This window comes from Amblyomma americanum, chromosome 4, assembly GCF_052857255.1.
Source record: "Amblyomma americanum isolate KBUSLIRL-KWMA chromosome 4, ASM5285725v1, whole genome shotgun sequence".
In the NCBI taxonomy this organism is placed as follows: Eukaryota; Metazoa; Arthropoda; class Arachnida; order Ixodida; family Ixodidae; genus Amblyomma; species Amblyomma americanum.
In genome coordinates, this window is record NC_135500.1 from 175,503,939 (window position 1) to 175,576,027 (window position 72,089).

At 45.5% G+C, this 72,089-nt stretch overlaps 1 protein-coding gene across 1 annotated transcript; it reads right to left on the bottom strand.

Annotated features, from left to right (window-relative positions):
• Positions 1–25,751: 25,751 nt before the first annotated feature.
• LOC144130455 (uncharacterized) lies at positions 25,752–30,022 on the bottom strand. The gene is made up of 3 exons (XM_077664376.1): positions 29,810–30,022; positions 28,354–28,615; positions 25,752–26,102 (listed from the first exon to the last, which is right to left on the bottom strand). Exons 1-3 carry the CDS (start codon positions 29,883–29,885, stop codon positions 25,781–25,783), a joined length of 660 nt encoding a protein of 219 aa, XP_077520502.1. The 5' UTR covers positions 29,886–30,022; the 3' UTR covers positions 25,752–25,780.
• Between the last annotated feature and the right edge of the window lie 42,067 nt (positions 30,023–72,089).

Below are 72,089 nucleotides of genomic sequence, written 5' to 3' on the forward strand. Positions count from 1 at the left end.
CCGCACACGTTGAGCTAATCGGCTGACTTAGTAAGCAAGGTATCCAATATGTTTGCAGTGGCGCTTGAATTCTTATGATTGACCTTTGTTCATGTTGTGCAAGCTTCTAGAGACATGAAACGTGCTTTGTGTAAATATAGAAATAGACTTCGGAAATACGGGATTTTGCTAGTTTACAGAGACGTTTTTTCTTGTGTGCGAGCGTTTGAAGGACGCTACAGCCGCACTAAACAAAACGACGAGCATTAAGTGCGAGGGAGAAAAAAACAGCAGCGGGCGAATTCCAGAGCGAATGCTAAACAATGAGTGCAACAAAAGATTGTGAAAAGACTGTCGTGAACACATTGCGAAACGTTAACGAGCCAGTGCAATCTGATAACTCCAAAATAGAAATTTTAGTCGATGGAAAGTCAATGATTTAACTGATAAGACTCGTAATCATCGCTTTTTGCACGTGAAAAGTAACCACACCGTTCCGGATCCTGTCAAAGCAAATTTTCCTGCTTCTTAAAACAGCGCAAAAGCAAACCATCCTGTTGTGACTTCCTTGCTTGTACTGCCCCTTTCGTGTTTCATTTGTCTGTGCCACTGAACCTGACGCTGAGAACAAGACATCCGCCGCAACGCGCTTCTAGGCAGACCGCAGCTCTCTGTTTGTTTGGTGGTGACCAAATCAACAGACGTTTGCGCGCGCTGCGCGGTCAGTGGAGACGACAAACGCAAACCGCCAAGGCGAAACTGGTCACTTGATCCCAAGCCTTTTTTTTATATTTTGCTCCCCTTTCGGAGCGGTTGGATCTCGTGTTCTAGGAAAGCTCCAGCGGATGAGAGATGGAGGAAAGAAGCTTGTAGTCGAAAGTACAAAAGCTGAGGCCAGGCGTGCCCATCCCCGATAAACATTTCACCCTTTAGACGTGCGGCCGACTACAGCGAGAGGCGACTCTGCGCACGGTGCTGACGTCGTTCTTCGTTGACGCTAGGGATTGCGAGTGTCGTGCGGCGAACCACGCGTGCACGAGGCGCTCGCTTTGTACTTGCGGCTTGGGTCTCTTGGGTGCGGATGTTCCTCGCTTTTCCATCTTTCGAATCGACCAGTTAGCATTTCCGTTCGAGACCGACCGGCCGCTGACATTTCCCTTGAGATGCACGGAGAAACCGGTGCGCCAGTGCTTCTTGGGCGTCTTTGCTTTCTTGCTCTTGGCTTTGTGGCTGTGTAGATACAAGTCTTTCTTCATTTTTGTGCAAAGCAGTAGCGCATGACCCGTCGTCCATCTTTCGTGTGTCGTCGTGTAGCAGCCCATTCTCACACGAGGAGGAGAAAGAGTGGGGTTGATCTTTTTTTTTTCTTTTGATAGGAAGAAACGTCCTAAAATATTTCAGCGAGGATATTGTCCTTAGCTTAAGAAACGATGGGTACATAAAAAATAATGACGGCAGAGTTAGACACCCTCGGGCACCTTGCCTCCAGACTCTGAAGCCACCAAAGATCATTTTAACACCATTGAGATTGAATTCTAATGAGAGGGGGCTAAAATTTAAGAAAGAGGAGCGGTCATCAACACGTCGCTGAGTTGTGGAGCTGAACTGGCATGTTTTGGCGAAGTACATTTTCCAAAAGAAAAAAAATTTAAGTTACAGGGTGTAACGTCCCAAAGTGATTCAGGCTATGAGGGACGCAGTAGTGAAGGGCTCCGAAAATTTCGACCACCTGGGGTTCTTTAACGTGCACTGACATTGCTTGGTACACGGGCCTCTAGCATCGAAATGCGAGCGCTGCGGCCGGGATCGAACCCGCGTCCTTCGGGTCAACAGATGAGTGCCATAACCACTGAGCTACCGCGGCGGTGAAACAGAACTGTTAGTAGCGCTTTGAATTTGATTGAATTGCATTTTATTTGCAACATATCACGTGACGCTGGAAGCACGGTTTAACGTAGTGAAAGCGAGTAGACGTGCGGAAGCACATTTATAGCCTGAATGGCTCAGTGTTTTGCTTTGCGGGGTCGTCTACACGTCTGGTTTCGATACTAGCATTAGCTGAAGAAAACCCGATGCGGAATGCACAGTGCGAGAGTGTATTGCAGTTTAACACAAGGCTTGATCGGCTGCGGTGATAGCACATTGCTCTCGTGCAGTTGGGCGGCGAAGCTGATCTGTTCGTGTTGCCATAGGTTCGAATCCTACTCGCAGCGATGTTTAATTATCTATATATTTATGGTTCGGCCAAGGTCACCCTCACGGTCAAGCTTCACACAAACTCGGCAATCGGGTTAGACCTCGTGCAGTAGCGACTTCGCAGTAAAAAAAAATGGCAACCGTGACTGGAAGAAGAGAGGTAAAAAACATGACTGCGAACTTTGTGAAATCCGCGTGCAGGAGCTGTGCGAGCAGTTCAACATAACTTACTCTGTGTGACTCAAGAATCGTAAATTTTCTAAAAGGCTGACATTCTCAGGCATTGACCGGGTGGTGACATGTGCCAAAAAGGTTGCCTTTATTTTGTCATGCAAGCACCGGAAGCTCGAATAGTGGTCGGATCTCTAACCCATATGCACGTTACTTGAACCGATCAGCAGTTCTTGTTCCCTGGTACTCTGGAACAGGAAAATGGTGAGATCAATTACCACTCCTGGACGAACGTCTCGCAAGTCCGCCAGACTAAGTTCAAAGCGACATCGATGAACAAACCGATGCGGCTTACCTGCCTGCGGCGTATTGAACTTTGGCACGAAGCTCGCACCAATGTATATTAAGGCGAAAGCCTGTAATGGCTCATATTCGCGCTTCTGCGCTTCCGGTGTAACGCTGATTTCAGCGTATAACGCGGCAACTAATCAGGATAGCAGAAAACGAATGGTTGCAGCAGATAAAGGGGACAAAATGTAACCCCCATGCCAAGTTTAATGACTGCAGAGGGATTAGTTAATCATATAGCCAATTATAGAAAAAACAACACAGAAAACAAACAAATGCATCGATATAGCGTGGACGTGGATATAGTTACGAGATAGGGTGACATCACACCCGAGGTCGGCATGGTAACGGCGCGCGCACTGGTGGCGCCGCTTGAATGCCACCACGAGAGAAGGCAGAGAAGAAGGAGGCCAGAGAAGCAGACCGTAAGCTCCAACAACGTCGCCTGGACCGAAAGTGTGGCAATGTAGAAGCCTTTGGGAATGCCGCGGGTAAGGGAACCTGCGAAGTTAGAATCGCAGTCGGCAAGGCCAAAGGATTTTGCCTTGCCGCACTTTAGTTGGAAAAATGCTGCCATACTTTTTTCCCGTGCTGTTTCCAGTACAGTCCTTGAGGCAAGCTTTGTGGGCGGTTGCTCCAAGTAAAGAATAGCAGTGAGCAACAAACGAACCAGGCTATCGGACTTTGCAGGCATAGGGTGGGCGCAGCTGGCAAAGGACAGGGTTAATTGGAGAGACATGGGAAATGCTTTTGCTGCAGTGGGTGTAGTCAGGCTGATAATTGATGATGATGATGACGATGAATGATTGGACTTTGATTACTACTCCAAGAACATGGGATCTTCTTTCACAACCCCAATCTGGCACCCTGGATTCTATCTTGCTGTTCATTGGGTCCGAAAATGGGAGTGGTGAAAAGTCGAGACATGAAAATTATCGTGCCTGCGGCTAGATTTGTGTATATGTCCAAGCGTAATTCTGCCATGCTTCTTTTATTTAATGACATTTTGAGTTAAACAGTGCCTGCTCAGTGGAAGAGTGTCACATCACTGTGTTGCACGCAGCTGTCGAAACTGCAATAGTTTTTTCACATACCCACGTTCTACTTCGCACACGCTGATCTGTTATTTCGGCTCTTACGGAAACAGCCTCTTTTTTGTCCACTGTTTCCCAATCTTCTGTTTCAACATGTCTCCACCAGATGGCAGTGTCGCAGTTGCGTGTCCGTGTAATTTCTCAGAACGAGTATCGTATCTCGTATTTCCCACGTGCGAACTGAGCGAAAGCGGCCTATCGAGAGTGCAGCGTTAAGCGCCGAGGTTTCGGAGAAAAGCGACACACGTTGTAGATTGCACAAGCGCTAATTGACTTTTGCGTCATAGGGACTTTTTCCCTAGCGGCAAGTTGCAGCATCGATCGTATTTTCTTCTAATTTATTACACATAAGAATCCGCGTGAATGAAATCTCCGAGAATTTGCTGGTAGTATATGCGAACGATGGAATTAAAAAAAAATTCAGCCAGAAACGTTTAAGTCAGGGGTAAATGCGCGCATCAAGAATAGTATAACAGAATACTGGAGGAAGGGACGCACAAAAAATTTAAGGAGACAGTGTATGTGTCTGGAAATATTACTTGGTCGGATGTCAGGTTCCAGTATATTAGGCCCAGCAGATGCACGGGCTGGATGGTTTTATCGTTAACGTTGATCCGGAAAAGCTTATTTTTAGTTACGTCATTAATATTTCATGAGCATAGTATACGCAGCCAGCCAGGTGCAGTGTGTCGCTGTTATAGGTAGGTAGGTACGTATGTAGGTAGGTGGGTGGGTAGGTGGGTGTGTAGGTGGGTAGGTAGGTGGGTGGGTAGGTGGGTAGGTAGGTGGGTGGGTTGGTGGGTGGGTGGGTGGGTAGGTGGGTGGGTAGAAATGTATGGGGAAGGTGTGTGGGGGGTGGGTGGGAAGGTGGGTGGGTGGGTAGGTGGATGAGAAGGTCGTACTTATTCATGGCTCACAAAATTAACGCAATTACTTCCTGCGCGCGCTTTCGGAAAATCAAGACCGGCACAATGATCACTGGGTTAATAACCAGGCAATAAAGGTAGAAACATACATTAACTGCGTTTTAAAGTGGGGTGGTTGATTTATTGCATGGTCTTGCATATTAGTGGTATTCAAGAAATATGGACAGGAATGTAGTGTCCGGTGTTGTTTTACCCCCAAGTCGTTTTCATGTTTCTTGAAGAGCACAAGGATGCAAGACCAAATAAAAGCAGAAAAAAATGAAGGTCAAAAATAATCTCCTAGTATACTTTTCATTATAGTGGTTTGTTTCGTAAAATATTTGCATGTCTTGCACGCTCATCGACTCTCGTTCAACGTCCGCAGACAATTGCCCCGGTTGTTTGTTTGGTTTTTGCAGTGTTCTTGTTCCTCAAATACGGAATGGAATGGCCTTGCTAAAATGTTTAAACGTAAAAACAATCTTTTTCCCGTTGCCCGTTTATCCTCTGCGAATTAGTGGCACAAAAGTTACTTTCTTATCACCGTATGCACCGTATGCAAACAAAATCTGTATCGTACGAAAAACTATTTTTTTCCGATGTTTATAAAACGCCTTCCTCCTTACGTGTCCGCTGAAAGATTGGTGTGAAGTATGACGGATCAACGAAGTACAGGCGGTTTAACAAGATGGAGGAGTTCTAGTAAGGCTTGAGACGCTGGATGTGAACTGTCTCGTGGCCGCGCCGGCGGAGATCGGGAGACGACATGAGGAGTTCGACGACGTAATTAACAAGAGATGTGTGCTCCAGAACGCGGTGGGGGCCGTGATACTTGGCGAGAAATTTCGAGGACAGTCCAGGAGTACTTGATGGTATCCAGAGCCACACAAGCGCACCAGGAGAGAAGTGCGATGTGGCATGAGCGTTGTCGTGGCGGAATTTCTGGCGATACTGGGTGTCAGTTGTGAGTGACCGGGCGATTTGGCGACAATCTTCTGCGTGTTGCGCGGCTTCGGAAACAGGGGCATATTCGGAGGCGTCAGATTGGCAAGGCAGAATGGTGTCTGTTGTAGCAGATGGATGACGGCCGTAAAGAATAAAGAATGGAGAGAAAGTAATAGTGGGCTGCTGGGTGGTGTTGTAGGCGAAAGTCACATAAGGGAGGATGCGATCCCAATTCGAGTTGTTGGATGCGACATACATTCAGAGAATGCCCCCGAGGGTGCGGTTAAATCGCTCGGTGAGGCCGTTGGTCTGCGGATGATTGGCAGAGGTGGTTCGTACTCCGGCACCTCCACCAAATGTAAGGCGTCGGCTTATTGAGAAGAGCTGGGAGGACGGGAGCAGCAGCGAGAACAGCCCGATGGCAGCCAGGTCGGGCACAGGACCATCTTCATCATTGGAAGGAAGGAAGGCCTCAGACGTTGCTGGCACATACCCACTACGGGGGAGTGGCCAAGATACAGGCGGTTAATTGCTGGATACAGGAAAATTTTGACGGGAAAAGGAGTGGTAATAGTATGTAGTCTGATAGATTGGAAGAGGGAAGGAAAGGGGTCCTGTTAACTTAGAGATCGCGGACGGGACAATGGCTTAATGTGCATAATAGTATACAATGCCTGTAGTGCTTCAACGTCGTACTGACTGAGAGCGGGAAAAAGGAATTAGAATGGGAGTCGCTGCGTTTCTTGAAGAAAATTTTGCACAGCAGAGCGCACACTCCTGTCGCTTCGTCCAAGCAAAGAAGCGCCAATGAAAAGAACAACCGCGGAGGACACAGGCAAGCCCAATTGATGAAATGGAATTTACAAAAGACGCTTCCTAAAATGAGAAAAGCGGCGGCATAACAGCAGGAAGTGATCTATTGTCTCAGGTTCGGCACAAAAAGGGCACAATGGGGAAGCCGCCAGGCCAGATCTGTGAAGGTAGAAATTTAGAAGGGGAACCCGGCAACGCAAACGCGTGAAAGAGACCTCTAGTCTGCTTGAGCGCCAGTCTTTGCTACTCCAAGGATGCAGAAGATGGTGATATTCGGGAAATGATGTAAGAGCCGAGGCAGCAAACTCCTGAAATATTGTGTAGCTGCGAAACCTCACCATTGCCACGAGTCATCTGCTTTGTCTTTGTCATCGTCTTCTTTACAGTATCTATATATATGTAATCTGCATATTCTCACAGGGAGGAAAGCGCAATTATTTTGGACTGCTTGCTTGTGCAACAAAATCCACCGATGCCACACCAACGGTTACACTTCTAGATAGTTCTCAAACGCGAGTGCTATGTGCTAACAGCGGGCAAGCTTATGTAGAGCACTCGAGCGTGTCGAGCATCAGCACTCGATTATCGAACTGGATATGACACCTGTGCACGTCCAGAGTTTTCAATCATTGTACGCTTAGAAACACAGCCGGTCAACGATTATCTAAGTGAAGCCGTGCGCCTTGGAAGCACTCTTTTTTAAATCAGCCGAGGAATAATAAAATAAATCGCATGAGCTGTTTCTCAATCGGCTCAATGTCCGAATTCTGACACTTTGAGCGGCCTGTTTTGAAAATACGCACAATGTTTCATTCCGTAACGAGATTCTAATCACTTGGCTGCTATCTGTGAAGCCTCTTCGCGAGCAGCATTTTCTTCTCTTTGTCAGCAGTCTGGATATCGTTTTTTTTTGGTGATTGTTAGAGCTTGCACATCGCCATGAAGAACTATGCTAATCTAAGACGGCATTATCTCAAGAAGGAGGCATGGCTTGCATAACTTTGTTGCCTTGTTCTGCCGCATTTGTTTTTTTACCTCGCTTTTATCCTCGTTGCTTCTCCACCGTCTTTTCCTACTGCCGTTCACTAGCGAAACTGCGCCTCATTCGTCACGAAAACGGTTCTGTCTGCCTTGCAAACGAGCGTGAAAAAGAGCTGCCGTGTGGAGCTCCATTATTCATGACTGTTGGTCAGCACAAAAGGATAGCGGACGGCTCACGAAGCGAGGGTCATCTGCTTGGGTGGTCGCTTTGCTTATGGGAGCGTTCGCATATATAGTTTAGCTCTAAAACTCGCCCCTGTTCGATTTCATAGTTTTTTTTATCTTCATGCTCTTCCTTTAAAGACTAGAAAAAAGAGCTTGGTTCGCGTGCAGTGGAGACCATGGCGTAAAAAACACACCTATCATGCGCGGCGCAGAACCCCACATTTATTCCTTATTCTGTATTTGTACATAGTGTATATTACCTCTTACCTCTATCCGTTCTTGCTATCGCTCTCCCCTTTCTTTCCCTCTCCCTGTCCTCTACCTGTTCTTTTATTCCCGCTAGTCGCAGCTCAGGCGCTGCAGGTTTCGATCGCAGATGCCGCGACTAGCAACACATTTTTCTTGCATGGTTATTTTATTAATAAACAGCTACTAACAATAAGTAACAAAACAGGGTATGTAAATCGCACTACAAGATAATAAAGGGTTCGACAGAATCCGCTCTCGTGAGGAGCGAACATTGCTTAAATAGTATACATACGCTCGCCATCATTTCAACGAAAGAAAACACGATGTTTCGGGACCTGAAGAGTGTCAGCGCTCTGTGTTGTCAAGTGACCCGTACAGATTCCAAAAGGTCAGGTTTTCTTTCCTAAAAGGTTTGCAAGTCCACGTTTGGTATTTCCGTAGTCGTACTACCATGTAAATTGATCCGTGTCGCGTGTGCAATTGTTTTGTTTTTGACATATTTTTAACAATGCACAGAATGGTTTTGCTTATGTATTCCTACCACGTGGTTAGCTGTGAATTATGATATACGTGGCAAAAAAATGAAAAACGGAAAAGACTTTCACATTGCAGGCAACGAATTCCGTAAATACCCTCGTCGGAGGCTAACGAAAAGGCTTGAAATTAAGCTGAGCGCAACGCAGGTAGCTATAAAAAGGAAAATTATAGGGGTGACACTAAGGCACAGGAAGCTAGTATAGTGGTGGTAATAATAATAACATATGAAGGAAAGGAAACGCACATGGTTACTAACGCAGAGCGGAGAAAGGCTATAGCCGATCGTCCCTTAGGGTAACGGAGTGGGCTCCAAGAAAAGGTAAACGTAGCAGGGGGAGGCAGAGACCAGGTGGGCGTGTCTGGCCCGCTACTCCACACTGGAAGAGAGAAGGTGAAAACAGAGAGAAAGTGAAGACGATAAGTGATACCGTGAGCTGAACTCGTAGCGTGACCTTATGTAGTGAAATTGGCCGCGAAGTTGTGCCATTTTCTGCTAATTATTAGTATCAGGACAGAATTAATTGGTCACAAAAGTCGTGCAGTGTACATGAGATGAGTGAACTGTTGATGATGGCGATGACTACAGCGACGACGACTCTTTGTAAAAGCTTTTCCCCTGTAACCTATCCTGTACGAGAGTAAGCCCAGAGCTCGGAGCTTTACAGGTACTCATTTCGTTATTCTTCAACAGCATGAGACAGGTTTGGCACCAGAGTCGTGCAACCGTGTTCGATATAGCATCGCTTCGCTGCTTAAGCTTCAGCATATGTACGCATTAGTATACCTAAAGCTTTATCATTCGTGTCACTTCTGTACTTGCACGTGTACTTCCTTGGCAAGCTTTGACTACTGTGGTAGTTAGAAAAGCTGAAGCACGACTTTTAGGGACTCACTACTATATGTCGCTGCGAAGCGTTGTACTGTTTGTTCCCGCTAGAAGCCGCCGGTGCTCGGCTTCATCAATATCTTTGTGATGCGAGATGCGACCAGATTAATTTTGAATGATCGCAACCACACGCAGCGACCTCCAGATTGTTCCAAATTGTTGTAGCTGCTTTCGATGCCTTATCTCCAAGATAGCTTGCTAGCTTAAAAATTGAACGTGGCTGAGAGCGACAGTGATTCTGTGCGGTGGCCGCCGAGCACGCCTGTTGCTAGCGCCGCTGCCAAGCTCTTCAGTTCTGTGTTGGCGCAAGCCCACGCAATAAAGAGTTTGAATTCTACGCCACACTGCTAGCCCGTTGTCCACGGTCTTGTGACCACCACGCGACAATATCGAGGCGTCCTCAGCGAGGCTATCCTTACATAGCGTGCCGTTACGGCGCTCGAGGGACGCCCCGAGCAGCGCCGATGAGAGCTTGATTAGTTTTATGCATACCATGGTTCTCAGGGTGCTGCAGCCCTGGGTCTCGGAAAAAGGGGGTGAGGGGGGGGGGGGGGGGGTTCATTCGTCAAACTGGTGGCCCATGCAGGCAAAGACTTAAACTCGGCTTCTACACACGACAGAGGCTTCACGTGAGGCGAGCCGCCACACGTGAAGCTGATAGCGGAGAGAAAGTGAAAGAGACGTTGTCCGTTCTCCTCGCATCTATTCGCTCTTTCCGTAATAGCGTGTAGTGCTACAGAATCCACAGTATGTGCCAGTTATTTGCATGCCTAGGTCACAGCGAAGTTCACTCGCAAGAGTGGTTCGTGATTGATCTGGAGGTGGGCCATCATATTAACGGTTATCCTGATTTGACAACGACAGGCGCCTACAATCCCAAACATTTCTTTGTGACGAGAAACTTCGATCAGCTGCCGCCGACTGCAGGCTTTTCTGTGCTTCACGGTTTTGGTGATGAGCGACCCGCTTATCGGTGTCCGGCCACTTCGGGAGCATAATCCAAGGCGCAGTTTCCAAAGCCACGGGGCTCATTGAGTTCAGGCTCTTGCTCCCTCGCTTCCAGACGTCACTGTTCGGCTCACCGACATAGACGTCGCAGTGTTTGTGCTGGTCCACGAATATTTTCATAAAACTGCGAAGCCTCGGAGAAATTCGTGATTACTTAATCTAATATATCCAGGGGTGCGATTCGGAAAGCAGGTTAAAAATTGATGAGTGGTTCATGTACTTTCCTTATATATTTGGCTATTGGACCTGTTTGGTTGGCGGCTCAAGAAAGACGTCAGTTGCTGGTTGTTGTTACCTATGCGGAGGCTTATGAGCTCGACCCCAGCAAAATTACGCCAAATCTAACTTCGAAAAGTCCGGTTTTTGTGACGCGCGGCATAACAGTCGTGGGAGTTTCTCACAACTCGCACGGGCGCAAGCCGTAAGAAAGGATATTAGTAGACAGTGCACTGGAAAGACGTGGATCCTCTTCGCACCAGCGAAGCGCACGAACCACCGCGCTTGCGCTCGGAACGTTCATAAATTTGGCTCTTGACAATTAACACACCTAAAGAGAGATAAGAGATACGTTACCACCGAACCCGCACAGAAACATGCGTATACAGCTCTAACCAACCAGCGAACAGACTGTATTTGACTGTTATGGCGTTTCTATACGATATTTAGCTGCTTGTTTATTTAATATGTTCGTTAATAGGCGAGAAATGAGGAATTCGGGTTGAGTACAGTCCACACTGTGGCATCGACGAAGAGAGGGAGAAAATTACAGGATTGCATTTAAGTTTGCTTAAGAGCTTGAGAACATCTTTCATTTTGTATTTTATTACTTTATTTGTGTCTAAATTTTTACTTATTGCGTTACTTATTATATATTTTTATTTTTAATTGTTTTCAATTTCTAATTTTAATTTCATTTTTCATTTTTGCTTTTTATGTCATTACATATATGTTGCTTATGAACAGTTGCTTATTCAATTTTTACATTTTATTTTATTTACCATACAACTTATGATGGACAGTTAGTGCGGACAACTTCCGTGTCACAAGCTTTTGTCCACAAACTTCCGTCCACAACTTCCGTCCACGCCATTCATGAGCCAAGAAAGGCTTGCGTCTTAATAACTTTATTTCGCGCCTTGTCATGAGCTTACCTAATGAGGGCAAAGAAAAAATAATGTCGTTTGCTTCGGCAAACTATAACAGAAAAACATGAAACTCCACTCTTTTTTTTTTTTTCGCTAGTGGGCGCAGAAAAAACATATACGTATAGACTCGCAATTAGGACAGCGTACATGTGTGAAGAGAAACAGAAGGGGCCCGAACGAACGACAGGGTTGGCAGGGGCAGCCCTGGTGCAAATGATTCTCCCCTACCTCGGTAGGGGGCGAGTACTGAGGGCCATTGTAGTATCGCGTTTCCTCTGTGACCGGCGGTCTGTTTTCGTGACAGGTGTCGATTGGGGTGCTGGAGAAATCGATAGACGGAAACAACGTAGGCCCTGAGCTGCATAGGGACGTGCTCCAACTGTGCTGACTCTCCCCATCAGTACCCCCATCTCGACTCCCCATCAGAATAGTACAAGACCAAGAATAAAAGAAAGAGCTTATTAAAGGGAATGTCTTTGAAAACTTCGGTAACTCGCCATCCGGTGAAGCAATGAACAAATAGTCAAGGAAAGGCGAAGTCGTGGGGAAAGACGAGACGGATCGCCGTCATCACCACCAGCCCAGCTGTGTCCAATCCGAAACAAAGGCCTAACTCGTTGATTCCTAATTAACACTGTCATGAATCAGCTGCGACCCCACCCTCTGCTTGTAAGCATCTCAGTCTCATCAACCAATGACTCCTGGACACCTCCTGCTGCGTTTATCTTTCAAAATATGTTCCTTTATTCCAAAACAGAATCGTTTATATGTTCTGATTAAATGCTCTGCCTGTGCTCATTTCGCCCGCTTGATTTCTGGTAAGAAATTAGAGGGGGCACTGAAGCTCCACCTTAAGAGTATGACCCTATAGCGTTAATGCCCATATATGAAAAATTGGTCAATCTCAACTTTTGTAGATTCCTGGGAGTCCTCATGTTATTCCTGGCGCAGGTGTGCACAGGCCAAGTGATGCGGCATTGCCCTGAGATGGCAGGTGCTGCCCACGGTGGGGCTTGTGCGACCTAGGTTTTTCTTCCCGAGCAACCTCTCGCGACCAACAAATAATTCAACTGCCACCTGGCAAGGTGGTCGGTTTGTTCACAATCTGATGTGCAAAATGTGACGACGTCACAAGGTCATGTGACTAGGCAGCCAACCTAGCTTGCTTCTAGAGGGATTTTTTGGTCGAACGCCGACGCCGACGTCGCCAGATTTGCTGCAGAACAGGAGCCTTGAAGCTATCTTGTTCATATTCTACGCTCCCATTTATTCACCTTGTGATTATCAAGAACCACCGGACCAGCCTCTCCCTACCATAAGCCCCCGTTTGAATCTTAGCCCACGAAGATTTTTCCCTATCGCTTAGCGAACCCCTATCTTGAGAGAATATACAAAAAACGAATAAATCATTAATTAGATGCTTTGAGTAAAGACTCCTATTCCGAAAAGTGTCCACGTGGCAAGTCTTATCACGGCGGAGCTCGCAGGCGGCGGAACAGTTTTCATGTCTCGATGGGCTTTCGGATAGAGTGCGGAATTTTTTATGGTAAGCGAAGAGACCCTCTTCGCGGAGACCTGCCCAGTTGGGCGACAATCACAAGTCATTGCACTGTGCCTAGTTAGACTACCGACGCGTGCTGTATGCCAACGAACGATTCGTTTGTTGTTTGTAGTCCGCACCCAGTTATCTTTTATTTCGTTTTATTTTTCTCTTAAATTTTTCTTTGGCTGCTGACGGATTCTGGCGTATGCAAGCCAGTAGCTTTGCCTTGCTAATTCATTGAATGCATAGATAGTCGTGAAACTAATGCATAAGGCTTAAACAAAATATTAGGGTGTGTAAAAGAAGTAGACAAATACCAGGAACATTGATATTTCGTTATTAACTGGCTCAATTACCTCTCTTTCTTCACTACCATGCCGTGTGTTGGTGTGTTAACTCGGTAGCTGGCTGTAATGAAAACGGAGGGAACGGGGTACCAAGTAACGTGACTTAAGGCTGGTATTTTTTGCCACCCTGTCGACACCTGTAAGCGTTAGTCGTGCTTTAGGCATGAGCCCGACCACTAGCGTTTCTTTCTGGCATCCACCTTCTTCACAATTTCATGTGCAGTTACGGGCACATTTAAGTGCCGACATCACAGCTGCCTTCAAAGGTTGATGGTGTACGAGCGGTGGTGGAATTTATGCAAAGGAGGGATTAGCCTCAGAGTGGCCGGTTCTAGCAGCTCTACCAGAGTCATTTATTTGAATGGTTGTGTGCCTACCACTGTTTTCACGGGTGTCTTTGTAACTTCTCGCCGCCCAGTTCGTGAGCGTTCAGGGTTGTCAATACCAGAAACTTTGCTATACGGAAAACCTTTATCCTCTACAGGTTGCGTAGGCATGTTTCACTATCCTAATGAAAACATGGGTACACTAAAAGAAAATGATTTACACAGTTGACGACAGCACAACTGGCGCGCAGAGGTGAGATGGAACGGGGAATGTTGTGCAGCCATTCCGGTGTATAGGCGGAGTTGGTGCACAGATGATCTCTCTCTCGCACGGCAAGTCTCGTGCAATGCAAGTGAGGGGCAGTGCGGCCGAAGTGACGAAAATAATGTATGATTAGTTGCTTTGCAAAGCTCTCGTCTCTTGTGCCAGCCTCTGAAATTTGATATGACCAAACATCTTGGGTAAGATGTGCCGTCGTATTGCCAGTGGTACCACTGTAAGATCGTAGCCACTTAAAGTAAACTCTGAATCCTTTGGATCGCCACTCCCTGAACCGGGTCACAAATCAGAGGCAAAATTCGACCTGACCACGACTTTCAGACATCCTAGTGAGATTCAGCAGGGTGAGGCAAGCCTTCTACGTAGTGTGGCTTGCACGAAGCGTCACCTCCATTTAAATGGACCTTAAGCAGTCCCACTTGTCTTATCCATGAAACCGTGGTCCACGTAATCCCCGTTTGCCCCACGTACGCACACGAAAAGATGAACGCCGACCACTTTATTGGCGTGTTTTGACAGCAGTCTTGTCGGACGACATCGCGTTATGGGCACGTGACAAAGGCTTGGGCATGTCTCTAGGTCGTTAGGGTGTTCCTGCACTTTATAAGCAGCGCGCGTACACACGCGGTTGCGATGAGATGCACAGATGATGCGTCTGCTTACGATATTAGTTTTACTTTGGGCTCATAGTCACCTATCATAACCCTTCTTTTATGCCTCCGTTACTTTCAGGTCGGGGTAGCATACCATAAATTTATAGCGGGGGTGCTTTTTGTAATAGAGCCCCCCTCTCTTTTTCTCCTTCTCTCATGTTTTTCATGATGACGCTTTTATGTTTTCGGTATTGGTACGCGATACTGGCAGATGTCAGTACGCTTGTAGATCTAGTAAAAAAAGCGAGATATGAACAGTATTTGTTACAACAGACTTTAAAGTACAACATATATATCTCGTTTTTGAACTGACGCAAGCGGCGGCGCCCGCGGCTGTCGAATTTCGGTGGAGGCTAAATTCTAGAGGCCCATGTACTGTGCGATGCCAGTGCACGTTAAAGAACCCCAGGTGGTCGAAATTTCCGGTGCCCTTCACTACGGCGTCTCTCATAGCCTAAGTCGCTTTGGGACGTTATACCTCCATGAACCAAACCAAATCAAACTGTCGCAAGCTCGTTCAGTAGCTCGTTCACATTATTACCCCACGCCTAGTAAGCAGAAGGGAACTGTGCGTGTCCTGTTTTCTTTCAAGCTATCTTTAGGGGATTTAGCGAAGCGAGAATTGCTATAACTTGTATCAGCTGAAAATAAATTCTTGACTTCGAATGCATTACATGTTAGGAGTGATTGTGAAAAGGAAAAAAAAAGCTTATAATTAAAATTTTTGTTGTACTTGGAAGACTGCTTCGATCTTTTTGTTTTCTTCAAGTAGTACATCGAAACTGAGTACCATAACTACACTCAGTGGCACACTGCTCAAGGCTGCATTGCAAGGATCGGAAAGATTGGTGGTGCCGCTATTAACGCTCCTGCTCCCAAAAATAGGCCTTGGAGGAGGTTCATCTGACACTCTTAGGACGTTGCGGGCGAAGGTATATTGTATTAAACATCTCTTCTCTTTCCCGAGCCATTCTCTGGCGCCGTCCTAACACTGACCGTGGTTTGTTCACGGCGTCAGTCCAAACAACGAACACTGCTTTCACTAGCCAAAAGACGAGGCCGCACACGATTAAAGCGAGGGAGCAGCACAAACGACGCGTGTAGCGTCGGTAATGGCGGCACTTCTCGACGATAACGACGCATCGTTGGTCGGGGTCGCCTGTAGCAAAAGCATGGGTGAAAACAATGACCAACACCGAGCTCGTAAAGCGGTGCAGTGGAAGTTAATCGCTTGTTCCGTCGGAGGGCAGACATGGAATAATAGCCCCGCCAGAAAGCCTACAGTGGACCTTCCGTTTTGTTTATTTCCAAGTTTTTGTTTACTACATCTTGGTTCGGCATATACAGCCTGTGATGTTGAGACACGTGTCTTCTCGGACGTCGTAGGCATCGTGCGCGCCTCGGTTTTCTCGACCCTTTCAATCAGCGATGGACTGTTTCTATCTTGTCGCAGGCGCTAGGCACTGCTAGACTTTTTGTGTGGTTTGTGGGGCCTTAGGCCGGGCTATTCGAAGAGGGGGATTGTCAGCAAATAGGTTACTCAGCTGAAGGCTTTAGCAGTATAATGTGTGCATTTTCTATCGGGTGATCTATATATAAAGAAGAGATACTATGAATATATTTTTAGGCCGCTTATTTCACGGAGGTTCGTTACTGTGACATCTATGCTGCTTGGTATCAGTGGCGGTTGGCTTCTTTCATACCAGGCTGGTTATAGTTGCAGTTGTCGTAGAAATTCATAAGCCAATGCCATCTAAACCAAGGAGGAAATCAAGAGAGAAAAGGAGAAGAAGAGGAGAGAAAGAAGACTTTAGCGAAGACAAGCCAAGTTATTTAAGACGAACAGAAGTAGTGAGGGGAGAAAAAGAAGAAAAGAAGGGGACGAGAACCAGTGACCCAACAATTGACGACCTCCCTGGAGGTGGTGCTGTTCAGCTCACATCCGGAAGTCCAGCTTTGGCAGGTGCCAACCGGGCAAGAGTGCGCGCCGGCAAAAGCCAAAGGGCTCCAGTATTGGGGGCCCTCCCAAGTAACCTGGATTTATTCTGTGCATTAAATGTTCTTCACACACACGCACGCACGCACGCAAAAGGGGCAGAAAATGGAGGGACATCCCCCAGAGGCGGTATGGGACGTTTGTACTTACGATAACAATAACACTTATCGCCGAGTGTTTTAGAAAGCCGTAGCATAGATTAGCCATTCTTTTCCGCCTAGGTTTACAAAGAATGTTACTTCTTTTGTGACCTGGCACCTCAGGAAAACAGAGCAATCTCTCCATTGGTTTATTCACAATCTTCCGTTTTAGAACTGACATTTCTTCTCAAGCACATAAATTATTCGTCGCCTACTCAATCTACAGTTGCCACTCGTTTAATTAACCGCGCTCCCGCATGCAGAGCTCATTGCCCGGGTGCTTGAACAGCAACGACAAAAAACCTTTGCAATCATAAAAGCGTGTAGCAATAATGATATATTGCCAAACGTGCGCCATCATGCATAGCGCATCGATGTGTTCGCCTGCTGCCCTCTTTTTTGCCGCCTGCCCTCTTGGAAGAGTTACCGCTACAGAGGCGCTTGCGCATCGTGCGACGACGGGAGCGTGTTAACACCGCATCGTAGACAGTCGCCTGTAATAGCGCTCGCCGTTTGCGACCTCGCGTGAGATGCGATGCGATATGTGCTCATACAATGTGCGCAGAGTTGAATACAGTTAACAACTGACGTTTCGTAGCCGAGGTCAGGCTAGCGATCAGAGCTCGGTCTCGTGACGGCCTTCTCCACCCAGAAAATAGACTGCGCTTACATGGCTACAGCGATGTTTAACGCTGGAACCGAAAATTCGCCGAGTTCGACACGAAAATCTATGTTCGAGGTAATTTTTTCTTGCAGCTGCTGGGAAACACCGGGAGTTTGAAAAAAAAAAAGTCACTATTTAGATTCTTGAAATTTTCTGAAACTTTGTGACAATTTTCTTTCCTCCAAACTTTACTCCTTAAGTTCCCTGAGAAACGAACAAAAAATCCCATAATGAGATTTCACTGAAGGGGTAGCCAACATCGATCGTGTTCAAAATATATACGCGTGCTCTCTACTTTGTTTTACTTTTTATTGTTACTTATATAGTCTGAGGAGGTGTGCTCGTGAAAGGGGCCCCTCGCTTCATGCCTTCTCGTGGAATCTGTCTCCCTGACTTTTATCCTTACGCACCTGTCTTGGGCCCACTGCATAGAATTAACATTCGCAGAGGGCGCCTTAGCGGGCTGAATGCTTTCCGCGAAATCGGACAGTCGCGACAAGAAGTCCATTAAGCCGAATGTCTTAACACTTGCGGTTTGCGTTAAGTATAACAGTGCGAGCGATGTCCATGAGCCTGGCGATGCGCCTTGTTCGAGGTGCCTGCTCGTTTTGGTGATTGCGCTAGGCTTTGTGTTGTGCAGTTTTCTTGCAGGGAACTTTGAGAGACGTGTTTTAGTTGGAACTATCCTGGAGTTTTGCAAGGCTCAAAACCTGATGCTGCTGTAAAATCTCATTCTGTCATAGTGCTTGTATGCCCTGCAAAGCACACGATATATGTTTTTCAAGAACTAGTTTAAGGCGCTCAGTTTGTTATAATTTATCTGCCGTTCGCTGTGAGATAATTAGGTTCAGCTATGTAAACTGGTTTGCCACCGTTGGAAGCATTCACTTGCGTGTGTGAGTACAACATGGGGATGGGGAATGAGTTGACGCGGTGGTTAACTTTTCCTTCTTGAATCAGCTCACCTGCCTTAATTATCATTCTTCATGCGCCTCTTCTTCCCATCTTCATTGTCCTAGTCTCTTTCTACAAGCCCTCTTCATCCTAATATTCATTGTCGAATGAACGAAACCAATGCAGTAGTACCTGGAATCTAGGGGGCTTTGGCATTCCGCGTTTAACAAAATTTCGGTGTGTGCTTCTTCTTATCCATGCTTATTTTCTTCGGCTTTCTTCGTATAGCTACTTAACATTACCGAATGTATTCGCGTACCAAGCTTCGATAGCAATAATCTTAAATTTCGTTATAGATAACATCTAATTATCTACAAATATTAGTAAAGTGCAAGTTTCACTAGCGAGTAAACGTGCGCGAAGCTTGCAGTGAAGTCACCATACCAGATAATTATTCTTACCACAGCACTAAGGTTGGCCGCAAACTATATACGATGACTGCGCAGAAGCCCCTGCTGATGTCAGATTTTTACGTGTCATCTTAGCGCTTATAACGTTCCTGAAACTTTGGAGCCCTTTTTAAGCGAAACTCTAATCCAATTCTGGAATTGGCGGATCGCCTAGTTTATTCTTGCCAGGATTCGTGTGATGTAGTGTTTACCTCTTCTAGAGAGGGATGAGAAAAGGGTATAAAAGGGGTGAAAAGGAGGGAATTTTCTCTGCCCTCGTCTCTACGGGCTCTTCAAGCTTTAGGGGTGCCGTAGCTGCACGAATATGCGGCTCTAAAGTAAACCTTGTTGCCTGAAGTTTTTTTCACCAAGGGTATGCCTTAGCGTGGAAGATATAAAACGGGAAAAATAATAAGATGAGGAGGGAAGGAGACACACCAGATAGACGACTGCGATCTGATTTGTTTTTTGTGTGTCTCCAAGCAAACCAAATTAAATATGAAATTTCGCTCACAGCCTTCAGCATGGAGCTGGCGACCTACATCTCTTACGTAAAGATAGTGACGCGGCATGATTGTGCGCGAACATTAAAAAGAAATTCACATCCAGAACGTAGTGGTGCTGTAAATGTGCAGCTTAGAAGCTATATACATATCGAATCACAGGACGCGCGCTACAAGCTCCGCCTGAAGGAATAGCCGCAGAATGCTATTAGCGCTGTGTGAATGTGTGCTGGCGCGTTTGGATTAGTGTGCTCGTGTGTTTGGGGCTGTGCGCTTATGCGCGTGACTGGCAGCTCAACAAAGGATCGCTTCCTTCTATTTATAGATGCACTAAGTCAATAGTGGCCTTCAGTGTCCTGCTTTTCCTGCAGGCAGGAGGCTTAAAGCGCAGGGCTCTAGCCCTTCTGACCATGCGTGCACATTGTAGGCACACCGAAGGAAACGGGCAGCGAAAAGAACTGACGGCACAACAGGGCCAAGGAAAAGGCAACTTTGTGCGCTCAGCCAAGCGTAGCCAATGAAAAGAAGAGGACAGTCTCAGCACTGACGCGCGGGGAGAAGCGAAGGCGTAAGTGCAAAGGCTAAACAGAGCGCCAGCTCTTCGGCGGCAGACGACGAAGGGGCGCACCGGTGACAGCTCGCGTTCTAGGACAGTCGCAACACGACAAGCTGGGGTAGGAAAAGGGCGAGGACGCCGAGACGAGGGATGGGTCAAAGAACGAAAGGAGGGAAAACAAGGAAGAGTTCGTTGCATCGGCTTGCTCGACAATGGAGAACTCGTGTTTCGCCATGTTGCGGGAGGGAACAGAAAAGGACGGGATGCAGAGTTGGTCAGAGTTGTTAGTAGGGCTCATTGAAGGCAGTAAAACAAGCAAGGAATGAAAAAGTCAGAATAGCAGTTCCTACGCGAACGAGCACTTATGAGAAGAAACGGGTACGGAGCGGTAGAAAAACGAATCACGGTTAATGATGCTGCGTAAGGGTCGATAATCTTGCAGGCGAAAACAGTCATTTCACTGCGTTTGTAGTATAGCCCTTGTGTCTTCAAAATCTCCTGTCAGCTTTGTGACCGGAGGGTTACGTTGCGGAGCGGAGGAGAGCGAGACAGAAAGCTGAGAGAGAGAAATAAAGAAAGAAGGAGGAGGAGGAGGATGCTCACATGCTTGGAGTGAGCAGAACAAGCATTCGCTTCGGAGGCGCCGCCGCCGCCGTCGGAGCGAACTAGCGAGGCACTGCGAGAACGAAAGTAAGAGAAGGAGGCGTGTAGGAAGTGTGCCCTTGGCGAGGCACGAAATTGGAAAGACTAAATTAAAGTGCGAGCATTAAAATCGGATTTGAAAAGCAAACAAAAATTACAATCATACTGCTGACGCACAAATTCCGCATTACATTGTACGATAGTCAATTCGCTTGCGTTATAGTGCTGGAAACGCGGCTTTAAAAGGAACGAGCAGTAAAAACAGGACCGCAAAGCATGCGATGCAAGCATTTCTGGGCAGAAACCGAACGTCGAGAAGTAAGTATAGCGTTTTTAGTCGAAGGTGGCTGTTGCGAACCGCGTGGCTCAGGTAGACGTAAATGGAACTATAATTGAGGAAGCTCGCACTGTCGCCGACACATTTAACAGATAATTTCAGTCCGTTTTTACGCGTACACCGCCGCTTACAGAAAGTGAAACTGCTATGGATTCTGCATTATCAATGTCTGATATAGTCATAACTCGAGAAGGTATACTCAGCTTATTGCTACAAACTGACGTTAAAAAGCCTTCGGGTCCTGACAATATTTGAAATGTCTTCCTTCGGCGTTACGCAGAGAAAATAACTCCTTTCCTGCATGTAATATTTACATCCTCGATTCAAATAGCCACCCTGCCGACAAACTAGCTTTGTGCAAATATACTTCCGATCCACAAAGGAGGTAGCAAGTTACTGGTAAACACTTACAGGCCGATTTCACTCACGAGCTGCTGTTGTAAAACATAGAGAATATCATAGCCAAGGCAATTACAACCTACTTAGAAGATAACAACCTACTATACCCCAAACAACATGGATTTCGTAAAGGGCTTTCTACCGTAACTCAACTTCTGGAATTAACGCATGACTTTGTCGCAGTAATAAACTCGAGACTTCAAGTTGATGCAGTATTCATAGACTTTGCCGTAGCATTTTACTGAGAGCCCCATCCTAAATTAACTGACAGGCTGAAAAATATCGGGATTCACATTAACACAGTAAGCTGGATAACCGCTCACAGTCAGTATGTTAAAATAAATGATACTGAATCTGAAGTATTAGATGTCTACTCGGGTGTTCCACAAGGGTCTGTGTTGGGCCCAATTCTTTTTTTCGTATTCATTAATAACATTCACTCTCAAGTTGAACCTGGCGTAACGGTAAGGCTGTTTGCGGATGACTGCATCATCTACACCACAGTGCACACAAGTAATGACCAGATACGACTCAATTCTTCCTTAACAAATATTTCCAGATGGTGTCAAGATAGGGCTTGGAAATTAACGTGGCAAAAACCTCATCAATGTGCATAACACGAAAAATGATGGCTTTAAAATTTTCGTATCATCTAATAGGATTACACGTAACAGAAGCCAACGCATTTAAATACTTGAGGGTAACCATCACGAACACAATAAAATGGGACGTTCATATTAAAAAGACCTGTACAAAGGCATACAGACAGCTGGAATACCTTCGTAGCAAACTTGCGCAGGCACCTGTCAAGGCTAGGCCTGTAAGTTATAAAGTTATAAGGCACTTGTACGACCAATCCTTGAATACGGCAGTATTATCTGGAATTCGCACCAAACGTACCTTGTCAACCAATTGGAAGGAATTCAGAGTAAAGCACTTCGGTTTCTATATTCACAGTATTCACGTAACGTCAGCGTCACCGCACTACGCAACAGGGCTAAGATTAAAACCTTGGCGATCCGGCGACGCTTTGCTGCATTAAAGTTTCTTTTCCTCCTTTATCATGACTGCTTTCATATCAACTAACACGAGTACCTAAAACCACCATTCCAGCGCTCAGCCAGAACAAACCACGATAAGAGTTATAGGCCATTCATTTCCCACTGTAACACAATCAAGTGTTCCTTTTTTCCATCAGTCATAGAATTATGGAATAAACTGCCACGCGACTTTGTGACCTCGGTATCTTCTGATGCATTCGTCGCTAAGATTGAAAGCTTCTTTCAGGAACAGAATGCGTCTTTGTAAAAAAAAACACTTATTGTGGCCAAAAAGCAGTGTACCTTTTCCTGTGAATGCCGATCGTAGTCTGTTTTGTTAATTAGATGTGAATAACATGTACCATTTTCTGTTAGTCTGTAATGTATTTATTTTTGTATTTTATTTACCTCTAGATGTATTGTTTGAATGTATATATTGTATTCCTAGAAATGTGTATTTTTTTGCTCCCACTCCTGTAGGAGCCTGTCAAAGATTACAGTATTAATAAATAAATAGTAACAACTGCGCGCGGATAAAGGCTGCGCTCGCCGCTCATGTGGCGGCCATGAATCGCTGTGCTAGTGACGACGAAGCGCATAAAAGAAAAGGTCGACTGGACGGCGAGAGACGCAGTTCCCAACCGTTCATGCTGTGTGCCCCTGCGGGCGTCTGTACGCTTCCAATGAGAAAAAAAATAATGGGAAAACCGAACGGAGGTATCTTTCTCATCAGTATCGGATTGCTGACTAGTTGCTGTGGCGAAGAGTAATTGCAACCCCCCCCCCCCCTTTTTCGCTTTCTAGGGCCATCACCGCTATCAAGGCGCTTACAACTTCTTTTCTTTTATTGCGATGGTTATTTTGTTACCGCTCTTGTTGCAGTCTCATTTCGGTCTGGCTGCAACCCGATTCCGATCTTGCTGCTCCATCTCTCCATTCCCTCTGAATCTTCGTTTCTTATTTTTCCCTTCAGCTAAGAAGAATTCGAGGACCGTTAGTGCTCGAGGCGCTCTCATTTTTCATCACTCACGAAGATCATTTTGAGAGCGACGCACGGATTTCTGCCTCTCGTCTTCGAGGAAATGTAAAACTCCCTTTTATATTTCCACTGCAACCATAATGCGACACATCTGAAGGGCCAGATGTTACCGCAATTATAAGTGAAGCGCACTCAAAATTCTATGCGCTGCCTTGCCGTCGATGCAAATATTTCACGTCGCAACTCAGCGTGGTACTGTTTAAAATGAATGCTCTCCTCAGCGGAAGCTTAATCTCGATTTTATCATCTTGCTAAAATACACTAGCGAATTAAAATGTAGCATGATATTGTTGTAAATGAATTGAATCCTTGAATTATTTTGTTGCTTTGCGAGCGTTTGGCGGATGCGAATTTCTAAAATGAAGTTCATTGACATGCTCTTGATGCACCAGTCGGTGCAGTTACAGTGAAGAACACTAACAACCTAAAAATTTACGCTAGTTCCTTCACCGCAAAGTGCCGATACGAAAATTTATTTCTTTATTTTCCGTATTCCCAGCCTTTCTCTAAACCATAACAGGAGGGTGAATAAAGAGATAAAATGGCAAGTTCATCTAGTGCACTTATGGATTGAGCGAACACATGTTCATTTGCCAGTAAATATTATTTCTCATTTCTCTGGTAGAAAAATTAAATATTTTATTGTGGCAGACATTAACATGCGATGCTGTCGAATGGCGTGAGAGAAATATTTGTGGCTTATGAATAACAGAGTATTTGACTTTACTGCAGAGTAAGTTGTTAACGGTTTATACTGCGCTGCAGCACTTGTGTTACTGGAAGGCTATTTTGTTTCATTTTGTTATTAACGTCTGGGACGGGAGAACGGCAGTCGAGAAACCTCTATAATTACTTGGGCTGCTTGCTTCGCACTTTTTCTCTGCAGGCAAAAAAAAAAAGAAAAATAAGGATATAACACCGCACATCGAGGCACCGAAGCATAATGTACGAACTGAAAGTTACCAAAGGGATTCTTCCTATTTCTTTGTAGAAAAAAAATGCAAAAGGAAGAATATAACACCGCACATCGAGGCTCCGAAGAGTTACGAAAGAGATTCGTTTTTGGTCAGCACGCTATGAGCAAATTTTCAGCGGCAGCTTTAAAGACAGTCGCTGGTGAGAAAACCTTGTCTGAACCGTAGCGTCTGGCAAGAATGGCTCATTGCGGGGAAGCTCCTCGTTCGATACTGATTAGCATAAGGAACGAGAGGCGTTGAAGTCGGCGAATGCACATGCAGTAGCATCCGGTGCACTTCGAGGGGGGTGCAAACGGTTTCACCCACCGACATCTTGAGCGAGGTGCCAGTCCTCGATGGGCGAACTTGAGAGGCCTAGTGCTAAGATTGTTAACCTCATGAGAAAGAAAAAATGAAGGCGCCTGGGAGAAAAAATGCAGGTGAGAGTGAAATGCACGACGCATTGTCATTTTGAGCAGAGCTTGGAACAAAAGTAATTTTTTGTTTATATTAAGGATCTGAACTACTACGCTGCTTTTAGGCAGGAAGCAACGAAAGTAATTTTTTGTTGCTATTAAAGATCTGAACCACTACGCTGCTTTTGGGTAGGAAGCGTCTTCCTAAGAAAGTTACCATTATATACACAACAGCCCATGATACCTAGAAATCGTGCTGAATGCTCGTGGTGTGCACTGTTAGCAATAAAGCGATGGCGTTTTTTTTTTTTTTTTTACAGCGCGAGCCACTTAAGTTGGAACAAACAGGAGTCAGGCTAAATACCGTGTTCTATGCTGCAGTCGTTGGCCGTTTTAGTTCTGCTAGCATCGTAAGACTTCTGCTTTTGATGTGTACTTTTCTAATATTTCAGTTTTCAGAATCATCTTTCTCCAGCCTCTTTCCTATCTTCTTCTCAGTTTTCCTGTGTTCGTCTTTTGGCTGGTTTATTGTTTCTGAATGCAGTGCGCCAGCGAGCTGAACAACGTGTGTTACTGAATTATTTTTCTTCAGTTTCACTTTATTGCGGAAACCATTTGTGTTTGTGAATAACTGACTGTGTCAGCATTAAGTTATTCTGTTATCGATGTTGACGATGAACTCAAAAAGGCGCAAGAACAGCTTTGGCCAAAGCGTTAACAATAAATTTTTTTCAAGCATTTTACGTCAGTGGAGCTGAGCACCAGGCCAGGGGAAAGCTTTTTCGTATTGTATCACCGGTCGGTACCTGGTGGCAATGGCAATCAAAGCTCGCGCATCCCGCATGCGAGTAGGATGCTCAAACCACTGGGCCACGGCTGCGGTGCATATCTTGTTGTGTAGAGTGAAGGTAAATACGCTGGGAACAGCAATGTCCTCTTTCGTGTGTATATGAACCGAGAGGTTATGAAGTTGCAACGGACTTACACTCGGTAACATCCGCGAGGAGACGTAAACATAGTGGTTCTGACTATTCGACTTTCAGGAACAGTTACCATGCAGTCATCTTTTATTTTTGTATGTTTATTAAATGTTTCACACCAGGCGCACGGAGTAAAATCTAAGCACGACGAGTTGCAAAATCTTCTGAAGACGTCCAGGGCTGGGTAGATTTCCAGCGCCGTTTGGAATGGCGTAGCCTCTCGGTGAGTAGTGAGGGCCGCGGAGCGCCGGGATCTCTGGGCACGTGGGGCGCTGAGGGAATGGCCAGACGCTCCAGGAAAGCACTCAAGAACCCATTGGGTCCCACCACCTCGCTGACCAGCGGGATCACCATTCCCGCAGCGCTGTCAGAGCAGTCCGGGTAAATTTCTGAGCAGTCCTGGTTCAAGAGGCCCTTGGACAAGGCGGCCAAGTACGCGTTCTTCGGCTCTGGCCTTCCTCTGCATAATGTGGCGGCGAATATGAGGATTATTAGTATGAACTCGGTGAACAAGATAGATTTCCCGCTTAGACATGCATGTATCCAGTATACTTATTTTTCTCTTTCACAAACAATGCTTGAGCCATCATGAACTTTGTTGCACTCAGGTATAACTATATTAGCCTTGAATGAGCGATAACAATTAATAACCGTCAAGGTTAAGCATTTTTTTCAGTGTTATCGCCTGTAACTTCTTTCTAGCACCCCTCGGTGGCTGAGGGCTAATGACTTGGTGCTGCAGAGCAAAGCATGCTGGAACCATTGGCATATGGAGTGGTAGAGCCGGAACAGTAGGAATCAGAGCGTGCAGTGGAAGAGGTATGGATGCGTTGGAGTGACAAGCGAAAATTTTTTCTAGCCCCGGCATCTGCCATCTCTGCGGGAAGCACCTGAGCTGGGGCAGCGGAAATAAACGGATAGCAATAATAATAAAAATAATAATAATAATAATAATAATAATAATAATAATAATAATAATAATAATAATAATAATAATAATAATAATAATAATAATAATAATAGGTTTTTGGGGAAAGGAAATGGCACAGTATCTGTCTCACATATCGTTGGACACCTGAACCGCGCCGTAAGGGAAGGGATAAAGGAGGGAGTGAAAGAAGAAAGGAAGAAATAGGTGCCGTAGTGGAGGGTTCCGGGATAATTTCGACCACCTGGGGGTCTTTAACGTGCACTGACATCGCACAGCACACGGGCGCCTTAGCGTTTTTCTTCCATAAAAACGCAGCCACCGTGGTCGGTTTCGAACCCGAGAACTCCGGATCAGTAGCCGAGCGCTCTAACAGCTGCGCCACCACAGGCGGATTGGAGAAATTAAATGAAAGAGGTCAGGGGACAGGGCAGAAAGGGTAGTGGGGAGAGAGGTACAATATACAAGTATTCTATTTACACAAGAACATAAGTTAAGGAGACAAGAGTGCTCAGTTAAATGACTTGGAGGGTGTGTACTTGGTCTGTGGTAAAGACTTTTCTCCTCTCCCGCTGTTTTAAAGTCCCCTCATTACCCCGTTCTGCCCCCTAGCAGTTGTCGACCAGTTCGCCATGCCCCTCTAGGCAGAGGAATGCATTTTATGTTTCAGCTGTGGGCGTATAATAGTGTGTTTTAAACGAAATAAAGGAAATAGTCTCCTATCTCTCTTTCTCTCTGCAGCCGATTTTGCGGAGGCTGAATTTCGACGCTGACGAAATGCCTAAGCACCCATGTGCTGTGCGATCCTACTGCACGTTAAACATCCCAGGTGGTTGAAATTAATCCGAAGCGTTTCCATACGGCAAAATAATATCCGCTGCCTAGGAAATGGCGCGTAAGTATGAATTATAATTCTCACTTGCTCGCCAATTTTGATAACAAATCCTTGTGGGTACATAAGCGTGTAACGTTCGCGAATATAAGAGGCACGGTGACGCTAGGAACTACAGAAACATCTCTCAAGGAATGGCTGAAGCGCAGACCCTTCTATTACAGTCTGTTTGGGAACAACAAAAAATCAGAAAACTCACAGGACGGTTACGAGTAACGAGAATGTATTGGCGTTGGCTGCGTTGGGTGAGCAACTGATTTTTACAGTGTTCTGGAGTAAACTACTTAAGTCCTCTCTAATGCTCGAGTGCATGCATGTGCTGCCAAACGCGCTGCGTTGTGCACCGAGACCCATCCGCACAGTCTCGCCGGCTTTCTTATCATAAAGACACAACCGCAGCCGGCCGCACGAGCGTCCTTGCATGCCGCCAAGTTGGCCGAGCGAGCCACCGCCGCCGGCGCTAACGTGAAAACATAAACACGACGGGCGGTTACTAGGGCGCATCATCTTGGCACGGTGCCAAGGTCTACGCTGCGGAGGGCGCAAACTCGAGGGCGCTGCAACTGAGGAACAGAGCTAAGAAAAGCTGAGGCACTGAAAGCATTATGCTATTCGAAGAAGCGGTTCACTGATGATGAAACGAACACGAGAACACGGAGCAGTTAAGGCAGATCGGGCAGGAATCACCAAAGGGCGCGGAGAGCTTAAGCTGAATACCTGTGCCGGAGGGATCAGCGATCGTGAAGATGCGCAGCTGACGCTTCGTCCTCATTCTCTTCCTCACAATGTGCGCGGCAGACGAAGCCGCCGTTAACGGCGCGGAACTAAAAAACGAGCTAAGAAGCACTAAAATGATAAAACAACACAAAAACGTGAACAGTAATGTCGCACCTGACGATCTCCTTCCAGAGGTTGGAGATGGGGATTATGTTCGTTAGTGTCCGGGCTGCCTCGCAGACAACGCGCTTCCGACAGCCGGCGTTGCTTCCCGTCGTGGGAACGCGCTGATTCTTGAACGGCGGCGCAAAAACTTCGTTGCGCGAGGGCTCCTGCTTTTCCTCGACCTCGAGCCACCTGGTAGCCGCATTCTTGGCCGTCGGTGGCGAAGTCAGCTCGTGGAACACCCCTGGCCTACGAAAATTCTGGCGTCCGTCTGCGTGGAGTGCAATTAGACAGCATAAATAATTACACAACACAATAATCCAAATTTTACGGAAAGCTTTTCAGAATACGCCGAAGACCGGTATGATTCTGCATCTCTTATTGGCTCTGCTTGTCTGTTGGAGCCAATGTAATTAGGCGAGCAGTAACAGTTTTTATGCCCGAAGCTTGCAGTTATGACCGCCGCTGTTTCGTTATCGCCAGTCAGTGCTGCCTTGCTGATCGAAGTCTGTCCTCAACAGATGAAAACATACGCAGCGCAGGTCTCAGGGTTGAATCCCGGCTCCGGTGACTGCGTTTCAATGCAGGCGAAATGCAAAACAAGCACGCACTGTGCCTTGTCAGTGCACTTAAAGAATCCCCGGTGGTAAAAATTAATCTTGAGCCTCCGTTATGGCGTCTCTTCAGCGCGTCTCTTGTGGCTTCAGTGCGAGGTACGAAAATTACTCAAAAAGCGGTGCCCTAAACTTGCTACAAGAAATATCGGCCACGATAAACGACGCAAGACGTAGATTGTCGCTCACGCACAGTAGTTTTAAACGAACTATTAGTTCGTACTTAGTCATGAGGTGATTGGAGAGACCTAAAGGGTTCACATTTTCTCCACAAAATCAGCCATGAGCAGGGCAGGAATGGTGGAGAAGGAAAGTTATTGACTGCATATCACTAAAAACGTGAAAGGAAACGTTGTTTACTGGCAATTGAAGTAGTAATCACATCACTGATGCAGCAAGCAGAGGCCAAGGGAGGACTTCAGCATGGCGTGAAACTTTGCGAGGATCTCAAAAGCTTGACATTAAGGTAATGTTGTGATTACCACTGAACAGCGCAGGTCAATAGACAGTGTTGTTTTCGCAACACCAAGACACAATTTTCAGTGCATTCATTCGCAGCAAAATATTGACGTCGAACGTGTTGAATATGGGTGGCCTCACCTCTTGCAGTTTCCGCTCTCCAAGAATTTGCGCAGCCGCGGCTGTGTCAAAATAGTATTGCTGATCTCATTTATTTGTAAGGAGGCCGTGTAAAGTCATTTGATAGCCTTGCGCTGCTTTTGCGCCTGGCTATAAACCACCACGCCGTGTCGCTTTCGTTGAGCATTACGGCGCCAAATGCGACAGCAACTATACATGCGGTTAAAGACATTTAGTTATAATCTTAAATAATTATAAAACAGGACACTTACCTGCCTGCAGGACGACCATAAAGGTAACGAGCGTGATCTTAACAAGACACTGCACCGTCACCATATTAGTCCGCATGGTTGGTAAAGCACAGGTGGCGGTCAGCGCAAACTTCGGTCGCTCTCGCTTCGTGCGTCGGGTTTCGATGCTGCCTAGGGGCCCACGTAGCACCGTCCACACCCTTAAATATTGGTCTCGGGCAGCGACACGTGTTTGCCTGTTTCCGCTTCCGTCTAGCTAATAGTGTGCATCCATACCGTCCGACTGCTTTGCAAAGTGCTGCCGTTGTAGGTGCACAAGAAATTGTAAATAGCTATCGGTATCGCCATAGGTTTGTAGCACAGCCACCCTGCACTCTTCCGGGAGACCGTAGTTGTCTCGTTACAGAAATATCCAAGCGGTGATGCTGTGCTCCGAAACTCCCAGCTTTGTGAGTCGTTGAGCACAGCCAGCGTTTCTAGTCAGCTGCACACAACTTCCACCGGTTGCGCCCAGCCCCCGCGTATGACTCGAAGCGTGCGTAGGTCATCGCCTAGGCCCGGCCGCTCAATCCTTAAGGCCACTCCTTTTGTGCGTAGGGTTGAAGAACGCCAGTAGTCTCTTTTCACTCTGGGAGAGGAGGAAGCGAGAGTGAAAGGCATGCATGCAATAGAGGGTAACCAAGGCCACTTTGCATGACTAACGCTCTCTTTGCAAGATGTTAGAAGAAAAAAAAAATTCGGTGAGACATCACCCGTTCAGCGTTCCCACCATTCTGACTCTGCCTTGTGAGCAATCCGGCGAGCTGTTTGCAATTTTTCTAGTTAAACTTTTCATAGTACCCAAGCATATAGTATGACCTGCCTTTTGCTTATAATTCATCAGGAGCAACTGAAAAGAAGTAGTTATAATATAAAAGTCGTGCATGCGAAAAACGTTGTTTTGTCGAAGCAGAACAGGCTACAAGCCGCGGCATAATCATTATTAAGAATTATCGCTGCGAACTTAGCAGTGAAACTATATCGACTTTTGTGGTGGTACGAAGATACACGTAACTCTGTAACACGTGTGTGCAACATATTATAGACTGCGCGACATAAGAAGAGCCGGATAATGAGTCATACGTGACAAAGCTGCAAGCGGCAACATAACATGCACCACCATCATGTGTTTTTGATAGACTTGATGGCATTTGCCGTAGTACGGACGCTCGAACTGGAAGACTGTACTTCATTGCGGAGAAGGCTCTAGTAGATCAAAATGCCAAAAAGCAAGATTAAAAACAACGAGACAATAGATTTCTCTTGAGCAACGCGAACTCGAGGTGGCGTAGTGAGAAAGAGTTTTGAGGATATTATGGCCGTACAGCATAGACGTGTGCCACCGCAAGCTATTAATTGTGTCAGACTGTGTGAAAATATATTGATTTTGTAGTTTCATGTGCCACCTCTTAAGGAAGAGGTCACTAATGTTCTAGCACTAACCTCCCCTTCTAAATCTTCGCACACACTGGCGTAGGTAGAGCCTAAGGAAATTTTTGTGCACAGTAACCATTTTTTTTTTCAAATTTCACATGTTTGACAAACATATATACTTATCTTTGACGTCATAACCATCGTTCTGCTCTTGAAACCCAGGCGAAACGTTAGAAAAACTATTCACTAATTAATCTACTGTCATGCGCTGGCGAATTTCACGTGGTGATGGTTATACTATACTAATGTGTAACGCACCATCCCATAGAAGAAAACACGCAACCAAAAGCTTGGAGTGCATATTTTAGCGCGAATCAGGTTGCGTGGATTTGTGTAAGCTCGCTTCAAAGGAACAGTGCTATGAATCAGGCTTCAGCTTTCCGAAAATGCTTATTTATTTTCAGCCGCGTTGTCAACAAGGTCGTCAACAGCTAGCAAACATTGGTAATTTAACCTTTCTTTTAAACTGATATTGCGGATCTTATATCCGCAGGTGATATCAAGGCACATTATTGAGTAGACTCGGATAAAATTGATAATTGCTGACGTCGTTTTACGTATGCCGACTTTAACTTAAATTTTCATCGGTTTCGTTTGCTTTTTCCACAGAATTCAGAGAACTGGCATTTGCCGAAAGATGTTTTGCGTAAGTGCAATATAAGAATGACTGAATGACAATGAATGCATAAATTAATTAGAAACACTACCAGAGGATGTTACCAGCGTCCCTAAAACACTTAAGTGCTAAACAGTGTGCAAAAAATGTGCCTAAATGAAGCCATCAATATAGTAAGAAAATATTGAAAATTCGTAAGGTTCCCCAGACAGTATAAAATAGTAGTCCTGTAAAGAATCTGCAGATACTTGAAATTCTCCCATGCATTCCTCCAAGATATTCACTATCAGGTATATATGTATCGAAATGCAGGTATGGCCGACAGGATACAAGAAGCAAAATTGCTGAAAAAAAATGACCTAGCTTTTCTAAATAACAACCTTCACAAAACTCTAATGCTATATGTCGTGGTAGATCAGAACACTGTAGAGTAAGGTGGCTTCGAATGAAAAGGGCCAATACGACAGTCGAGACATCGCTTCCTTATTATGCGCGCTCACGCCTCTGAGAAGGCGGCAAAGTGGGTTCCACGCACTCGACAAAGCAAAGAGTCGTCCAGCGTCTCTGACTTCGGCTTAAAGGAAGGGGAACTCTTGAGAACTGATCAGGCTGTGAATGCCAATCGAGAATTCGTGAATGCTTTGCACTGTCTAAAGCGTTGAGCGGCGTGGTTAAGCGCATGTTAGGCACTTTGCCCGAAGCCTCCGGTGCTTGTGCCATGAGCTTAAACATTGCACGTGCCTGTGACCATAACACGCGCGTCCTTGTCATGCGTGTTCTCGGTCTTGTGCGAACCAGAGGGGCTTGATGCGGGACGTAAGGTGACCTCAATGCGGGCGTCCGTAGGGGTAATTTTGTTCGTCCCACTTTCCCGCCTTTCCAGTACCTGAATGAGTGCGTGTTTAGTTCTGACCAGACAATGCCTTTTCTTTTTCAGTGGCATAAAAGTAGAGAACAATTAATTTTCAGCCAAAAGTTTGCCTGAAACGAGTATAAAAGAGAAACATGACGCTGCGCCAGAAAACACAATGAACATTAGGGTCATTTTAAGTTTACCAGTCCGAAAGACAAGGACATGAAGCAGACCGCATAAGCGCTGTCCTTTAGTTTCGCGCTGGTAAATTTAAAATGACAGCGTACGAACTTGCCCAGTTGCCTATTCTTCTGAACCAGAGTATTTGTCTCTGTGAAAGAAAGCTATTGTCTTCGGTTCATTCCACGCAGTATTAAGGTGCGTGAATAAACCAGGCTTGTTTGATGAGCGATAATTGTAAAGAAGCCGCTTGTGGTGGTTGAAACATGTCGTTAATTAATCTTTATAGTCCAAAGACATCCGGTAACATGTTTGTTCTGCAGTACATATGTTCGATGTACGGTGCAACGTGGTAAAAAGATAACGCATGGACAGACAACAGCCTAGACAAGTTATGAGGGAACACAACGCTAAAGTAGCAGCAGATAAAGGAACCTACAGGCATGAGCTCTGGCTAGTAACTTAATGCATTTACTGCGTGAGAGCAAAAATACATGTGAAGAAGGCTTGCGCAGACGTAGAAAACAAAATGCACCTTTTCTACTTGTATGTATGCTTTGTTCTGTCCCGTTCCCTTAGAGCTGTGTTCCTTCATTAGTGTTCAGTCACCAACTCGCCCAACAACGTATTTAAAAAAAAGAGACAAAGAACTGTCCTACGCCTCCGCGTATTTGATGGCTGCCTTTAAAGAAGGAAAAAAATAAACTGCAATCTCGAGCTTTAGAAGTGTTCCTGATTTGGTGTTCTCATTTCCTTCTCATTTTTTGTGCACTGTTTGCTCAGACAACCTGTTCATGCCAACATTGTTCCGTCTTCACAGTGCGCCAATGCAAATTAAATAGCATGTAGTGCCGCATGTAGTTACGGGACTTTGTTCTGCATTAAGCACGCAGGGCAGGAATTATTACTTCCGTAAAAAGTGCGAAATAAGGGTTGGTTGCTATCTAAAGAGATATGGAGACAATAGCTTCGAGCCTTGGCAACTGCGTTACCCTATTCGGGCAATAAACAAAACATTGTGCCGTCATTTAGCGATGATAAAAAAGATACAATAAATAAAATGAAAAACATGGTGCTTTCGTTGTCCAAGCTAACCAGTGAATTGAAGGGAAAGTCGACTGCAAAATGAGTTCGGCGCATACTAGAGGCAATTCCGACGCTTGCTTTTAACGTGTACTAGACGCCTCAGTCTTCGCGCGTTTTTAACAGAAGCACAGAAGCAAATTTTTCAACACCTGAGAACCAAGCGCGACGCTTATATATCTTTATTGCTGTCTCCTTTTTCCTAGCAAAAGGAGGGAGGTTGGGGTGGCACAAACGCAACCTTCCTCACAGTATTCGCAACGCAATGTCACGAAATGGAGAACCGCTGAGAGCAAAAGTGACAAAAGCAGCAGCACTCGAAACCATTTGAGCATCCGATCTGGGCGTTGCAACATTGATGGTGCTGCCCGGCGCGTGTGAAGCAAACAAATAGGCGCTGGGAAGACAAGGATTGCGGCAAAAAGCAGCTTTGCATCAGTAACAGGCGCAGGTATCCCGTTCGCTTCTTGCTGGGTGTTTGCGCAACCCTATAACCGGGTTATGTAAGGTAAGGATTGCGAAGCGATTCAAGACTGGCTAGATTGTATTCCTGGGCGCCATACGTTGTGGACGCCTTCCGAAGTACACCGACATGGGAGCGCACTTTACTGAGGTGTTGGCATTGCAAAGAATTGTGCGATGCGATAAGCTGCTACTTACGCTTTCGGGATATAACTGCTACCACTTTCAGTGAAAGATATTTGGAAGTACGAGAGCAGCAAACGATAAAACAAGAAGGAATACTATATGAAAAGGTAAAATAAGGTTAGACGTTCGAAGGAGAAATGCGCATGAGCTAAGGCGAATTGTTGCAGCGACTTAGGACATTTGCGCATGAGTTTATTTTTCCGTCACTATAGAAGATCACTGTGAGCATTTTCTTTTACCCTGATCACTTAAATTTTTAGGACATCTATTCAGACGAGAAACGAGACATGATTAGGCAGTGTATATCGCCTCGAATACAGCACGTGAAAAAGTTATGGATGTGCACAGAAATTCTTGAATTGCTCAACATAACGCATGAGCGTGTTTGTCCTTTCTAGAGGATTAGTAGAGTTTTGCAAGGATTCAAGAACTTTACGGAGACCATGCGCGACTGGCGGAGCATACAAGAGCGATCGGAACGAAAGAGGCGAAACGGCAACGTGATCTCTTTGCATAAAAGGAGCACTAGCGAGAAGATTAACATAAAACGGTGGCTCTACTCAAGGAAATGAATGACAACCGTTCTCAGTGCGGGATTAATTTGCGTTGGAAACGGGCGAAGTATTTCGCGTGACTTTTAGGAGGATTCATTCCGTGCAAAACGGATTCGTAAGGACTTGGCATAAAACCTGGTCGCGTATTCACGTTTCTTCGTGAGCGAAATTTAGAATGAGCTGTTTGGTCACTCGAGCCTTCTTCGTTTTTTGCATGCTACGACTTTTTGCGTAAATGGTCTCAAAATCTCAACCGTACGTGGCTCTTGAAGCCTTGTATTAAGCGGCGCCTAGATGTCCGGAGCCATCAGTGCGGCCTATTGCGGCAGCGTCTTAACTCCTGCTACAAAACAGAAGAAAACTGAAAATGGGAAGACGTAATGCGTGAGAGGAATAAAATTGTCCCGAATTTCCTGCCGCTCTGATCGTGCCAGCATGCAGTTAAAGAGAAAGATATGCAAATGTAGTTTGTGTTCATTGAGACCTGACTGTCGCAACATCGCAACACTTATAATAATGACCGTAACTGCCATATATTGTTTTACGTGTGATTGTGAAACTCTTCCGTAAAGAAGCGCTGTAGCCTGAGATGGACAAGGATGGTAAATCTGTTGGTATTTGGCCACACTTACTGAAAAGCAAGCAAAAGAAGGAATACCTGAAAATCTTTTCGGGATTGCTAATGCTTAGCAGTCTGAGGGTAATTTTGTAATCTTGACGATGCTTATGCGTGGGATTAGGGTATGAGCGAAGGGAAAATATAGCGACGATGCTCAGATTACTCCTATCCACGAAATGGACAATGAGCGCTATGCGCGAGACACGAATCACCTCATGTAGTTAGTTGACGCGCGTTAAATCGTCGGCGTGCTCAAATGTGCATAAAAAATGGCAGTGGCTTAGCTCGGCTATGCCAGGATATATGTAGCGAAAGCAAGTGTGAAACTCCCCGGTTGGCCTTGTTCACCTATTCCACAACGTATGAAGCACAGGCATAAACGTCCAGTATGACCTGTAGGTCCATGCTTGATCTCAGCACCGAGGCTATCCAAGGATTGAAGGGGTCGCGTCACTCTTACGCCTATTCTCTAGGCTAACGGCACGTTGTTCTTCGGTTTCTTGAGCCCGCCGCTGAAGTCTCTTGGTCGCATTCCATCGTTCATCACGGGCCGTCTTCAGTGAAGCAGGACTCAGGTCTCTGCTGTCGCTGCTGCAAGCGGTCGAGACACCGGACGTTAAACATGCCTATCTCGCGGCGGCATATTCACGGCGGCGTTTAGCCAGTCTTCCGGCGCGCTGTTCGTCTGTTTCCTGGACGATTCGTTTCCTCTTCATCTCGCTCCGCTGTCGATTCCAGGCCTTCCCCAGCTTATCAGAATTGTCGCCGTCCGTACTGTCGCCTCAACGGTGGTTGCGGCGCACGCCAGCTCTCCTTTTCAATCCTGTGACATCTTATCACACATGCGATGCAGCTGTCGAAGCGAGCGGAGGCGAGCGCAACGACTAGGAACGCGGTGTCACGTCCTACCAAACGGCAGTGAGCGGCGCGGTGTGAAGTCCTGCCAGATGGCGCGGCGAGCGCGCGAAGCACAGTAACCTTCCGCGGCGAGGCGCGCGTTGTGACGCCACGTGCCTCTATGGAGTACCGCCACGGCGAAATCGCGAGTTTGCGGAAAATAAAGCTTTCGCTTTACAACTCAAGTAGGCACGTGCATATTCAAGTCGTACCATGCACATAATGCAGCGTATACTTCGGATGAGTAAGGACCACCGATAAAGAGTAAAAAATTAATTTGTATTAGCTCAGCACATCCAGGGTATGCAAAGCGAAAGCTCTCGGTGTTCACTATGTTCACTGCCGTTGGCGTTGACAACGTTCTAGACGCCGATGATTGTGAGGAAAGGAAGGGCGCATAACTGGCTCCCTGGATCAGTGGAGGCCTCAGTCGCGCATTGAGGTACGTGGCGGTAGTGAGAGAGATGTGGGCTGCATGCATTAGCGCTGACAACGTTGTGGCAGACACGCGTCGCGGCACTGTAGCAATAGGCCGCAGTGTTCGTTGCGTGACCAACATCTCGCGATCAACCATTAACTGCCACCTGCCAGGGTCGCAGGGTGGGCGCGCTGCCTGTCCAGTGTGCTGAACGCAATCAAAGCAGGTTTTTGCAGTTGGACACCAACGCCACGTACAAGACAGCGAGATTGAGATGTCCACTGACGCAGGGAGCCAGTTGTGCGCCTTTCCTTTCATGAAAATGAACGGCCTCCATAACGCTGTGAACGCCAATAAACGCCGGCGGCTCACCTGTTTTGTTTGGTTTTTGAGGAAAGGAAAAGGCGCAGTAACTGTCTCACATATCTGGGTGGGCACCCGAACCGCGCCGTAAGCGAAGGGGTCAAAAAGAGAGGGAAAGAAGAAAGAGGAAATTGAAAATTGAAAACTAAAAATTGAATTTTGAGGAAAGGCGCGGCGCTGCGCAGCGGGTAAAAACCTGTGGCTGGGTGCAACTAGCGGCGCATGCGCAGTAGTGGATAGCGAAGCTTACCCGAAATGCGCCGCTGACTAGCCTAGTGTAGCTTTCGCTACAAAAGTGAAGGATCGGGAAGAAAAGTCCAGCTTCTTTTATACTTATGGATCCTGCAACAGTGCTAACATTTCGCGAGCCCGAACATAGCCATGATTAACATCACAATAGTGCACCCACATGACTACAAGGCGCACATATAGAGCTTTCTCAAATCTCGATATTTGATTCGCGGGTTTGATCCCGGTCGCATCGTCCCATTTTCGATAAGCCCCCGCGTCTGTGCAACGTCAGCGCACGTTAAAGAACTCCAGGTGGTGTTAACTAATCTGAAGTCCAGCGCTGTCGTGTTCCTCATAGCTCACGCGTCATCCCGGAAGGCTAAAGCCCACAATTTACTTTCAATGAATATGCAAAACGGTGAGTACCGGTAGCGGAAAATTTTAGCGCCTATTGCTTACTGGAAGAGAACAACAGAGCAAAAATGAAGGATTATGTACAGAAAGAGATCATGGTGGGCGAACAGCGCAACACAGGCGGGACAAAGGCAAGGCAAGCGCTGACTAGCAACTGAGTTTACTGAAGAACAAAAAGTCGTAATATATAGTGAACGCCAATAATCAAATGTAAAAAGAGAAAAACCGACGATATCTTGACTTGCCCGTGGCATATGTTGTTTACCCTTTTGCCGGTTTTTCTGTTTTTATATCTGATTATTGGCGTTCACTATATGTCTTTGTCTTTGAAGCCTTATTTTGTAAAGACTTCTCCCAATTCACTTCATTACCATTTTACAATCGGTCAGATCAACATCTGATACCAAAGCCAGCGACTGACAGGATTCTAAGTCTTGGCATCTCTTGCAGAGGTGCAAGAGGTTGGAGGCCAAAAGAAGGTCTTTGAAAAAGAATCCTCGTATAGTATGGCCCCGGCTTATATCCTGTATATTGGTGTTTACAATTTAATCCTCTGAAACGCCATTCTGCAGAGCTGATGAGTGCGCAGAGCAAGTTGCAGAATATTGTTCGCGAACCCGTAGAGCAGCAGCAGTCAAGGAAAAGAGACGAGACGTTGAGCTCGTCTCGTGACAAGAGCTCGATACGACAGCTAACTTTAGACGTCTATATTCGAAACACACGCAGGCACTTATAAACACTCTGTCGACGCATGAAAGCAACCAAAAAGGTGTAAATTTTACCCTAATTTTTTTCCCGAGGAAAATTATGTTTCTAGTCCTACAAAGGGTCAAGGAGCAGCTTGCTCATCGCACAGTCGCTAGCAAAGTCTGGCCGGAATGAAACGCGAAAACGCATCCCTTACAAAAATTCCTTGAGACACTCTATGAACTGTTCATAAAATTTTTTCAATAAAGTCTATAAGCTTTCTATAGACAAATCCTATAGACAGGTACGTAGACAATACCAAGCGTATACGTTATATACATTAATAAATACACACATTTTATTAGATTTTATCTCTGGACAATAAATAGGCAAAAGGCGATATCTATGGTGAAGCAATAGAGTTCTAGAAGAAGTCTATAGAAAGCATTCGGAGTATTTTTATGTGTGATATGCCGTACTTTTCTACTTTGCAGCGAGATATTCCTTTAGAACTGGTTTATGAATACGTAGTTTTCGTCGACCCTCTATACAGAAACATAAATTATAATTAAAATATAGCCCGAAAAGCACACGGACCACATGACACGAAGGCACACGAGGAGCTCTGCATCTCAACTTTTCATAATAATCTTTACCAACTCGCCTACTCGATTTACTTCTACATGTGTCAGGCTTTGCACACTGCAGCAGAAAGTGGGCAGGTAAAACATTTTATTTTGTTGACAAGTGATGTTTGCGTTTAATTCCGACCTGACTCTATCACCAAGCGCTGACGGAGAAGCTCCGCAGGCTCACGCGAGTGTCATTGTTATAATCGCGCAACTCAGGTCCCTCTGCGGTGGTTTGGTGGCGCGCTCGGCGAGGGAACTTTCTCTTCGAGCGGCTCTCTAGCTACTATGACAAGAGGAGACGGAACCTATACCGTTGGGCGCCGTTATTACGACTTCACAGCAGGGCTCTCTTCATTAGTCGCCGGCTGACATCATCGTTGTGAAGTCCTGCGCTCGGTAAAGATTTGATGTTATTTTTATGTTTCTCAGGCCTTAATTTCCCCGAAACTTGTGGAAAACGAAATATAGCAGTAAGGAGGAAGGGTAAATCCCCAATGGCACCTGGCCAAAACTCACGAAAGAGGCGTTTTTCATTATACTGGACAATTTTCCACTCACGCCCAGGCGCTTAAGCCAATATTTAGGAACTAAAGGCAATAATGTAAAGGGAATGAATAAAAGTTCGTAAGAAAAAAACACTGGTCTCTACCGGAGATAACAGCTAACCTAATTTAATTGCGTCAGTTTCTCTGGAACGCTTTTTTTTTAATTGATGCATATTATCTTGTACTGCCTATGTTTTCATTCCGACATCAATCCGACACATTCTTCATAGTGACAAAGCTGCTATCTGGTACTGAGATTTATTAAATTTCGTTCATACATAATTTGTCAACGTTTGTTTATTATGGCGATATAATTTAGAAACAAATTCTGATTTCTCTCTGCGTGATACTTAATATTTTGTTGTTTTTGAACGCATTTTTACAATCATTCTGTCTTTGCGAGACCTTCAAAACTCTTAAGGCTTAAAAATGAGTTTCAAAGGAGTTGTCGAAAAAGATAATACTAATTAAGAAAATGTAGTACAGGCAAGAAACGTAAACGCGGTGTTCGCTTTCCGTGCCTAAGTGCAAGACTGCGATGCAAAGCCCGCGTGAACATGTTCTGTGCGTCCTCACAGTTCCACTTATGTGCCCGTGCGGATCGGGCACTTTGATTCGATCCTAACTTCGCCCAGCAATTCAATTTCGGATCCAAGGCTGTTCATCTCACGGGACCGTGGAGAGGAATGGCTGAAAGCGCTGGGAAACACGGGGAAGTATATGACTCGCCCATACTGTCTTGCGCAAGCACGAGACTGTCTTGCGCAAGCTACCTAACTCTTTTCAGCGCCCTGCTTTTTTTTTATTATTTACGCAGTTCCTCGAAACGTGGCTTAGTTTGCAAGTTCCTACCCTCTATGCTGCACGCTCAGAACCGGCGCTTTCAGCCCGCGAAACTCGTTGAAGTATTTGCTCCCTACTCAAACATTCCGTGCATGCAAAGCCGTTTCATTTTTGTTGAAGATATAGAGAGCTTATCATCTCAGTGTTACTCGTGTGGTTCATTCTTTCGTCATTTATTTACCTTGTACATCCTGCTGAGTAGTGCAGGATGCAGAAAACGCGGCATCGTTGAAGGATATCTCTTCTTGCTGAGCAGTACTGACAGCATTCTTTAAATAAGCAGGACAGTCAAAATTTCATGCTCCTGGTTCAGAAAGCGCGCACAGTCGAAAAGCACTCTTCCAGACAGCATTCCCGCGGCGACACGCTCCCCAAGAGCTTTAATGCTGTCTCGTGCCGCGACGAAAATGCACAGTTGACAACATGTCCGTAGAGAGAGATTCTTTTGCGCAGTTAGCTTCTTCTCTTTATTTTCACATGCTCCCTGTTTTGTATGTAAAAACCTTCTTAGTTCACTCCAGTAAGTGGAGATTTCTGACAAAAGAAAAAACGGAGGACCATATCACGTATATGCTTTCAAATCAACGCTTTCGTTTGTTTTCAAGTAAGCGTTTCGCTAGTCTCTTGTGTAGCGGCCCTATTTATTTTACACAACCGATCCTTAAAAAGAAAACAGCATATCGGGCCCTATATTTACGGCAGTGAAAGCACCGTTCAAATGCCACGGCGAAGTGCAAAAAGGACTCCCGATCACGAGTAAGGAGATGATAAAATTCCTTACTAGCACCTGGATGTTTTTTCTTCCCCTGGATCATTTCAGGAATGAAGGTACACTGTTCGAACATTCCATTTTGTTTTCCATGATTGCAGTTGTTCTTCGTGCGATGGCTGTCAACATGTGGCAGCGAGCAGGGTTCGGGAGCAAAGGGAAGGTAACTGTGGCGCAAATGGCGACGACTATAAAATAACACATAGTATTACACGCTCGATGAGCGTCATTGCGCATTGCTGCGCGTCGTTTCTGATGCATTTATCTAAACACGTAAGCACTTGCATTGCTTGTTTTCAACACTCTTCCTATGCCGCAGTACTTCATCTACCGCTGTCGGCGTAAGCGTATTATTTTCTTCCACCCAGCCCGCCAAGAAGGGCGCTTATTGAGAGAGCTCTCGAAATGACTCCGGCGCCCGGTAACGAATGAAAGCTGCCATGGCTCAGCAGTGCGGGATTGCGTTATAGACGGCCGTGGCTATCGCAGACCCCTCTAGAGCGGGAAAAGTTGAAGCTTTGTTTGTTCTTCGGCTCCGGCAGTGGCATAGCAGACTCGTTCTTGAGTGCGGAGTTGTGAAGAAAGAGGAGCGGTCCTTCTGATCTCATCTCTTGCGAGCTGATGCATAGCAAGGGCCTCTTTGGCTTGTCTATGCTTTGCTGAGGTGCTTTTACTGTGCATTCTTACTAACAAGCGCGGAGGGGGGATTGTGAAGAGCGGAAGGTGGAAGTTTGGTGGAAGTCATGCGAGAATGGGCACAGTCTACACTATGGGTGCTTGTTCAGCAGAGTGGTAAAAGAGATTTGGCTGTGAGGGCACTGAAACGATAACAAGAGACAAGCGTAAATTGAGCAAAATAATTAGTGGCGTAAATGTTTGGAGGAGAAAATGAAAGTCACATGAGGATGACGTAATGCTAGACGAAGCTGCTTCAGTTCGACGATGCTTTGAAAGGGGGTCGGATCGATGTTATAGAAATTAACACTTGCTGAGGCCTCTAATTATTCAGGTACAAGTAATTGTCCTGACTTGAGCGGCTCGTATTTTCAGCACCTTTTATAAAGAAAATATAGTTGCCTTACGGCTGTGTGCAATACCGCTGATCTCAGTAACTGCAACAGCATACCCAGTAATTCCGGGCAAGCGCACTTTTTCAACGGGAAGTTGTTTATGAATGCAAAATTTTGGCATATCATAAGATTGCACGATACCAATAAATATGCAAACAAATACCTCCTTGGACGCTTTTAGTTATCTGCTGTTGTTAAAAACGAGCCCGTTTCGTTTTCTATGGCGGTCTTTCTTACTCGATGCGAGCGGAGAACAAACTTCGGAAGCAATGGTTTTGCTACGCAAGAGTAGACTAGACCATTCCCTTGAATACGGTCACAACAGCATCTTATACACAGTTTCCACAAAATTAAAATTGATGTCCAAAACAGCTGGAGTTGGGACATCAGAAAGCAAGCCCTGCTCTGGCAGAGCCACGCAGGACTAGAATACTTCAAGCAAATGTCGCCAATCAAGTTTTAAAAAGGTTAGCGCCTCATGCTGCTTGGTTTGCATCATAGTACTGAGAAATGAGCCCTCTTTTATCTGCTGGAAATAAAAAAAACATGATGATGGTATACGCTTCCGTTTTGACTCTGCGGGTATATGCGATATGTCTGTAATACTAAACTGACACGAGGTCATTCTTTACAGAGGGAAACAAATAAATACCCAAGTCCATATTACTGCTACCTATACGGGTAGCAAAACTGAGTTTAACGCAAAAAAAAGGTTAATATAAATAAGTTACTTGCCTGTAAGCGGTGCTATATGACCTTCGAAAGGTCGTTAGCGTTACAGCAAAGTCCTCGTTAACGGCGTTGTTAACGCTCGTATATCGCAATAACGAAGCAGTTTATCAGCTGTTATGCAGAAGGCAGCACCGCTGCTGCATTTTAAACTACGTTAAATGTACGCTCTGCCGACTGCTTGATATTTCATGGACACTGTTAATTGTTTAGGTGGACGGCTCGACTTCGGCTGCGGTGTTAAATGCTCCGTATATGGCAGGCACGCAGCCAGGCAGGTGCTCCTGTCACAACCAACTGAATTCGGCGGGCTTAGTGCACTGCCAACGCGCGCCTCGAAAGTTCAGGAAAAATAAGAAAATTTCAAAGTTTTAGCGTGAAAGTACTGCTTCATGAGGTGTAACCGGCTCGCAGCTTTATGTGATACTTGACCGTAGGGATGAACATGGGGAAACCATAAATAAATATTTCCGCGACTGGGATTCGAACCCACGGCCACGCGAGTAGATCATCTTCACTGGCCACTGCACGAGAGCACTATGCTGTTGCCGCCGCCGATCACGCCTCGTGTTAAACTGCAACACACTCTCGCGCTGTGGATTGCACATCGTCGCCTTCACCAACTAATACAATAGTCAAACTAATATTCGCGCTTTGAGCTATGTGGTGGCAGTGAAAGAATGATGTGGGTGTCACGCGTTGGCGGGGACAACGTTTTTGCAGAAACAAGGCGCCAGAGCAATACGTGTTGGCGTTGACAACATTGCTGAAGAAAAGCGCAGTACTGGAGCACAGTCCACCGGCGTACGTTCGGAAAATTGGCATTGAAGATGAAAAAGTTAAAGACGCTCATAACTGACTCCCTGGGCCAGTGGACACCTCAATCGCGCTTTCAGATACGTGGCGGTGGTGTCTACCTCCAAAAAACTGCGCTTTCGTGCATGCTTCGTGCTTAGCAACGCTAAACCACCAGCAAGTTTTTTAAAACCTTTCTCCTTTTTGTTCAGTCGTTCAGAGTTTTGCCGAAATAGGAAGTGACGAACAGAACTTTAACCGCATGGGACCGGATTCAGGCGTCTCGCCTAAAATCCCACTTTATTCGTGTTTTAAAGGAAAGCGAGGCGCAGTAAAGCAATCAACAAAAGATGAAGTTCTCTTGTATACTAGCAGAGCAGAGAGTTCTGATCCTATCCTTGTCTATTCCTTTCAAGAAAGGGGCGCTATTGGGAATATAGTTCGTTTGGCACCCGCCAACCTGAAGCCGCAGCAGAGTCGCACTTGACCCTTCATAATATGTCATTTGTAAGGTTATTCACTCGTGACCTTCGATTCGACATTCGGCCCGATATTCATGGGTTTCGCTTTTGGCGTTGAAATTGTTGCTTTTTTACCGCCTGCGTAAGATCCAGTGTTTGTCCGCAAAACTCAGAAGCGTAGAGTTTTCGAAGCAAGCAGGAAAAATACGCACTACGGACCACAACAAAATACCAGTACCGGAAAGGAACCCGGTCTGATAATCGTACGCTGAGAGCTCTCCGAAACGCTATTTATAGGGTCACCTCGGGTGTCCTCGCGGGAATAGGGATCTAGTTCTGGAGCAGACACTGATCGAGATCGATTTACTGGCATACGAGACAGGAAACTCAATTCATGGCTCCTCTCGTAGTGCCCGGCATCTTCTTTCTTCGCGTTGTCTTTGTCTTTTCAAGCGGTGTTGTTTGCGAAGCCGCCTAAAGACAGCTCGTACTCAGCCGCTTAGCCTTCTTCCTGAGAAATACCAACAACTCACCGTGGGTGTTTGTTACGACCGCAACTGCCCGGGCTTCCCTCGAGGTTGTGTTTTGACAGTGAGAAAAGTGAGCGACCTGCTGTGAAGGAATCTCTTACAGTGAAAAGCTATTGTAGGCAGCTCAATCGCGACGACCTTCAGTGATCTGTTCCTGCGCGGCTACTTGTCGAGCGCGAACGCATCTCGTGAATACGTGACCACATCCGTCTTTTTTCCGGCTCAGAGCGGAGGCGGCGCAGGGCGTGCCGCTACTTCGCTCTCACCCTTTGCCGCGCCTTGGCCGTGAGCTGAGAATCCGCACGTGAAAGTGAAGCCTCCAGGCTCTTAGGCAAACCGAACACAACTTTCAGATGAATGCGGCATGGGTTCAGGAGTGGAAAGCGTAGGACCTAGCTCATCTTTTGGCCGTGCCCTTACCGTCGACGCAGCTTCCGCCTTCTGAATGTGCACTTATGGATAGACAACGTGATCGTGAAGACGTGAAGGAAAGCCGGCGAGGCGATAAATTTTCGCTGAACTGTTTGCTTTAAAATGCAGCTTAGCGATTGTGCTCTGCATAGCAATAAGTACGAAAGGGAAGCGAATATTCTCAAAAATAGAGCACCCACCGGAAAAGCAAAATCTCCGATGTTAGCAGTAATGTGTCGGATGCCTAATAGGAGATGCCCGAAAAAATTATTTTTCTGAGCTACCTTTACAGCTAATCGCTAGCTAAACATTACAATACGTAGCTCGAAAACAAGGACAGAGCATGCATGCAAGTTTACTCTAGAGACCTTCAAATGTAAACGAAGGGAATAACAGCAGAAGTCAGGAGCACTTTCTGAAATTTTAACTATTAAGCTCGCTAACTATTTTCTGATAATAAACATTGTAACTATTACATTTAGGCGTCTGTTTACAATCATAAATAGTCATTTATCACCTTTAAAATTCCGAAAACGCGGTTACCCTTGGCGCTGTTGCTTAATAAATATGGGCTATCTCTCGTCAACAGACGTGTGCCAGAAACTGATATTGCTAATACTAACGGCCGGCTACAAATCTGTAATTGGAATCAGGCGGCAAACTGCAAGTTTAAAAGGTAATTAAGAGAAATTCGTTAATTACCTTAGTACTTAACATTATTTGCCTTTTTTCTGAATTTTACCAACGCTGTATTATTTGGCCGCAGAAGCCGTGCTTGTATCCCAAAAAGCCTATTTTTAAAAAAATTATTGCCGGCCGTCTCTGAAACACCTAGTATACATACTCTGGGACTCTCTTTCTGAACAGAATTCACTGTTTCTAGAGAAACTTGGCTTATCGCTACTTTGTAGAGGGTAAGAAAAGGGTGAACAAAAAGGTGACCTCGTAAAAACAGGGAGTAGAAAAAGAACAGCAACAAACATACTTCTTAAAACCCTGTGAACTTAATAAATCGGTAAAAGAAACCAAGCGTTGCCCTTGTAAGCCAAAGGAAGAAAAAACATTGCAGAAACCACTACTCTAGCTGTCTGTGGAGGGCGCGAGCATCGGGCATGATACTCTAGCATCGGGCCCGATCGGGCTTATTTCCTGTGCCGTCTTCAGCCCCGTACATGTCTCATGAAAAAGCGTTTTCAGCGTGCATGTGTTTAGTCGTTGCATCTCTGCTTTCTGAACCATGTTGGACGCTCCTTTGGCATGTGGGAAAGTGAAGTCATGCTTTGCATTGGTGAGTTAAAAGTCCCTCGACACTTGTATTTCTCGAGAGAGCAGCGTACACGACCTTGAGTGGGTGCTTCTTTAATGGTGGTCGCAGAGTGCCTCACTGTACGTAGCACCTCGTGACTTGTGGAGTGCAACTGCATTTGCCTGTACCAAAGCAAAGCGACTCCGCTTTAACGACATACGCAGTTTTGCAAACACTGTCTCCGTCACTGTGCGTCTGGCTATTCTTACCCAGCAAAGTCTGAGGCCCGAATTTGTGTCCGTGAGGTGCTGCGCATCAGCTCTTGCAACTACCGCCGCAGAGGGATTAGGGAAACTTAACCGCAATCTATGTGGATCACTATTCTCGTCGAGATCGATATATTCCAAAGTGAGCATTCTTTCTCTGACCTGCCCGCCTGAAACGTCAACGTTAGCAGTTATCACGTACGGCCTTCTTTGCTGGACAGCGAGCTCCGAAGGCAGAGCTCCGATTTTACAGGGTTTCATCTTTGCAACCTGCCGTCGAGAAACATTTTATCACGCACACTGCACGGAACACCGTATCCGTCTTGCAATAAGCGTTTCGCAAAGAAGGCGCCGGCACCGGCACCGGAACCGGAACTAGATGGTTGCTCGGGAACGCGGCGACGCCCAACTGCACGCAAGTTTTCCTCGCCTCCTGCTCCTCGGTGGGCGTGCTCCTATAGGAGACGGATACACGGCGGAATATGGGTGAGGTAGCTTAAGCATGCTTAGCATTAAAAAGTTCACAGTTTTACGCTTAGGTTAGTAAGGCATGTCGTTGCAGCGGCTGGACAAAAGTTTTTTTTTCCCTTTGACTTGCTCTGCACGAATATCCACTTTGAATGAGCAACGTAACTGAAACACACTCGTAACCTGGAATTCTTTCTCAGATCGTTAAAATTCTGACTGCGAGCGAAACAAGTAAACATGAACCCATCTGGGTTTAGCGCTTTGTTTGCAATGAGCGCATGCAGTCGCTTCCGTTCCCGCCCACGTATCGATCTCCTCTAAGTGCGCCAGTGGGCCGGACCGCTGGAAAGGTAGAGCCTTTTTTCTCATGAGACCGCGATGCGCTGCACGAGCCTGTGGCTGGGAAGGGGGGGGGGGGGCTCAAAATCATATGCATCAGAGGACTCTCTAAAACCCATCGCGAGACTTTCGCTTTGATCGCCGCTACTGCCACGCTGCTGTGCGCTCGCTTTCAGCACTTCGAAAATGCTCCAAAAACACAACTCGACGCCAGCGCTCTCAACTCGAGCGTCAGCAGAGCTTTGAGAAAGTCGTTTTGGTGCGTAACAAAAACCTAAGCTTACAGCCATCCCGAGTGTGGCACCGTTTAGCGGAAGTGTTGCCGCAGAGGATCCGCTTAACAAAGCGAATCACAGAAATAATGGCTGTAGTCTGCAGCGCTGACCATTTGCAATCCCACAGAGTGTCGCGCTCGCTTAATAAAGGCAACAAACCGCGCTAGTGTAAAGCCGCCACTCTAGAACTACGAGTCCAAACGGCGACACGTGCTCGACCGTGGGGACTTCATTACAGCACAACGGAACTCTCGCGCAACAATTCAAAGCAGATTTGTGAAGGGGCCCTCGGGCATCCGTGATTATAACCCGCATTTCGCACAAGCTCGTCGGATGTATTAACGTTTTTTTTGCTTTAAGGTAACAATTTTATTGTGGAAAGAGCTTTTCGTGGATTCGCTTTTTTCCCTTTGAGTTCACCTTTTGCTTACTGGTTCTATGTTCTGTCCTTGCAGTATCGTTTTTTTATTCGGACCCTGTGTGACGGATTAAGAAAATCACTGAAATACTCAGAAACGAACCTACTGAAGATGGCGCTGTATAGGCGAACACACGAAATTGTGCATGTGAAGAGGGCCTACTTGACTTGCGAAAAGGTCATTGCGGAAAATGAGGCCATAAGCCTTTGCAACGTGGTGTCTACAATCGTACAAGTGACTTTTCAGACTTTTGCGATGCCGGCTACATTTGAAATCTCTCCTTTACAGAATGGCAGGGTCATTTTGTGCTTAAAAAAAGGATCGCATTTCAAAAACAAGAAATAAGATGAACGTCGCGAAGTTTTACAATTCGCTTAGGAAGGGCTGGCTGCTGCTGTAACTGTTTCCTTCCTTCGCACTGTGGAATGTTTTACTGAAGGACAATGTAGCTGAACTTTCTTTTCAGAAACATCTTCGGGTGATAAACTAAACATCCGGGCATAAATGTGCTTTTTAAAGAAAAGCGCTGGAATTTCATGTGCGTGAAAGTGTGCGCCGTGCTTACCTCTTAATTTTATAAGGCGTTCATGTTTTTTTTATATAGAGGTATGTCCGAATATGCACACACGAAGTTTCAGCTTTTTCTCGCTAGTGAAAATATTGTGTGCCCGAAAAGGATGAAAGGCTGCGAACTACTTGGCCAAGTGCTGTCTTGTTGGCTGGATTACGTTCTCCTGTTGACCGTTGCTTTTGCCTTTAGTGATCCTCTTGAAACAGGTATTTTTTATTCTTCTAAATTAGCGGTTCTATCTCCAAAAGAGATTTTTTGCTGGAATTGTCAGTTTCTTGCGAACGGCCGGCTTTTAAAATTTCCAAGACACAAAAGTGTTGCACAGCACACCGTTGTCCCGAATAGTGGCATGCATATTTTGGAGTCCTGCTTCGTGACCATGTCGTTCAGGAAGCTGCTGTTCCTTAAGCGAAATTTTGTACTTAGTCCACATTGTGTGGAGCTTAGTCGTTATGCGTAACTTTTTTCTGTTGTGAGCTTGCCAGCTTCTGGTGCTTGGAAAATTAACCTTACTAATATGACGCCACAGATTATCCAAACGACCGGTTATATTTTCGGCAGAATATTTTTATTTGCTCAGCAAACAGTAATTAAAAGTTCCTTGACCACACTCAAAAAGTTCCAGTAGCTGCCGTAACCAAGTGATAAGATTCCGTATGGGCATATTTTGCGTGCAGTGGATTTTATTCGTACCTGCTGGCAGATGACTCCGCATGCGACTGCAAGACACGCAAAACACGGCTAAATTGCAAATCTGAATGCTGACTGAATATGTCACAGGAGGAGAAAACAAAAAAAAATCATTCCTAGATACAGCTACTGAATATGAAAGAAATAACATTGGGAAAAAATGGAAGAGAGCAAACCTTGTGCTGGTTCGGTCACGGTGGCTGATTACGTGTCCTTTAACTCATCTGCGCTCTATATATAAAAGGAAAAAAAAGTGCGGCATTAATTTAAGAATGAGGAACAAAGATCACGTTAATTCTAATACATAAATACAAAACAGATCAGATATTGCAAGCTATGTATTGCTTCTCACTCCAACATTCTTGTCAAGTGTGCAAAGAAGTCATGAGAGTGGCGCCTTAAAATAGACAAAAATGTGGTAGAAGCTAACAAGCAAGGAAGACAGCAGGCAAGCAAACAGTAAAAGCGAAACTCGTGACCAGCAAAAATGTCCTTACAAAGATAAAAGCAAGTTATTGTGAAAACGCTGAATGAACAGATTGCCTCCGAGAACGAGAAAAGAAGGAACAACAACGAGAAATAAGCAAAAAAAATGAATGCAACAACACCTGGTAACATCTAGGACAGCGAGGCGCAGACGCGGAATTGTCGCTTGTTTTCCTTCGACAAACAGGGACGATCAAAAAGACCTGTACCAAGCAGTTCCATAGCCCAGTTCTTTTTCGTGCACGTCGCTGTGAGCTAACCTCTTCGGCGTCACCCGATTTCCCCCTCTGTCGATCCCACAGGAGGGGACTGCGCGACTCAAGGTCACTAGAGCTGCTTCAGCTGCACAGAACGCCCTCGCGTGGCGGCTGACCATTGCAGGACACTGCGGTGGGCTCCCGCCGGCCAGTGTGTTAGCTCCGCTCGGAGACGACGGAAGCAAACCGAAGAGCCAAAGTGACGAGAAGCAAAAGTGGAAACCCGAAGGAAGACTCTGTCGTGCGGGGACTGACACCGCGTCGCTTGATAAATTTCCTCCCGGGTCCCACTTGGTAGCAGTGTCCTCGAAGAGAGAGAAACTCTGGTGCGAAATAAAGGACAGATGCGCGCCCGGCATCGAAGCTGCCCGATCGGCAATCTTGTTCTCGGTGCGCGATATCCGCGGGGAGCTTCATGTGTCGCTCATTAATCGAGGCGTCGAAAGCTCTACCGGATGTGCACATGAAGGCTGCTCTAATTACGTGGTGGTTTAATCGTCCCCATGAAAAGAAAGGAAATGACAGCATCAGCGAAGAAATCGTGGTAGAGCCGCCGGTGCCGGTTTCAGTTTTGGTGTCAGCAAATATTCGTTGTTGCTCTCCATCTGCTCTGCGGTCACTTTTTTTTTTAATGCTCCTACTGAAGCGATCTCGGGCACTCGTTTACGGCTCAACTATTTTGTTTGGTGTGTTTTAACTCACTGAGTAGCAGCTTGGGCTTTTGGGCGACGCACATTCTGTTGCGTGCAGCACGGAAGTGAAACGGTTGAGAAGTATGAAAGCAACACAAGCTCGGACTAACCTTGACTTGCTGTGCTAGTCAGTACTTTTAATCCACTCTAATGTAGCATAAACAGTAAAGACAGACAGAGTGTTGTACAAACTCGCACCTCAGCTACCGTTCACACTCTGCTGAGTCTCTCACACAAAAAATTTCTGCATGCATCAACTGGATGTGACGCCATATCAAGAAGAAACATTTTCTTTGTACGCCGTCTTACGGTACTAAACAAAAATGGACCCTCTATCATGTTCCGCGGTGTTTCTATGCGCCCTTGTTGCGTAGTTGTCCGAAAGTACAAAAACGGCAGAGAAAGGGGGTAGAAGATAACACAAAAAGGAAGAGAACACAATTGAAGATCGTGTTTAAGGCTTCCAGCCCCGGATACCACATCGCGTAATTTAGTGGATGTCAGAGCTGCTCACTCGCGGTTAGTTTGATGAATGAGTTTGCCGAGCCTATGTTAACCGCACTGCACGTAGTATGCCGCGCCTTCATGCAGCTGTCTCTTTATTTTCTTCTCATGCGGATGAGGCCCTGGTCTTTAGCTGAACCGTTGTATAGTGCCGGATTCACTGAGCAACGACTACGTGCTATCGGGATCTTTCGACGTGGCTTGTATGCGCAAAATTGTGACCGAGGCAACGAGCGAGTACGCGTCGGCTACAAAAGGCGGCACATGCGTCGCTGCCGGCCACTTCTCTTGGATGTCACGCACGTGACAGGGTAATGAGAACGCTCTGGCCGCGGCGAAATGAGCCAGGCTTTAATCTTGTTTGAGGCCGTGCAGTGTACCACGTGCTGCTTGAGCGTAGCGGATGCGTGTCAGACACAGTTTACGTGCACGAAGAGAGACAGGCCCGGGTGCAACTCGTACTGCTTGTCAGCAGTAGCAAGCCGGGAGAAGGGATGTGCAATTGTCGGTAAGGAGTAAAGCTCCAGCTCAAACCGACAATTGTTTAGACGGGTACATCCACGAGATACATCCACGGGCGTCGCCTTTCGCATGTCAAAAGCCTTTGACGCGCTAAGCCAGTGGTATTAGCTTATCCGAACTTATTATGGCACTTGTGATATTATGCCCTAGCACCGCATACACTCTGCATACCAGTGTACAATATAGCCTTAAACGGATCTCGTCGACTTAGGCGGCTCCGCATGGCCATACACCGAATTGTCCTGAAGTGCACAGCACTGTTCAATCTACTGACCGGCTGCGCTCCGTAACCCAGGTGTTTGTCTTCCAGAGTTATGATGAGCGTACTGCAGCACAGTTGCAGTTTACTAAACACCGCTTTGCAGCGCATTTGTTGTGTAAGGATGCAATGGTCTCGCATGTAGAACGTGTGCTTTCCTTTCATGTAAGGAAGAATTAAAAATAGCCATGTTGCATTCAGTATTTTCCCGAGAGTTCGGCTATCCGTGTCCCGATCTTGACTATTGATGAAATGTATTGATATTAACTGATATTTTTAGCATAGGCTTACTGCATACCGCTAGCCGCCAACCGCTCGTGCGCGGGTGGCCCCGAGGAGCCAGATGCGCAGTTCCCCACGGCTACGTTAACGTTTTTTTTTATTGTTTGTTTGAACGGTAAGTGTACGAAGAGCTTCTCTAATGTTGTCATTGTGACAATATTGGAGAAGCTCTTTGTACACTTACTTTTCCGAAGAAATCTCTCATTCCCATGGAAGTATGCATTCTGCGACGCATACACCAAAGTACATTCCTTACTCCTACCTGTTCTTTTGTCTACCGTATTCGAAACTCCCCCATAGGCCCCACTTGTACGGAACCCCATGCTAATTTATAACATTCTCTTTTCTCCTGCCTCGCAGAGATTAAGTCCCACCATTTTTCATACACTTCTCCCCGAACATGGCAGGCATGTATAGCCTCAAGCTAGCTGACGTACCAGTAGGCTTTGGTGACCGTGGCCCTGTACATCCTCAACGCTTAACAAGATGTTCGAATAAAGTTTTCTATCCCCCAAATGAATGAATATTTAAGGTCCTCGCAAATTTCATTTCAGTTTATTACTGTTTTCGGTAACGAAATGCGGAACAATCCTCGCGATTCTGGGGAATGAGGCTGCGTCCTTTACTGGACACCTAGCACCAGACAGCATCTAGCACACACAAGAAGTCTACACTGTACACTACCGCTGGAATAAATACACCACAAGGCCAGAAATATATGTATTAGAACACATTGAAATCATACGCACATACTTATGTTTTGGGCTTAGGGCACAACAGTACAGCCTTTGGTATAGATAAACTAGAGTGACAGCTCGAAGAGGTCAGTTCAACGCGACAAACAATGCAGAACTCATGCCAGGCGCTCCACTTAAAGAAGTGGAATGAGCCCCGCGGCAAAAAAATTCTGATAAGCGACGACATGATCGGGTGTGAGGCGATTTCGCAGCGTAACCCCTGATGTGTGGCATCGCGGAGGGGGGGGGGGGGGACATTCATTCGACTTCTGCGTAGAAGCTGTATTTCGCCTTTGTTCATACTCAGTGGAGACAGCTTTGGTTTTTAAACGCACACTTTCCATTTCTTGTCATTAAGCGTGCACCACGACCTCCCCGACGATAATGTCGATGACGACAACAGCAACGTGATGGTTTTTGTCGTTTCGATGGTGGCGAGAGTTACTGAAAAATCGGTGACGTCACCACTTCCGTATTCCAATATGACTTTGTGACAAATCATAAGAAAGCGTTGTCATCACTTTCACTTTTTCACCTATTGGCAATTGAGAATGTGTATTATCGGGGGGGGGGGGGGGGGGGGGGAGCTGAGGCCTCCTTGGGCCGAGAACAGTACAGCAGGAGCTGTCGTGCCTCAGAAACAGGCAAAAAGTCTAGGACTTCTTTTCCTTTCAGAAGTCCACAGCTTCAGTTACTAGACAGGTGCTCCTCGAATAGTAGGGGCATACTCGCCACAGTGCCGAAACGGCAGGGACTCAGCTGCCTGATTCCCGATACTCGTATTTGACCGTACATAAGATCGACATTGGACAGACGGTAACTCATGTACACATTTACTCATGTACATGTACATTTACTGTACATGTACATGAACTCATGTGCAGCAAAGATATAATAATGCTGAAAGAGCGCATCGGCACAAGGATCAAGAAAAGATGTTGGCCGAACTGATTCTTGTTTCGATACAAATTGCCTTCTTTACTGCTTTCAATTGTTTTGCATACCATAATACATGAAAAATATCAATAATGTTGATTTCTTCTCACCCGTTTTCTTGCTTACCTGAGGGTGTAAAACGACATGCTTAGGGAACACTGCAACAATTCTTAATAATGCGGATCGCAACTTAGTAATTTCCTGCAGTGATGGCCAATACAGCCCGTTGTGTAATAAATGGAAAGTTATAACGAAGATTAAATGCACACTCACAAGAAATATTATCGAGGCTACCGAGATTATAAAGCTAGGTGTGAAGCCCGTTAGCACCTCTTATGCCTATGCGAAAATCAGCGTGTGTAATAGGTTGCACTTGTGTTTCTTTTCTCGGTTTGGTTCATATATGACCGAATATACTTAAACAGGTGGCCGGGTATCATTGTGAGTAAAAACTTAATTGTAAGTCAGCGCTTTGTTACGTATTTTATTTTTATTTGCCTTGTACTGTTTGGCAGTTTCGCCATTACGCCATACCAACTAGAGACATCAGTCCTTGATGTTCAGCCAGGATAGCCAGAACGAACACAGCGCGTCCTTCTTCTCTTCCTTATTCTTTTCTTTGGCTGTGTGCCGCTGCGCAGGATAGCCAATGATATTTTGTTAAGCCGGTCACCGTGATTACTTCGTGCTCGAGGCCAGTCACGGTAGGCAGGATTGAGAGTCAAGAAGAGAGAGAATAAATAACTGGTCTAGAATGCGCACTCAGCATTATGCGTTTCCGTGAACCCGAGAATGAAGAAAAAGATTTTTTTTTCTGTGATATAAACTGTACATCGATGAATATACACAAGGAGGTCCCAGAACAAGAAGGCTGTATAGAGATTCCCTATGGCAGTAATAGAATTCAACTGCAATCAACAAGACAACAACAGTTCGCAGTGAAAGGACGGAAAAATCTGTATTAGCAGGAAATAAATGAAAACAAGACCCGAATAACATGCGTAATAATGTTTCAGCGAAAAAATTTCGTTAAGGTCATAAAATGTGAATGTAGTTCACGCTTAAATGTACCCAAATATGCCGAACGCTTAATATCAGTAGGAAGCTGGTTCCGCACTAAAAGAGCAGAAAAAAAGACTGGTTTGCGTGCCGCAACTAGTGCGGACTGTTGGGCTCGAGTAGTTGTTATTCGTGGCAAATCTTGTTGAAGTGTTGTTGATGAGCTCGCAAGTGTAAAACTGATTTTTTTGAAAACTATTCTCGACAGCTTTAAAAGAAAGGAATTTCACCAGAGGGCGAATTGGCAATATGCGACGGTCATATAGTAGTGGAATATGGTGATTCCACATAAAATTAATTCTTTTTCGCCATTCGTGATTGTCTGAGGCACCGCCATGTTCTCGTTATCGCCGTGAAGAGGTGGTTTCTGCGCCGGTTGTTAACAATGAAATAGAATCGAGTGAAAAGGATTGCTGAATTACATTTGCCCTCAGTCACGTCCCAGTTGCCTGACATCTTTTGGGAAAACACGCACGTTCATTTCGCAGCTAAAGTCAAACCGGATGGGAAGTAAAAAGTTGGTAATTTCTCTTCCTTGCCTTCTGGAAGCTGCTTCTGGCTGACTTTTTACTAGAAATAACTAAGGACAAAAGTAAAATGACCTTCGATGGTGATACAGATATAAAACGCTGGACTCGACCCTCCCTGTGCCACTGCAGTACATTCGTGTTGTGAATGCTGTGGGCTTTTCGGCCCTCCGATAGACGAGGAGGCAACGAAACTTGGAAAAGGAAGAGCGGGATGAGCCTCTCTTTTTCGGGATGCTGCGCCAGTGGCGGTAAGACAGGCAGTGATCGATCACCCTTTTTGTGGCACTTTCTTTTTCCTTGAGATCGATAGCATGCTTTTCTGCTGCCGGACGCAGTCGGAAACTGCCCGCGTCACGCGCGGAAAGACCTCTGCATCAACATCGCGTTTGGGGGCTTCCTGGGCTCTCGATCTTCCTGCCTTGGAACGAGCGGTTGATTGTTGACAGACGTGGGCTGTCGGGCAGTGCGACATGGAGCCCCAAGTTGGATTCTAGGCATTTCTTGAAAACACAAAAAAAATCTCTGGATGTTTACCCTTGCTTTAATGCGACTTTATGATCAGCTGGGGTGCGAAATGCTGGCGCAGTTTGTAGTGCACGTCCTATCGTAAGTCTGGGTTTGGATGTGGATTGGATTTACATCGCTGCACTCGAGTTCTTACTGATGTCGTCATTGTGCTCGGAAAAATCAGATTGATGTGTTACCATGACGGCAACGGTGTGTCGCTGCATTTTGATCAATCAGGGCGGCATAGCGAACCTGCTTTCCCCTCTCTCAGAGCTCTTTACCCAAAGGGTTCTGTATGCAACGCATTCATTTTCCTGCCTCTTGGATATTTCAACCTGCAGAGCTGTGGGGAGCGGAACTTTTCTGTCGTTCGAGAGATCCGGGACTCGAACAAAACGCACAACGCGCCACACGGGGCGGCCGAGATGCAGATTCGGTGGGCTGTCTATAATTTTGAGAAAGTCTATGCTTGCCGTTAGTTCAGCCTGATTTCGTCGGTGTTTAATAACGGCGAAATTGCGCGGAAGCAAGCAAGCCATTGGTGTTCGGCGCCAGGAGAAAGGACAGAATATCTCGAATAAAACACTAACGCAGAAAACCTATGCCGAGGTTTTGCTCGTCGCTTCGGAGCGGACCGTATTTCTAGAAATAAGTCACTCAGCGTAAGGTCTCAACGAAGACCCGCTATCAACAAATGTAGCCCCAGAAAGAATTTATACAGAGCTGGCAGTTTTCAGCAAAATGTATTTCGTGCGCTTGTGTTACTGTGGTTCATCTCCTCGCTGCAAGAGAACAAGAAAATCACTTCATTCGTTTTATTCTGAGCTGCTCGGGGTATCAGTGGTTATGACACAAGGCTGCTGACCCTAAAGACGCGTGGTTCATCGCGGTCGCGGCGGTCGAATTTCGATGAAGGCGAAATGCTAGAAGCCCGTGTACTGTGCGATGTCAGTGCAAGTTAAAGAACCCCAGGTGGTCGAAATTTCCGGAGCCCTTCACTACGGCGTACCTCATAGCCTTAGTCGCTTTGGCATCTTAAATACCCATAAACCATATTCTGAGCTGCTAGCTTTTACGCCCTCTGAAAATCTTGTCGCGATGTAAGGGTATGCGTACTCTTTGTATTCCCGCACACATTCAGTGCTGGACACAGGTATCTTTCACGAGAGCAAGCGAGCGGCGCCGGCGTTTTTTCCGCTGACATGAGTGACATTTCGAGGAAGGTGGGTGTGCGGCGTTGCGCTGCTGCATAGGCTTGATCATGAAATTGCTGATCCAACTGACGCACTAAGTTTGAAGAGGGCGTTTATGAACAATCACTGCTTTAAAACTGCAATCTAATCAGGACAGAACTTCCACTGAGCACATTGTTTCATAAAGCAGTCAGTGTCCGCATCCCAATGCACAATTATTAAGAAACATCGCAGCATAGTTCTTCACCAGCACAAACTATCAAGCGAATGTCAAATGCGTCTTTCTCGGGAGTGTCTGTCTTTCTTTCTGTCTGATCTGATCTGTCTTTGCAATGTTCCACGTCCGTAGATGGCATCATCATATTGACCTACTACTCGGCGCTGTTCTGTGCAGAGAAGACTGAACGTCGCCGCGGGTTTTATTAGCAGTCACGTCACGACCTAAATGCTGAAAGAAAAAAAAACTTAATGAGCTTTACGCGCAATTTCCCACTTTCGAGCTCTTGAAGCTTCTATATTCTAAAGCCTCCTAAGGTTCCCTTTAAAGTAACAAACTAAACCAGATGGAAGGACGCAGTCTAATCTACGCAAGGAACTTGTTATTTACTTTTATATATACGTCATACCGCGCCGTACATGTTTCTCTATAGGAGGTTTGGGGAGATCGACTGCTGATGAGATGCTTTAAGTCACTGGCTTTGTTTACATATTTATTTAGCCTATGCTAGCATAGTACATGGGCTTAAAGCGGGCTAGTTAAGTACTGAAGGTATGCTTAATTACATCCATAAAATTAAAAATGTACTTCTCTTGTCTCGGGAACGGTTTGAACTTAGTCGGCCCATTGACATTGGAATGAATACCTGAGAGGTAAAGCGCGTGGGTAAAAAACAGGAATTCGTTTTTTTTTGTTACAATTTCAGTATAACAGTGTGCAAATCGTTAGGTCCAGCCATCTCTGACATGTGAAACGGTAATGAGTGTTACATGAGACATCACTTGTTCTTACTGTGTCATGATGCGCGTAATATGCTAATTAAAATCACAGTATCAAATTCGGTGTTCGTCGTCTCCGGTTACGGTGCTACAGTTGTGGGCTTGAAAGGAGAAAGTTGTTATCGACGAGTGAGTCTGCAACCCCATTAAGATGTTCGGTGAGGCCTGTTTAACATTTCTTAGCGAAGGAAAGCGCTTCTTAAGGGGAGAAGCCGCGCCGGGGCAGACAGCTATGTTGTCCTGATCTCTTAATACCAGCGCTCTCAGTCGCACAGTCAAGGAAACCAGGATATCAAGTCGCGCTCATTATTTTTGTCAAGTACTCCTGTAACCCCTTTCTTTCTCTAATCCTCTGAGCTGCTCATTTGCCGGGGATTCGCATTCAGTGGAGGGAAGCCAGCTGCTCGAGGATAATGAAGGCACTTTACCAGCCGTCGTGAAGCCAGTGACTACAAAAGGAAGGTGAAGAGAAAAGGGCAACTCGCATGAACTTCGACGCCTTATCGATGGACGTGCACAATGCTCGAAACATAGTTCGATGCCAGTTAGCTGAACGAAGCCGCAATTATGGTATCGCCACATGCCACTGTGTTTCATGCAAGTAAGCTGGCCTTCGAGACGTTTTATGGATAGGAAAGTCGCAGCCTTCGCTTATTTGTCGAGACAAGCTGTTCGCCGTCTTGGACACTCACAGTTTTCAAGGAAAAACTTAACAAGACTAGAAAACGTAATAATTTCGTGGGATTGGCGCCGGACTATTTTGCAGTGGGCGATATACAACGCCGTTGGTTTGTTAATTGTCCCACCTGCCCAGAAAGCATTGCTGTCGGTGTGAGCAATCTATCGTGAAGCTCTGTTGCTGAAGCTGTGATGGTTACTAAAGAAAAAAAAAGACAGTTTGAATCTGTGAACTTACAAATGTCAAAAAACTGTGTCGGCACTCTTTGCGCACAGAAAATTTATTCTTTTTCATTCCCTAGGACTGAAATATTTTGTGAAGTCTGCTGTGGAAGTATTATATGAGCCCTTCTATTTGTTTTGTACGACAGTGCGGACCATGTAAGCTGAACTAAATAAAGTACATTATTTTTAACTAACTCATTTGGGACATATATGTGCTATAGAGATTACGGTAAACATAGATGCTGTCATAAGATGCCGCGAACTAGCCTGTGCTTCCTTCCATGCAGCTCTCGTCACAGCTGGCTGCTAGCCATTTTAAGGCGAAAGCCTTTAATGGCTCATGCTCGCGGCCAGGACCCTGTCCGTCCGTCCGTTCGCCCGTTACGCTCTTCAGGAAAATTCAGCAACTCAATAATAAAAAAAAACTATAAGCACGATGGGACTCGGACCGCCGTCATTAAAGAATTAAGTTGGGTTGGGGTAGTTAATGCTTTTGATCCACAGACTGCGACGTATTACTAGCGTTAAAATACACACGATGGTCAGAGAGCAGAAACACACAGGATAGACGCTAGACTTGTAGCGCCTGTCCTGTGTGTTTCTGCTCTCTGTCCAATGTGTGTATTTTAACGCTAGCAATATGTCGCAGTCGGTGAACTACCGTCCTTCCATTCCGCAGCCAAGCGTGCAAACGACTGCGCTAATTCAGGATAACACATATGTAGTTCTCCTTTTCTTGGACGCTGGAGAGTGTTTGCGAAAAGCCGTCGAATCAGACGGATGGCTCTCAAACGCCCTCCAGTGTCTCCAGCATTTAAGATTCGCAAACAATTGTGTACATATATTCAACATCTTAATCACACATCAGTGACACAAGCAGCAACACCGCTCTAAAGGCTTTCGCCTCACCGCACTTTAGGTAAACAAAGTCTCCCCCTGAATTTTTTTTAATTGCAGTGTGAAAACAGTGTGACGCAGATGGACGACGTGGTTATGTCGACACGCGATGTATTATCCGAAGGATCGCTTAATTACCACGTCTCATTGAAACGACGGGGCTTTTTGAGCAGACATGTCTGATAATCACAGGGTGAATTAACTGTGCACTTATTTTAATTAATTAGGTTCCTTGTTTCTTGGCGCTTGATTTCATTTATAGTTGACTGCCAAGGTTGGGAAACGACATTTAAATACTTGCGTGCGAACTGTTAAATCAACGTTGCATTGGTTTCGTATGCTCTTGATGCGACAATTTTTTAATACCGGAAACTATGACAGAGATATAGAAATGAAGGAAAGTAAGACTCTATACTGACTTAAACGTCTCGGCCAAATTAATAAAGAAATAAATCTGCGTACCTGCGCAGCGATATTTATTGATATCCGCCTTGTTCGAGAGACCCGTAAATTTAGGCACATCATTACCTGAAAACACGAACTGAAATCGCTATTCGAGAAACTTTACGAGAGCATGATGGTCTGCACTTTACATGAGCGTGGCAAGGCCGACGACAGGCTATTTTCCGCCATGCCAGACAGCCCAAATTAGCCTCAAAATTAGAAGAAAGTGCTGTTTCAGGCATTCTAAGGTTTCCCCAATAGCTTGACGCAGTTCCTCTGGGCTCAGAAGTGGCTCTGGGTTATTGGATTGAGGCTGATTTTTTCCTTATGGTTGGGAGTCGTTTTGTCAAACGCAGAACACAGGCAAGCAAAACTAGAAAGTAATTTTGTTAACGCTGCTTAGAACGCATAATAGTGTGCACTGAAGAAAAGGCCTTATCCGAAAATATTTTTCCCCTGAACCAAAGCTCAATAGGTAGTTAAACTTCTTTAATATTACGAGAGCGGACTTTCCGCCAATAGGCCTTCTGATGACAGTAAAAGAAAACTTATCCCCTCCGGTTGTTCAAAAGGAGTTGTGCGCTGAAGCAAACAAAAGAAAAGGCGCCTAATAAGTCCCAATAAGCCGCCTTAACGCGTCAAATTCTCCAACGTAGTTTTATGCGCTTGAAGACGTTAATTTGGTCGATGGTAATGCGTACGTGCGTAGCATAGCCTTCACGAATCTTGCGAGGAAGACTGCAAATTTCGGCGGAATGTCGAATTAGTTTCTGCGTGGGTTTTATACCTTTTTCTTTAGTATATTTTCGTGAGACCTTTCCTTCGCGGTGACATTTACGCACTTTCTGCTATCGTAAATGCAGCTTGCGCTGATGAAACCCTCGCGTTAAACCAAAGAAACAAGTAATCTCTTGTTTCACAGCATTAATAGTGACACTTAAAAGGAAACAAAATGGAAACAAACTCAATCAATTATATATCTTTTATTAGCTGGGAAAAAAGAAATAAACAAAGGTTTTTGCGAAAGGCACAGCAAGAACTGTATAAGGCATCATTAAGCTGCGCTTAATTTTGTGCCTCCAGGGTCATGCCACCCATTAGCGTAGCTACTTTTCGTGAGCTTCTTTCTTACAACTATTTTTGGTACTTTTAAATGTAGTCTGTCGGTATCAGCCAAAGGCCCGATTTATCACACATGTCGGCTTTCAAGAAACGGTTATGCCGAAAAAATACGGCACACAACTACTACCACTACCACTACCACCACAGCCGTTATCGTCATCATCAGCCAAATTACACTGAGGGACTAAGACATCTCCCGGTCCTCTGAAATTATTCCTGCCTTGCGCCAGCCGCAGCCATCATATGCCAACCAACTCCCTTATCGCTCCCTAAACCATTGATTAATTGTTTAGTGTCCTGTGCAAGTCTCTTTTCTTGTGATTTTCGCTAGGAGTTCATTAACTCAACTTCATCCTCTAATTCACTTTTCTCTCGGTCTTAAAAGCTTACCCATGTCGTTTTCTTTTGCACAAAACGCTGTGCAGTTGTTGCTGCATTTTTGAAGCTTTATAGTTTGCCTTCAACTCTCGACTACATAGGTCATTACGGCCAAAACGAAATTGTTATAAACTGCTTTACTTAATCCATTATGTGCTGACCATAAGCGCTATGAAATGTGGCATTACGGTCGTAACACTATCATGTTTCTCATCTTTGCTTATGTGATATAAGAACATAGAAAGCGTACAAACCTATTTTTACGTGCTGTGAACAAGAGCATGTCACTATCGATTAACTAACACAAGCTGTTGTTCGTAGTATTGTATAAAGATATGGCCATCACTATATTCCGCTGCACTCTTCAAAGCTTTGACAGCGCTGCAAAAAACTATTGAGAAGTATAGTGTGAGCATAGCAAAAGAAACACAACTGAGTCGAGAGAACGAAATTGCGCACACAAGTGCTGTTTGGTTCCCTCCGATGGAGCTTCTCCCTTCGTTTTTGTCATATTTGAGCTGTTGTGTTCAGAGCACGAAGCCAAACATTAGATAGTTCTAGCTGAGCGTTTTTACATCCAGCGGGTCGGAGCGGGCGAGCGGATTCACCAGCGGAGAGGAGAGCGAGAAAAGAACTTTAGCCGGGCGGATCGCCAGTCTTCTCGAGCGGAGTAGAGTCGCTTGCTCTGCTGCTCCACCTATCGGTCACAATTCGAGTTAGAGTTTAAAAAATATCGATTAAGAATGCTACTAATGCGCTGAAACTGTTTAGCAAAGGTAGGTTCTGCGTTTTTAGTTAATTATTTGACAACGCGTCAGCGCCGGTGCTTGTGTTGACGGCTGCCATCTTGGAATACTCATACACGGCCGCGCGCTGCCCATCGCTCCGCTGGAGAGGGCTTCCCAGCGTGCGTATGCTTCGCTCCGTAAAAATGCTGGCCGGCCCAGCGACGTGCGTATGTGCAGTGCCGTCTGCACTCGTCTGCTCCTCTCCGCTGGCCGTAAAAACGCTCAGCTAAAACTGTCTATTATTTTTCCTAAGCCAAGGATACTGACTCGCGCCATCCAGTCAGCGGCGGAAATCTAGAGTGGGAAGCATCAGGATTACGCAGTCTTTGAAATGTAAGAATTTCTGCTTCATTACTTTCATTCTTACTGAACGTTATCAGCGGTCCAGCTGTGTCACTGTAGCACAGCAATTTGTTTTAACGCCAGCACCTTCACAGCAGCCAGTTTAGTTCGCTTAAACGCTCCTATTGTAACAGTACACATGCTATCTAAATCCACAAGCAATGAGGATGGATTCTGTGCATTAAGGAGGCGGCTTTTTTGCAAAAACTCGATTCTTCATTGATAGGGTTACAAAAACCTCCTACTTATTCGGTGCTCTTTTAAGTTTCCAGAAAGAGCTCCGAATGAAAGGATACAGTTTTGGCGCTGTGAATCCTTTTTTTGATAGTATTTCTGCAGATATAGTTAGCCATAGTTGAGCAGAATTCATTTCGCACCATTCAGAAAAAGTCGCTGCTTTTAATTCTGGTTTACGTTCCAAGTGAATCTGTCTTTATTTTATTTTTCATTGATTGCTCCATCTCAAACATCTTATCATTGAGCGTTGCATTGAATCGAATCAGCTAAGCCAGTGCTCTGGAAAAGAAGCGCTTAGCAGATTTGGAAGATGCCTCTTAACGCTAAATAATGCTCAGGATCTCTCTTCACTTCTTCTTTCTTGTTTAAGTTAATGAGACAGTTAGCGCGCCTTTGCTTTCTCAAAATCAATTTTCACTTGCAATATCCTTCCCCCTTCTGCGCTTATGTGGCGCTTTGTATCGACCACTCGTATAAGTAGCAACCAATGACTTCCACGGTGGACGAAAAAAAAAACGTATTGAGGCCGCTCTCTTTTCTCTAATAACACAGAGTACACTCTGGGAGAAATGTGACCCTCTAGCAGTGCCGGCCATCCAGGTAGGCGGAAGTGGTGAGAAAGCGTCGGTACTAACAAAACAAAAGCTGGCAAGTCGGCGATATTGGAGCACGCCCTGTATCATTGCCGCCGTAAACCGATCTGTGCTCCTGCGAGCGAAGGCGCGCTCTGCCGTACGCCGACAATGAATGGCGGCGTCCGGAACACGCTATGGCACCAGAGCACACAAGTCGGTGCAAGCAGGCGGGTACGCCACGTTTTATGGATTTATTTATTTTATTTATTTATTTATACATTTATACTAAATACATAAGGCTCCCCCACTGGGGCATTGCTGTAGGGCGGAAACGTCATAAAAACAACAGACGTGTAATGCAATATATTAGGCATACGGGTGTTTCATCGGACCAGAAGTTTTGAGAGTAAAGCGGAGATTGCACTTGCGACGAAGTCACTGAAAAGAATAAAATTTAATATAAGAGCAGTCCCAACAGAGGAGCTTGTAATGCTAATAAAAAGGCAGAGCCACGCTACTCTAAGGCGGGATCTTCGAATCACGCACATATTCAGCAGTGTGATCCACGATTGCTTCATTCGACGAGTGGACTGATTTTTCAGTTGTATGTGGGATTTTAAGGGGCACACACGACAAGTACAAGTTGGCCTGTATCGATAGAGTACTGTGTTGTGACCACAAATAGACAGTTCTAACTGCAAGCGGAGCTCTTATAAGCGTCAGAAGAGGTCAAGAAACGCCGCAGCTGTTTGTGCCCCATCTGCTACGTTGAGCGTCGGTTGGGTCGGTGTAGCAGTACACGTGGCCTTCCCCTGCACTACTTTTGTTGCCTCTAGACGGGGAGCGCTCTGATCACCCTATGGATCACCCGCACTGACCCTGTGCACGCAGTGCGTGCTTCGAACGTTCGTTGTCACCGAGTAGGACTCGCGGTTATACGATTCCTCCAGCCTCTTTGAATCTCTCCTAGGACGCTCTGTGCCTATCTGTGTAGGAGCCATAACTAGTTGGAATGAAAGGTGTGGTAGCAGTCAGAAAGCGGCTGGACACCTGGAAAATGTCTTGGAGAAAGGTATGAGGGAAGAGGTAAAAGTGTTGCTATTACAATACCCGTTAATGCGTTTTTACGGCTCTGCTCTAAAGAGCTTACCGGATGAAAGCGAAACTCTGCACTATTAATCGTAAACGCGCCGTCCGCATGGAAGATTATTTTGCCTACCTATTGAAATATTGCTACATTGTGCCGCAGGCGCACACAGCCGATTGGTGTTGTTCGGCGCTAAGTTAACAAATGCGCCTGTATTGCTCACGTCACTTCTGAGTCCAGCTTCTGCGCCGCTTTCATGAATGGGCATGTCGGCGAGAGCTGCTTTACTTCGAACTAAGTTGACGTCATCCGTAGTGGGCCAGCGCTGAAATTACTTCAATCAACCAATCGAGCAATAAATAAATAAATAAATAAATAAATAAATAAATAAATAAATAAATCGCCACATAAGAATATTATAAAAATATTTACTTATTCAAGTGACATTTAAAAACAGAGTACTGTAACATTATACGTTGCTCTTGGCAAGGGAATATAGGAACACTGGTAATGATATTCAGGAAACGTGGCGAAACGACCTGCAAGAGGAATAAAAAAAGGTTATCGCTGATTCGAATCCTCGAACCGAGGGGAAAACTTACTCTGCTGTTTTTTTTTGTTTTTTTTTTCAGCGCGCCCCGTTAATCGAGTCAATAGCGAAGTTCTCCACTTCAAGAAATCCCTGTTGAACAAATTGGTTTCCTATATTGTGAATAGACTAGGGAAGCCGTCACAAGGGGCGCTGGCTGTCGCGTCCTATATGTTGCAAGCGAAGCAGTAGTGACACTTTTTCTTGTTTTGTTCGTGGTTCGATCAGACGATCGACTACCCGGAGGGAGTTAACGCAAGTGCCGTTTATTTTTTCCAGCTAGAGGACTGCGTACTGCCCTAGATGAACAGTTGTGTTGTGCTTGTTGAAAAAGGAGGAGCGGGTCCCTGCCGACTTCCCCACGTGCACTTCTAACTCAGCGTTCCCTTTCCTTTTTGCCCCTCTTCTCTTTCCAGTGCTGCTCGGAGAGTTTCTCGTGCCCTGCCCTCTTCTCTCTGGAGGAACAGTCGGCTGTGCGCTGCGCTGCCGTGATGCTGTGCTAGACTATTCCCCAAAGGACTACATCGGTGTTGCTTCTGACTCGAATTCGGCTTCTCTGACCGATTGTAGCCAAAGGTGAGGCTCGAATTGGGTTCTGTAGGGCGTCCATAAATAGGGAACGCTAATGTTTGTGTTAGCTGACTCGGCTTATTACCGAGAGTGAAAAAAAGTGCAAATTAGACACAGAAGTACGCTGTGCCACCAGTTACTTTGGTCCGCCCGAAATGTGACATTTCTGTCATTTTCAGCTCTGCTCGGCCTATAATTTTTATACAAGACGAATGTACCTTGCATCGCGTGTTCAAAGACAGGTGTTTCTGAAATCTGAAAAAAAAAAAATGGCTCGGTCTCCGAACATTTTTGTTTGTAGAGCAAGAATCAGAGAGTAAATCAAGGGACGCCCTTTTCTTCAGGGGCTTTAATCTAGATTGGTTCGTCTAAATATTAGTAAAACCTTGTTCTTGTTTCCTCTGGATTGTGTTCGTGACTTCGTGGCCAGCGTGCATTTCAACTGCGCCCTTAGTCCGACGTCTTCATTCCGCATAGTTGGATTCTCACCTTTGTAGAGGATGACCTGTAGCGCCTTTCAACCTCTAAACTTTTACAAGGTAAAGAAAAAAAATACCGGAACTCTCACCTTACAATACGCTCTTGACTTTAGGGGTGCCGTATGTGCCGCATGCGACAAAAAATCTGAAACCATGCAGCGTTAACAATTTTGACCGAAGCTCTGCAGTCCTTCATATTCACATGTCGATCTCTTTAAATTATACACATATGTATATTGCGTATGCAATGCACAAACCACACAATGTTCCAGCAACCAGAAACGTGTTACTCTAATTTCTTTTAAGCACAGCTATCCTTACTCTACCCACATCCACAAAGTTGAAAGTTGTTGATGCCTGCGGGATGGCGACCCAGTTCTGTAATGAGATTACAAGCAGATTGACTAGCCCTCTTCCACCCCCCGCCCCCAACCCCTGTGCTCCTCATCAAAAAGGCCCATTTATCTACCCGCACGTTTTAACCTGTCAGCGATTCACGCATCTGAAGAAGCTTAAATACATGTGCTTTGTATCGTTCTGCTGGTGGCAATCGTCCGCACTTGAACACCCGCAGTCGATAACGATTATCCTTTTGACCTCCCCTGCCAATGCACATAATGTGTGACGGATCTTACAACGTTTGTTCACGTCAAGTTAGGTGTTTTGTCCTTTCGACCATTATCATGCGCGAAGACATTGCGGCCACTTGTGATGTGTGGTTTGAGGCCACTTTTCATAACCAACTGCCTAAGGCATCGTGGGAAAGGAATAAAATTATATTAATAAATATTTAATTGAAAAAGGGTGCAAATGTTTGTTTCGCTGCCTTAGAAATTAGCAAATATTAGAAGCAATACATTGGGCCAATGATACCTTGATAGTAATGATTGTTATTAAAATGTTAGGAGAAAGCATTAAATTTATTCCTATGTTTCTGAAAAACGTGAAATTCTTTCCATTGCTGATCAATTTTGCTCTGCGCAATTGATGGTCCTAGCGCAATCGTGTTATGCATTTGACAAACGTTTTGCGCAATGACCTTGTTTATTACATATGTAATCGGTAATTTGTTTTACTCAGTGAGTGAATAGTTCCTAATTAAGGTTCTCTTTGAAGCCATGAAATCAGTGAGAAATAAGAAAAAGCAATTTCTTACAAGAGAAATAGTTTTAATAATGTTGCTTAGTAGATTTTTAATTTTGAGCTTGCGCCTACAGGCGAGTAGCCAAAACGAACGCACATCAGATCACGTGCGGATACGGTCAGGTGACGCATTATTAGTACAGCGTAAAAATGGCTCACAAAATCAAAATAAACACAAGTATCTTAACAAAACACAGCAGTAAAAACAGCTGGTATGACGATTATGGCAGTGTTATAACTTGAGGAGTTTAAGTTTTTTGCAGACAAGTTTTGTAGAAATAGTACGCATGGCAGGACAGGATGTAATATTGCGATCAGTGCATAATAACTAGACCAAGTTGCTTGATGAAATAGTGTACGTCTTTACTCTGACAACATATTATGTTTTTATTATATATTTTTTAATTTAATGCTGAAAAAGCACAAGAAACCATCGATATCCAGGCAATCCAACACAGAAAAACCTGGGACATGTTGGTTGTACATGGTGATGGTTATTGGAAACAACAACAAACAGCAAATGTCACGGGTTCACCTGCACCCTTCTCATTCGCGCATACGTTGTCTGATGATCCATTTTCTGAAAGAGTAAACTCAATGCGCTGGCGCCGGCAGAAATTTTCGCTTGTGAAAGTGCCGAGCTAAAGTAGTTGTTACCAGCTTTAGCCGTACCTGCTTTATACTGTATAATATTTTGTGTTCTTTTGGTCACAGTTACTCACCTAACGAAAATTTTCGGAGCTATGTTGTTGCGTAAGCATGTATTTAATTTATTATGAACTTTTTTCAGCGCATGGATACACCGAGTTCGGGAAATTTTGATAGAAAATAAAAATATGGTGCCTCTGGCGGCAGTTTTTTTACCTGTTGAGACTCAAGAAAGAAAACATGGATGCCTCGTCTCCTATGGCGAGTTTGGAATCGGGTTGCCTGACAAATGGCCCTCATGTGCCAGGGTATTCAGGGTATACGTCCTTGTAACCAAAGGCGCCCCAGTATACGCTGGCTAGATGACTCGTGGCAAGGACGCCCGGTCTCCATTCACGTTGGGTGTCGCTAAGCGGCGAGACTGGAAGGCTCCGAGGTGTTCATACCCGAGAATTCTAGACAAACGCATTTATGAACGGGAAAGAGTGTATGAGCGCAGTTTTTCCCTAGGCTGTAAGATCTCACTTTGACAATAATTACATCGACAGAACTCCCGTCCACAGGCTTGTATATTTTTTTGCCATTAACGTTGTTGCTATTGTCAAAACCGTTACCCCGTTGGTTTTCTGTGGTAGTCTTAAATTCCGCATGCAAGTGGTGGAAAAACTTTCAAAGAAAGGTTTTGCTGCACATCGAATGAATGGACCATTACCTTCAGTATTTCTATTACAGGACCTTAGAATTCTCCAATATTCAGAATTTTTGCTCAAAAATGTTCAACATGTGCTTTGGCAGTGCTATCATGTACAAGCAGCTCCTTACATGGTTGCATGCAAATGAAGCCATGTGAGAAGCCATGCAGCCATATAAGGCTGCATGTGCATATGCCAGTGGATAGGCTAGAGCCACAAATGTGCTCGAAGACAAGGTACTCGTACCCAGCAATTCTGGACAAATGCATTCTTGAGCGGGAAATCATTTATGAACGGATTTTTTTATATAATGTGAAATTTCAGGATAGCTATCAATATATCTGCAGATCACCCGGCGGCAGTCTGGCATTTTTTTTTAGATTAACGTTTTTGCTATTATCGAAACTGCTCCCCATTGGTTTTCTATGGCAGTATTAACTGTTTGCTGCAATCGATGGAAACACCTTAAAAGAAACGTTTTGCTACATATCAGAAGACTGGAGAGTGCTACAATTTTCCAATTTTCAAAATTTCAGGACGTAGCCAGAATGGTGAGACAGCCTGACTCAATGGACGAAACCAAATTCATTGGGAGAAAATGAATGTGTCTTTGCGGGCAACAAAGCGGTTAGAGAGGGGAATACCTTTTCGTCAAGTTATCAGTCGAATCGATCTGTCGTTTCACCTCTTAGATCAAACGTGATGTTTCTTTCTTCATCTTTGTTCGTGAGAGTGGTGCATAAGAAAAATGATCATCATCACTATCATCATCACCACGCAATCTTATTCTGGTTCTTAACAATTCCTCAGCCAGTGGCATCCAATTCTTTTTGCGTTGCGTTGCTGTTGTCCGAGCATATCTCACATGTTCTCCGTTTTATCAGACACAAAGCTCTCCGGCTCTTGGTTTCCACCCTGACACTCGAAGAGACGACCTCTTATACGTTCTGCGCATTAGATGCTTGCCAATGTCTATTTCCAAGAGGAAATGATTGTATAATATGCAAAGGCGGATTGTAAAATAACTTCTATAAGCAAATGTAGCGAGCAGAAGTTGTTCACAAAAAAAAAATTAAAAGGCTTGTTTGTTTATACACCTAGATGATGCTTGCGTGGAAACCTGCACGGAGAGATTTTCAAGGAGCGTAAACTGCAGACTTAACGCTCATATATAGCCATCACACGAGTATGCTCTCTAGCCAGGTGGCTACTCTTTAAATATTTGGTGTCATCTCCGGTATTATGGGTTAACCAGCAAGGATGTACGCTTGCTTATTTCACTGCCGTACGGAAATTATGAGCGAACAGAGACAGCAACACGGAAAGGTCGTGCTTTACTGTCTGACGTACTTGCGCACCAGCACCTGAGAGTTTGTCGCTGTATGCATGTTCCGTTTTGATTTCGGCGCGTCTCTCGAATGTTTCTCGGAACGAGCAGCAGGCGTAAGTTGGGCGGCAGGCGCAATTCCACTGTACACGCTACATGAATGATGAAGTAGCAGTGAAGCGTCATCTCGCAGCTGGGCTTAGTAGACCAGAAATTACATGCTTCATTTCATTTCATTTAATGCGTTTTATTTTAATCAAAATGATGAGGGTACGCCCAGGCAAAAAGTGGACTTAATTTCCACTTGAGAAAGCCAAGGCCCCACATTTACATGGCATGTAGTGTAAGGCGGCACATGTAAATACAATGGCAACTCGCACATGATTTGTGTTGGCGGGAAAGTACAAATATTTCGCGCACATTAGCACATCTGACTGATGATACAGCACAGTTCAAACAGTTCAGAGAACTGCGATTAGATTGGCTGTGAATTCGCTACTACAGGGTAAGTCTTCCATTCCCAACATAACAATTGGGGTCTGAATGCTCGCTGGCCGTGCGCGCAAGCCTCTGGCAGCTTGTAGAACTGGATGTACTTGTAATATAGGCATCAGAGATGACTCTGCTCATAAAAGCTCGTGTACAATGCTTCGCCACAGTGGAGCTTCGTAGAGCATCCAAAAGATGGCGTTGCGACTTAATTAGTGGCCGCGGTAAAACGTTCCAGCCTCGACGGACACTTTTTGGTTTAGCCAGCGAGGCGGAGAGTTCTATCGGGGTCATTCAATAAGTAACAACGCCGTTGGCCGCGTGCCGGACTTTCCTCGCACTGGCATTTTGTCTCGCAGCAGTGTCCATAGCTGGCACGTCGACTTAATCGTGAAAGCCCTGTTACGCTGGTGTAGAATTCTCACCAGCGCACTTGAGTCAGCGCACCTGCCTAGTTTACTCCGTGATGCAGACTATGGCATTAGGAACACTGATCTAAGTCGCAGCAGTCACTGCATCTTTGTTTGTTTTAAGGC

What these genes read in the sequence shown, in the direction of transcription:
- LOC144130455 (XM_077664376.1), bottom strand. Translation starts at nt 29,885, where the DNA reads ATGCGGACTAATATGGTGACGGTGCAGTGTCTTGTTAAGATCACGCTC. An exon ending in TATGGTCGTCCTGCAGGCAG is followed by an intron (nt 28,616 to 29,809) that starts GTAAGTGTCCTG and finishes CACTCCACGCAG; the next exon opens with ACGGACGCCAGAATTTTCGT. An exon ending in CTCTGGAAGGAGATCGTCAG is followed by an intron (nt 26,103 to 28,353) that starts GTGCGACATTAC and finishes CACATTATGCAG; the next exon opens with AGGAAGGCCAGAGCCGAAGA.